This window comes from Pteropus alecto, unplaced genomic scaffold, assembly GCF_000325575.1.
Source record: "Pteropus alecto unplaced genomic scaffold, ASM32557v1 scaffold114, whole genome shotgun sequence".
Classification (NCBI taxonomy): Eukaryota; Metazoa; Chordata; class Mammalia; order Chiroptera; family Pteropodidae; genus Pteropus; species Pteropus alecto.
In genome coordinates, this window is record NW_006435793.1 from 771265 (window position 1) to 824498 (window position 53234).

Sequence of the window (53234 nt, forward strand, 5' to 3'; positions counted from 1 at the left end):
CCGCGCGAGCCTGGCCGCGCCCAGCTCGCCGGTGCCCGGAGTCCACAATGGGGAATGAGGCCAGTTACCCGGAGGAGATGTGCTCCCACTTCGATAACGATGAAATTAAAAGGTTAAGCAAGAGTTTTAAGAAGCTGGACTTGGACTCTTCGGGGACTCTGAGCGTGGACGAGTTCTTGTCCCTGTCCCAGCTGCAGCAGAACCCGTTGGTGCAGCGAGTGATCGAGGTCTTTGACACCGACGGCAACGGAGAAGTGGACTTCAAGGAATTCATCTTGGGGACCTCCCAGTTTAGTGTCAAGGGGGACAAGGAGCAGAAGCTAAGGTTTGCTTTCAACATTTACGACATAGATAAAGATGGCTACATTTCCAACGGGGAGCTCTTCCAGGTGCTGAAGATGATGGTAGGGGGCAACCTGAAAGACTGGCAGTTACAGCAGCTGGTGGACAAAACCATCATCATCCTGGATACAGACGGCGATGGGAAAATATCCTTCGAGGAATTCAGTGCTGTAGTTGGAGGCCTAGAGATCCACAAGAAGCTGGTGGTAGTTGTGTGAGCTTTTTTTAAGAGCACCACCCAACAACGACTTTTACTTTCTTCTCTCATCTCTTTCAAGATCAGCTCAAGATGTCCGGCAACCATCTTTCTGACTATAAAGCCGCGTGTTCTGACACAAAATTTATGATCAACTCAGAGCTATTCTTCTCTCAATGATTCAGACTAATACCCAAAGGAGCCTGGTGCGGAAAGACAAGGAAATGGCTTTTATAAATGTCTTTTTCTTTGTTTTGATTCAGAGACCAAACTGTAAAGAGTGAAGAACTTCTAAAGTTCAAAACTAAGAAAATATACTTTTCTGCCTTACTTCTCATGGGTCTTATATATGGGGGGCAGGGAACGTACAATTCAAATCAGGTGTTAGGTGAACAGTTTTCATTTACTTGTGTTCAGGTATATTTCGACAAAACGTTAACTTCCCATTATAGCAATAGGGATAAATACATTTCTTTTGGCTGAGCATCTTTTAATCACCTCTCTCTAGGCAGCAAAAACCCATCTTTCCCTTTTCCAGGCTGCAGCCCACTTCCCATGATGTACCCTGAAATCCCTCAAGAGGGTTAGGAATCCAGGCAGGCTCCTTCTGTCTCGTTGCTCCAGCTCCTGAACAGAAACTGGTCTCAGAGCTCTTGTAAGAAATGCGAAGACTGGACTAAGTGCCCAACCCAGCTGTCGGCCTCAGTGGCCAGCGGGTTTTCAGGGTTGGCTGCCCACCCTAGTGTTAAGTTCAGTTAAGGGGGCTTCTATCCAAATAGGGCAAGAACTTTCCAGAAAGCTCTCACCTCCAATTCTCAGCCCCACCCCAGCTAGATAGAATGGGGCAGATTCAGAGTCTTTCCTCCCACGGGCAGAGGCCATGAAGATTCTGGTGGCAGTGGACTCTCCCCAGGATGCTGAAGTGGCTTTGCTCCTGGTAGTCAAAAGACGCAGAGATAGGTGAGCACATCACTGTAAGAGGAGGTGAATGCTGTCCATACTAAGCTTAGTTTTGAAAATCAGACCTGGGGTCTGGCAGGGAAGCTGAGAGCTCTCTCATTGCAGGAAGCTGTTTGTCGAATGCAACATTCAGCCCAGAGTTCCTCACATCCTAATAAACCTGCAGCCAAGGAGGTATGCTGGGTGAGAGCCCATACACACTGGGTGAAGGCCGATGTGTGTTCATCTCTCTTCAGCTCTGTGTTCAGTGACATCATGTCGATCGCTTGAAATCAGCCATGGTGGGGGTAGTTCGTCACGGAGAAAAGGCAAAGTTTTAGTTGGTTTGGTTTTGTTTGTTTAGGAGAGCCAGTGTAACAGTAAGTACACCGCTACCTGCACCCTAAATTTTACCAGTTCTCCGAGGTCCCACTTCACACCAGTGCCTGCCATGTTACACCAGCCCTGTTTCTCCCAGTGGACAATTCCCCATAGAATGTGCTGAAGGCTCTAAAACACCAGGACAGTCAAACATATTCTCCCTATACATTCTTAGCCAAGAGACAAAACAGGTAATTTTCCTCAGGACAAGAAAGATTGTTTCAAGATTTATTACCCTTATTTTGAAGAAGCTGATAGCTAGTCTTAAGACACACACACACACACACACACACACACACACACACACACTCACACACACTCCCACCACATGCCCCTCAAAAGTAGGAAAAATAACTCCACAGATTTAATTACTCTCAGGACACCCATCGATCAAGGCGCCCTGCCATACTTGTTATTTAATAGATTACTTAGGAGCCACAAAGAATAGGAGTCCCTGTCCTTTTAATTCCTGTGCAGTTTTTTTAAAAACTGTATTAATAATCAGTAAAGGACCCTAACCCTGTAGTGCTATGATTCATACCCCCTTTGGAGAGCAACATAGCTCTCAGGCTCAGATACACCCAGGTTTGGATTCACTTACAACTGGGTTTTTATCACAGTCAATTTTTACTAGCTGTGTGAGCATGAGCAAGTTACTTAACCTCTCTGTGTCATTCTTCCTAATTAAAATGAGGATCCATCCAAGGGTTATTTTAAGGATTCAAAAAGGTAAAACATGTAAAGTGCCTAGAGCACAGTTGATTCATTCTACTAATTTTCTTCCCCTTCCCCACCATCCCATTCTATTATATAAATATATTAAGTGAAACAGAAGACCTATTGATTCCTTCTGAACCCTTAGTACTCAGCTACACTCTAAACTTAACTGGACATTTGTGTAATTCTAATCCAGAAAGAAAACAATGTCAAGGTCCTCCTACCTCCTCATTGCAAAGGGAAAACAGACTTCTTGACTGGAGAAAGTGTAAAAGAGAGAGACTCTCTCACTGTTGCCCCAACTGGTTGACTTTACAGAGAAAACTTTGCATGAGGAAAGTGAGCATGGGTAATGCTAGCCAGCATGACCTCTAAAAAAGAGACATTATTTGTATACTCTGCAAGGTGCACAGTAAAATATGGAAATTTTAAAATTATGACCCAGGGTTTAAAGCATTTTGGATTACAAGTTCAAATTTAACAAGAAATGGGAAAATATTTCAGCTTCTGGAATGGCTGGAATTAACAAGCTAATTGCTCGATCAGTCTACTTACTACAGCTGTACCCAAGGCTATGTGGCAATAACCTAGAACTAAGAGCCTGTTTCTAGCTTGAGCAACTGGAAAGATCTGATTATGTGGCTTTTGAGGAAGAAAGATCACATTTACTGCCAAGTTAGAATGCTTTGATTTTTCTCTCTGTTGCTGGATGCCAACAAATTTAGTTCTGTACAACTTTTGGGGGTGACAAATAATAGTTAACATTTCTTGAACAACTGTCCCAGATACTGTTACATTTGTAGTATCATTTAATCATCATAACAAGAGTGTGAGGTGGGTGCCATCATCTCAGTTTTGTAGATGATGCTGTGTAGAGGTCTAGAATCTTCATCAAGGTCTCCTGTCTGGCAAGTGGCAAAGCGAGGACTTGAATCAAATTTTTTGACCCCCAAATGCTGAGCTTTTCCACCTCACTGCAAGGCCTCCTATTTTTATGGTTCTTATATTTACCTGCATGAAATTATTTCTGATATTCTTATTAATGTAATTAAATCAAGCCTCAATTTTTACAAAAGAAAAATTTTTGTCAAGTGGCCTCACTTCGTTGGTTCTATGCACTGCAAAAAAAACCATATTAAGCAAGGCAGTCTTAAATCATCTTCCACTTTTATCTCATCTTGAAAAATAAGTGACAGTATTTAGATTAAACCAATAACAGCAACTAATATCCTTTGAGGCTATAGAGATCAGTAACAATATGTTGTAGTGAATCCTTTATTAATGGGTTGTGTCTGCTTTCTACCATATGTTGCAATCCCAAAAACCACTAAACACCTCTTTCTTTTCGAAACGTAGAAAAAATATGGCCTTAGAATAGTTGGTTTATACTCTATCGTGCTTTAGAAGAATTTTCAAAGAAAAACTTTCCAGGGATTTTTTTAAATCACAAATTCCATTCTTCTGCTACTGATTCTCCCTGTTAGGATATAAAGTAGGTAGTTTTTCTGGCTACAGTGTTTTATTTATTTTGCATGCCTTGGAGAGGCTTGGATGTTTTTTAAGACAAGGTAGCATTGTGATAGAGAAATCAGGCTATTAGGCTGAGAATCTGAACTGGACCCCTTTCCTTTTGTATTGGCTACCATAGCTATTCCAGTGGCTGGTAACTGTGTGAATAACAGTAAATCATACATCAGCTTTTAAAGGCACTGGCTGATTTGTAATGAAAAACCATAACACTGAAGGGACACTAGCAGCAATAAAGTATGTAGATCAAAGGGTACAGTCTGATAGTTTATAAGCTAAATCTAATCCATAAATACATTGTTTTGTTGTTAGCTTTACATGGTATTTCTACAATTTTTTTATTTGCCAATATTTTTAAGATCTGAAGACTTTTTAAAAATAAAAATAAAAATTAGCATAAAGGAACACAGGCCACCCCAGTAAGGGGTGGACTTTTATTGCTAAAGTACCTTTGAAGCATAGGGATGAAATTAAGTCAGCGAAGAGAGACTAATGTGTTCCACTCTTTAGTACAAAACTCAAGATAGACTCAAGTGTTCATTATTTTTCAAAAATAAAGCCACTAGTCGTAAAACATTTATCCCAATAAATGATATTTTCTAACGACTAAAACAACAGAAGTTTACAATAACACAAACACAACTGTATAAAATTCCAAACTGCTGTATAAAAATATCTAACAAAACAAAGTTAACAGAAAAAGCAAAAACGGAGACACATGGAACACGTTAGGAAAGGGGTTAATAGTTTTTTTCTAAACTTTTCTGAGATGTGTACTTGGGCAAAGGATATAAATATACGATTCATACATTGATCGGGAAAATGAACATCGAAAACTAGCCTCACTAATTGAATAAACACAAATGAAAACATTTTAAAAAGGAAAAAAAATGATTAATTATAAAACAAGGTTGCTGAGGATGTGAGTCTCCTGTGTCTCTGGGAGCATCAGGCTTTTTACACTTTTCATCAGCTGTTTTACACACCATGAGGAGTCACAACGGTTATATCATCTGACCTGGTAATCCCACCCCTTGCAATATGTGTCTCAAAGAAAGACTCAAAAATGATTTTTTAAAAAAGTGCTATGCACACTTTTTTTTTATTGCAGTGATATTTATCACATATATGTAAATAAATAATGTTAAAGAAAAACACCTGACAGTTTGGGATTAGTTAAGTCAATTATGATAAAAGAGTAGGTGATAATATAAAGCCATTAAAATTAACAAATAAAATGTGTAAACCCATAAATTTTTAGAAAGTAATGTTAAGTGTTTTTAAAAGCATAATTTTTATATGTTTACAATTCTGGAAAATAGATAAGCCTATGGTCATAATTCAGAAGAGAAAATAAAGAAATTAAAGTAATTGTTTATATAGTAAAAGGGTTATGGTTCAAGACTAAAAGATGGTTGCTCAAGCCTAGCAGGGGCCGGGGGTCGAAGAATCTCCTTACCAACAGGGACAGTGCCAAGCTGATGAACCATGAAGCTGATTCCAGGTTAGAGAACATGGAAGGGCCCCAGCCCCCAGCGCCTGGGATGTGATGGGCAGTTCCCTGATGGCAGACCCTGATCGCTGTCCATCTGGATGATTTTGCTCATTCAGACAAATGTGTGAGCACTGTTAACTTCACCTGTGCAGTGTCTCCCTGGATTTTGCAAATCATCTATCTCCTCTTTTGTTTCTTTGGTTCAATGTGATCTTTCAATCGTCTTCATTGATGAGAAAATTCCAGATTCTCTGAGTGACTATCTTGTTTCTCCTATTTTACAGTTGTTGTTAATTCTTACCAACCCCCCCACCCCATCCCCCTAGAAATCCCAAATGATTACATCACAAAATCTTACCTCACTCTTTCTAGCCAGACAGAGTCACTCCCCTTGGTACCTAGAAATCCCACACCTGATGCAAGTCTCCATCTTCTATCCCTCCCCAGTAAAGGGCTCTGTGTATAGATACAATAATGAATCTGCAAATATCATTGAGCTACTGCTCTTCCAAGCAGAATAGTGAGGTGGCAAAAATAAAGTAGAAATAAGGTCTTCAAAATTAGAAACAGCATTTGCTTCTTCTTCTTCCTGCTGCTAAGTATTTAGGAGTTATCGAAATGTTAGAAGCTCCAGAGCCTTTCTTTTCTTTACCTCTCTCTCACTAAAAACATTATTCCTCCCCAACCCCAGCTCTCTAATTAAAAAGGAAATTATTTAGAACACCAGGATTTGGCTTTGCAGACTTAGAGAAGAGGTCACACAAAGTTTAAAACACACTAGATCACCAAAAAATAAAATGATTTCACATGGTTCTTGTAGTTATTTTGCTCTGGGGGAAAATACTTAAATAGGGGCTAGAAATCTTGAGAGTAATTGTAACTAAGTTCTTCTTTTTCGGTATGCACTTCAATTAATAAGCATTTATTGAACACCTACTATGGGCCAAGAGTCTGGAAGCACACAAAGAAAGGCAGAGCCTCACCTGCCAGAGAAATCTTCCTAGAACATCACAAACATCCATTTCAGAGTTCTGCATGAGAAATGAAGTCTATCTCAAAAGCAGTTATATTCACACCTCAGTGCTAGAGGAGCTTAATCCTTTAAAGCAGTCTATCAGGCCAGATTCTTTGGATGTAAGCAACAGATTAATTTAAGCAAGAAAAGTGGGATTATCAAAAGAATAATGGGAAGCTCATTATTCTAATGTAAGAAGGCGAGTAACTGATGCCTCAGGAACCACAGGACTCCAGGGATGTTAGTGGCAGGAAGTAAGGGACTATGTCTTTGTGACACTTACATTGGAAGTGACTCAGCTCCAAGCATTTTCAATGCCAAATGTCTCTGATTCAAATGCAAATTGACTTACCTTGGGTCACATGCTTGACCTGGTGTGACCTAGCAGTGTAGAGTCTGTGATTGATAGACACAGCAAACAAAGCCACGTGAAATGGGGAAGGGCAGTTCCCCAAGGAAAGGGCCCTGAGCTAGTAAAATCAATACAATACACTTCCAGCACACGCCAGCCAGAATTACTTCATCTGATCTTCACATTATTACTTTATTAATTGTAAATATATTTTTCCTCCCGGTTCCCACATTAAGTCCTCAGATTGATGGTGTAAGTTTCCTGAGTTCTTTGAGCTTTAGTTTTCTCATCAGTTGAGAATGATCATCTCTATCTTTCTCCCTCACAGAATTATTCTAAAAATCTCCCGACGTATACAAAAGTATTGGGAGAAAATATATATGTGTGCATGGTATGTGCATGTGTGTGTGTGTGTTTTACAATTATATTGTACAAAATAGATTCTAGCTCTCATATGCTTTTATCTATTCATTCAAAAATTATTTATTGAAAATCTATTAAGTGCTAGGCGCTGTTTGAGGCAGTCAGGGTATGCACTGAACAAAATGGGCAAAATCCCTGGCCTCTCATAGCTTGCATTCTACTGGAGGAAAGAGGCAATAAACAAACGTGTACTCTGTCAGGAGGAAAATAAAGCAAGGTAAGAGGAACAGATTATATCCAAGAAAGGAGAGAGGATGGCAGGACTTGCCTTTTTAACCACAGTGGTTAGAGTAGATGTTACTGACCTGTGACATTTGAGCAGACACCTGAAGAAAATGAAGGAAGGAGCAATGTTGACTCCTGGTGGAAGAGTTTACAGACAGAGCGAACAGAAAATGAAGACCCTCCAGCAGGTGCGCCTGCTCGATAGATTTAAGGAAGAATGAGGACACCCACGTAGCTGACAGATTGAATAAGTGAGAAAAGGATATAAAGTTAGGAAGTGTGAGACTCGTTCACATAGGGCCATTATTCTGTATGAGACAGAAAACCATCGCTGAGCACTGAGCGCAGTAGTGGCATGATATTTTGAGTCATTCTGGCTGCTATGTAGATGACAGACTGATGAGGCCAGGGAACCAGTTAGGAGGCGATTCCAGTAGTCTAGGTGAGAGATGATGGTGGCTTGGACCAGGGTGGTTGGGGGAGGTGATAGGAAGTCATCCTATTCTGGAGATATTTAAAGGTAAGGCTCCACCACATCTACAGACACAGTAAGGTTTTTGGCCTGAGCAATTGAAAGGATGGATTCATTGAGATGAGAAAGACTGTGTGAGGAGCAGGTTTCAGGGGGGAAATTAGGACTTTAATTGACGTGTTAAGTTCGAAATATCTATTAGATATCCACGCAGAGAGGCTGAGTCAGGAATTGGAGAAGATATAAATATGGAAATCATTGGCACATAGTTTGTATTTAAAGTCATGAGTCTGTGTAAGTAAGTGGATGTAGCTAAGTGATTAAAGGCCTACCAATGTTTATGGTCAGAAAGATGGAGAGGAAGTATAACGAAGAGAGAGGTGAAGAAAATATATCAAAGAGGATTGAATAATCAACAGAGTTCAGGCTGACACATGAATAAGGTGAAAACCAACTCTTGGATTTGGCAATTTGGAGCTCATTGATGGCTTTGACAGGTATTGTCTAGGTTATTGGTAGAGACAAAAGCCTGATTTGTTGGAGTGGGTTTGGAAGAGAATTGGTAAAAGACGAATTAAAATAAGTATAGACCACTCCTTAGAGGACGAGAGAAATTGAGTGGTTTCTGTGTGTTGATGTGGCCTGGAGCCTGGGGAGGCGTAGTTCACAAGATGTAGCAAGTAACACCGAAGGCAAATGATGAGCGAAATACCTTAACTGCATTTCTTGCTGGAGATTTGAGAACTAGTCAGTTATCTAACCAGGTGTCAGATGTTTCAAGTGTCTACATCTGAGCAAGATGCAAAGCAGGGTTTGGGTAGCAACAAAATTGGTGGTCTCGGCCTCTACCTGTCACTGGAAGCACTGATGATCTGGACAGAGACCACTCAGAACATTTGATAGTACAGGCATCTCCCTTTATCTAAATCTAGTCTGTTCCTGGAAATGTTGGCGAGTGAATTTCCAGATGATGGAGTTCCTTTCATTATTTTAAATGGGAAAAAAAATAAAGCATTCCCACTTCATCCAAAACCCCAACTAGTTTCCCTAGATAACAATAAAACACTCTTGGACACTTATAGGTGTTGCACAATACATAGATTGTTATATATGGCAATCTACCAAGAATTTCTGAATAATATAAAGCACTTAAAACACCATTTTTTTAGTGCTTAATTAGTGGTATTCATGGGTAGAGTATATATACAGAATATGCTTCTCCCGTACAGTGCAATGGACATAAACTAATGTAAATGAACAATAAAATGTTAAAGAAACCTAAGTGTAAATATTTAGCAAAATAAAAAAGCAAGCAAGGCCATTTTTTAATGGTTACTTATTGATTAAATAGTTAACTGAGATTGGGTAGGCTAAAGTGAGCTCGCAAAGGACTAAGTGAAGTAGTAAACGGCTGAGATTTGTCCCTGCCTATATTCTGGGACAGTTTTCTCTCCTTGGCACTTGAACCCCCAAAAGTGTGTGGCTGTGGGCTATCAGATAAAGCTGCAGGTGAAGCAATGGAATGAAGAAAAGAAAATTTTAACGTTTGTGTGCATTTCTTTGCTTTCATTTATGCTTTCATTTTGAAAACATGAGATGAGGCTGTGATTGCATTTCTGAATGTGATGTTTCTACTTATGTCACTTGCAACTGCAATCATCATTTTTTCTGCATCACTTAAATTTATTTTAAAGATTCGACGTTGAATATTCATTGCTCCTCTTCTTCTTCCTCTGACCAGTGATACGTGTCAAGTTGAGCCAGTTCCACCGCATTAGAAAACAAGTCGTCACGTGACAATGTGGGGCAGATGCACACATCCAATGCATAGCACATTTACTCCATGTGGTCCTAGGGGACGAGCTGCCAAATTACAGCTGCAGCTGTACATCTTATCACTCAGGCTCAGACACAATTTAAACATTTCCATTGGAGCTCACGGGCAGATTAGAGTGGGTTTTCAATTCCAATGATGAGTTCTGAATAAAAATTTTTGCAAGTTGTTATAGGGAATAGACAGTAAGAGTTCAGATAACAAGTGATCTGTAAATGGTTTTGCTTGAAAAGCAATGCGGGCTTTGGCATCAGACACAACCTGGATCCAAAGCCTGGCTCCCTCATTTATTAGCTGTGTGATTTTGGGTAAGGTAATCTCTCTGAGCCTCAACTTCCTCAAATGTGAAATGAAGATAATAATATTTAACTTGCAGGGTTATTGTAAGATCATACTGTGCATGTATGGTATCTGGTACACAAATGCCTAATTAAAAAAAAAAAACAGTAACTACTTCTATTTGTCTATTAGTATGTGGATGTAAGCAATAGAAAATTAAAAGAAGAGGTTCTTTCCTTGACAACTATTCAATGTTTTAATATATTAAATTGTTTCCATTCTTGGGTTCTATCTCTCAGTCTCTCTCCAGTGACTGTAGTGTGGTCCAGACTGAGGGCCTCTGCACAAGTCCAGGGACCATCCATCAATATGTGAGCAGTATCCCAGGAACTGTGCTCCACAGCAGCCCTCAGTCCTGGCTGGATTTCTTTCACAGTGTAGTATAAAGTGAGGTTTGCAGAGCACACAGGGAGGGACATTCTCCCGCTTTCTTTGGGTCCAAAAGAAAAAAAAAGAATCTGCATCTAAGAATGAGTAAGTGTGGGGCCAGGTGGAGCATCACATTCATGGGCATTCCTTTCCTGTTTTGCCACAGACATTACAAATGGGCATCAAACACTTCTCTGGACTCTTCGTGCTGCTGTGCATCGGATTTGGTCTGTCCATCTTGACAACCATTGGTGAGCACATAGTGTACAGGCTGCTGCTACCACGAATCAAGAACAAATCTAGGCTGCAATACTGGCTCCACACCAGTCAGGTGCGTGCCACAGGTGTATTGCTCCAACATTCTCAAACTTCAGAATTCCCAGTAATGGAGGAATCCAGAGCACCGAGTCACACTGACAAATGACAAGTTAGCAAAACTAGGGCTGTGTCGATGTGCTCAAGGTAGAGGCATAGACACTCTCAGTGTTGAAGATGGAGTTCTCTCTATCCCATTAATTCACTTTGCCCTTAAATTAAGCTATCTTATAATGTCCTTTCCTTTCATATAACCCTCCACTGCTGCTCGCAACAGAAGCAATAGAATCGTTTTTAACCTGGTTTCTCTTAATAGTGACAATCTGAGGAGACAGTGTTCAAAATTTGTTTCCTACAGATTCTTTTCTTGCAAAAATTGAAACCCATTAAATGAGCTCAAAGTCCCCAATGGCCCCCATCCAAAAACACGGGGCTGTTTTTGCTCATTCATCTGTAATGCTGACCTCTTCTTTTGTTATCACAGTACTTTTTTTCTAGGTAGGTGGCTATCACTGATTTGGGTACACTTGAACCCTGTTTTTCTTACTTTGATCCTAGGAAGTATTTGGTCTCCTAAGGAGAACTCCGCAGACAACTGACCTTCTCCATTGTACGTTTTGGCCGCTAAGAAGTTCAGACTTAAGTTTTGACCCCATTCGCAATTGTACAAGGCCCTTTGCCACACATTCGTCATGATAGCTCTTCTTTATGTCACATACGTTTTTACAACCCTGAGCATTTCTAAGTTTCCTGTCAAATTACTTGTTTTCTCTTTAGGTAGAATAGTAATTTATAATTAGAATTCTTGTTCTCTTGGAATTTGGGGCTGCATGTTGATCTGTTTTCAGGCATCTCTGGAAGTATATTTATAGTGGACAAGGTTTGCCGTGGCGCGATACACTGTTAAATCTCAGGCGGTACTTTGTCCCCGACTGTGTTTTCTAACGATCTCCATGTGTGAATCTGTTCTTTCCACCAGAGATTACATAGAGCACTAAACACATCATTTGTAGAGGAAAAGCAGCCACGTTTCAAGACTAAACGTGTGGAAAAGAGGTAAGAAGAGGCCAGTACCAAGCTTCTTCAGATGTGTTAATATGAAAGTTTAGAGATATAACTGAGACTCTGCTCAAGAGGGAAATTATGTGTAAATAATTCAGATTGAATTAGAACCAAATTGCTGATAAACACGATCAGTAAAAAATAGATGTGGTTTCAAATAGAAATAGAACAGACAAAAAAAAAAAAAAAAAAACATATCTGCACGTATATGAACACTGGAGTGCGGTCTAGGCAATCTACACCATGGTCGAAAGTGCAGCTATGCTCTCCAGAGTCAAGCTGCTGGGTCCAAATCCTGTCTCTGACACTTATGCCAGGCGTGGCCGGGGCGAGTTATTTATCTAACCTCTCCATGCCTCGATTTCCTCATTTGTGAAATTAAGATAAAAAGAGTACCTATTTCCTAGAGGTGCCGTAAGGATTAAAGGAGATAATACATGTAAAGCCCTGAAAACAAAACTGCTTTAGCAATTACTCTTGTGCGCAAAATACAGGTAAGAACCAATGAATACTGCAGGTAATTAATTTCATGCGATATTGCATTTTTGGCATGTTTTCATTCCCCACTCCATTCCAGCACTCCTAGGAATAGTTGAAATATGCAACAGACGGGTTCTGCTTAATCCATTTCCTAGCACTCTTACTACATCATACCTTCATGGTATGGAGGCTCATTCATGGAGGCTAAAGATGTCAGAAGCATTTGGATCTGGTTCCTGGTTGGCCTCTACTGCATGCGGCCTACGGCGGCCCTCCTGGTTCTTTCACATGCCCAGAAACCTCAGTTTAGGGCATTATCTCCACGCAACTCTGTCATCTACGGCAGATCCTCAGCTCAAAGCTTGGCTTTCTGGGTAATTTTGAACCTGACACTCATACTTCTCATTCGTAATAGAGGAAAAGGAAAAAAGGAGTGAAAAACATGATTCGTTTTTACTGTTTGAAACTCCCCTGGGACTGCTGCTGTCCCCTTCTCTCCAGTCTGCATCTGGCTTGTCAGAATCATTTCCTATCTCTCTTTAAAGCCTCTCTCTCCAGGCACACACCCTCTCTCTCTCAGTCTGTGGTCTCCCTGTACTGCACTGCAGAGCTGTCAGCAACAAGCTATCGATTAATCAGGCCACAGCTGTTCTCTGTCATATTGCATATATTTTCTTCTATAATTATTTTTGACATAAAATTTTAACCATAGGAACACAAGAAGACATAGCAGCAAAGACATCGTCGCATAATGACAAAGCACTTGTTTTCCAGCTGTAATAGAAACAGGAAGCCCAGTAATCCCGCTTCCAACCGTGATGTAATTCCTGTTCACATCTCTCCTGCCCAAATTGAGAACCAAATGGGTCTTTCACTCAACTTACCCACTTCTCTTGGTGAATTTCTTTCTGGAAGCTCTTACTTTGAGGAGGAGCTAAAGCAAAACATGCCCTCATGGCTTAACTCGGGCCCACATTTCCTGTGCCATTTCCCAAACTACAACTCAACCCACCTGTAACCTTTCAAACACAGCAAGTGTTTGTGGTCCCATAGCTGTCATGTCTCTTCTGAATGGTCTAGTGGAACATCGAAACTTGATGTTACATAACTGCTCTGGGGAAGCTCATTTTGCTCATTTTTTAGTGTTAAGTACGGTTCACACACTGGTCACATTACATTCTAAGCCTGAGGAAGGGTTTGATACAAAATGCAACCTAAGCAATGTAGAGGCCAGCAATGTAACACACTCATTCCTTCCAATTAGACACCAAGTCTGACACTCAGCATCTGTCATCTTGCATTCATAGGTGGTCCAGAGCCACCTGTCAACTATCATCGCAATTATGATGCTAGTAATTAGAGTTTGACATGGAATCCAGTTTTTGCTTATTCTTCTATATTATATTCCCAGATACGTGTACAAAGTTCTGGAGAAAACCACATTGGCTCTCTCTACTTACCTGATTGCTGTGGTTTCCTGGACAGTCCAGGAAAACGTGTAGATGCCCCACTCCCAGGCTTTCCCCTCTATGAATCATTCTGTGGTACTAGAGTTAGTTCTGTTGCCTTGAAAACTCTCTCTCCCTCTTTTCTTTCTGGAAGAAGATCTATGCAAACACCTATGTCTGCTACAACTTGGCATCCCCCCTGTGTGCTCCATATTTATTGAATAAATAAAGCAATAGATGAATGAATTACTAACATATAGGTTTGAGAAAAGGCTTGGAGAAATTTTGGGCCGTGGTATGAAAGTAGATGTTGCTCCTTTTTTATTTAAAGCAGAAAAAAGTAGATATTGCAAGAGAATTTATAGATAGTCCTTGGTTTATTCACCATGTTATCTCACATAACTTTTGGTCTATCCTTCATCCCACTGGGTTTCCAATACACCTCCTTTCCTCTTTCACCCTAAATACACAAAAATTGTAAACCACATAATACACACCACAAATAAGATCGTTTTGAAATTATTGAAACTCAATAGGAAATGATTTGAAGGAAAAATTAAAGGGAAGTGTAAGGCTAGAAGGAAAATTCTAACCACATCTCTGATCCAGGTATAAGGCCAGTGGAGCTATAGAATTTTTACCCATCCCAGGGCACAAGAAAGCTGAGCTCTGGTGACCCTTGCTCATTTATATGAGACTTAAACTATAAGACATAAACTATGAGACATACAGGGTGGTTTGGAATGTGTTTGTGTGTTTTAGTGGCCTGGGGCACGTATCAGTTACTTTTTCCTGTGTGAGAAATTCTCTCAGTACTTAATGTTTAAAACAACAGCGAGTTGCTTATGAATCTGTGGGTCAGCTATGCAGTTTAGTGATCTAGCCCAAAGTTGGCTGATCTTGGCTACCTTTGCTCATATGTCTGCAGCCAGCTTGCAGGGAGGGGGAAAGCAGCTAAGGGCTGGCTGGTCTATTATGGCCTCAGCAGGGTCAACTGGGAAGACTAGAGACTCTGTCCCCATGGTCTGTTGTTATCCAGCAGACTAGTCTGGCTTTGTTCAGATCTCAGCAGCAGAGTTCTGAGCCACACAGTGGAAATATCTGAGGCTTTGTAAAAGTTTAGGCTTGGAACTGTCACCTGCCACTTCTGCCACTTTCTGTTGGCCAAAACAAGTCATGGGACCAGACTAAATTCAAAGGAGAGGAAGAGCAGGCTTCCCCACCCCTCTTGAATCTCCCTTGATAAGGACAAGCTGCAAAGTCACATTACAGAGGGGCATGGATGAAAGGAAGAACAAAAGATTATGACCGCTTTTGCAATCTACCGCAGGGAAAAATGAAACAGAATCATCCTATAAAGTTCTTGTGTTTTTGTTCTCATCCATGTAACTGAATCAAGACTTTATTATCCCTCCTTTTCCCCCTCCCCCTGCAGGTTCTCCCTTTCTCTTCCTGGAAAGTAAAAATCCAGGAATAAAGTCTTGACATAGTTATATGGATAGGAACAAAGGCACATGGACTTAATAGAGTGTTTCTATTTTGTTTTGCCCTGTGGTAGATTGCAAAAGTAGTCATAATCCTTCTCATTCTCCTTCTCCTTCAACAAGACTAGAAGAAATCAGTAGCTATGCTGCTTAGGGCTCTAATCTGTTCTTGTAGCAAGAAGCTCTTCTCATTGCATCCAGCTGTCAGAGTGTATTTCAGAAACCAGATCCCCCTCTTCCTGTGCCTGGCCAGCAATAACTCTCTGGCTGTCTGTAGCCATCTCTCTGAGATAGTGGTATCTGGTTCAACGCAAGCCTGAAAGAGGATTGCGAATCTATTTCTATTTGGCTTTCAGTATCCCGGCAAGAACTTGAGGCTTTCTTGGTTTGTTGTTGGTGGTGGTGGTGTTGGTGTTGGTGTTGGTGTTGGTGTTGTTGTTGTTGTTGTTGTTGTTGTTGTTGTTGTTGTTGTTAAGCTTCAGAACTGAGCTGTCAGTCTCAACCCACATAAAGTCATCCCTGTAATGGAAAACTTTTTGCTGAAATCTGCAGCTTGTATGCTTTTATTCTTCTCAAACTCAAGTAGTAAACATCGGGTGGTCCTGCAGAAGTCAGGATGAGCCATCTTATAGTATCTGTCATCGGGCTCATGCTTAGAGTTTAACAGCTAAATAAACGGATTCTCACTTTTACTAAAGCACCATCTTTCTAGCCATAGAATGTTTCAAGGCAGTGCTGATTTCTGAGCCTCACCAGCAGGAAGAGAATAAAAAGGCATCTAACACTCTTCATAAAAGAATGTACCACAGTATAGTCTATCAGCCCTCCAGATGATACACCCATTTCAGTTTCAGGAGAGCATAAGATTTGATAAGACCTTGAACTTCAGTTGACAAGAATTGTATTGGCTCCTTTTTTCCCCATGATACTATCTAGCGGGCAGTCTGTCCATGGCTTTGTTAGTCATCTCTGAATGCGTACCCAGCTCCATATTATTCACACAGGAAATGGTTTAACAGATTGGAAACAACACTTTGAGAGCTACAGAGCGGAGGGTCAATCTAAAGTGCCTCTTTGTTTCCTAGGTCCATTGTGGGACCCCGTCAGCTCGCCGTGTGGAATACTTCCAATCCGAGTCATGACAACCGACGAAAATACGTCTTCAGTGATGAGGGAGGACAAAACCAGCTGGGCATCGGGACCCACCAGGACATCCCTCTCCCTCCAAGGAGAAGAGAGCTCCCTGCCTCGCTGACCACCAACGGGAAAGCAGACTCCCTCAACAGAGCTCGGAACTCAGTGATGCAGGAGCTCTCGGAGCTCGAGAAGCAGATCCAGGTGATCCGGCAGGAGCTGCAGCTGGCTGTGAGCAGGAAAACGGAGCTGGAAGAGTATCAAAGGACAAACCGGACTTGTGAGTCCTAGGTGACCGCGCTGCTCCCCTTTCTCAGTTCCTGGCCTTCCTCCAACACTTTGTGATGCGTTTTTGTAACTACTGACAAAGTTGTGGGGAACCTGAGGTCTAGGTCTTCTTAGAGGTCAAGTTCGCTCTCCCCAGCCTAAAAAGTATCAGCAGCTCTTCCCAAGCTCACTCTCCAGGCCTCCAGGGTAGCAGTCTTTCCAAGAAGAACCTTAGTCAAGAGTGAACTCCATGCAAGGGATCTGTGAATAACCACACAACCCCAGTTCTTGTTAACCTTTTCACCAGGTGCCACAGTAATATTTCTGGTTTTAGCCCTTTCTCTGCACTATCAACAAGAGATAAAAAAAAAAAAAAAAAAATTGCTACTCGTACCTGGTTGTTGGTTTTCTTCTTAGTACAGAACAGGATTATCCAGAGTTGTGGCTTTTGATACAACCTGTCAATCTAGATATCTTCCTGGGTTCTGAATGGGCAACAGGGTCAGAGCTAGAGAAACTTAGAAACAGGAAGGTGGGTGCTTAAAACGTTAACTGACCTCATTAGTGTCACAGCAGGCCAAGGATCAATTGGATAGGGCGAGAGCCGTGTTTCTGAGAAGGTCCTGGTTCTCCAACACCGTCCTGAGCCACCTTTAGTAGGAATATGTTTACATGATACTATGAAAGGGGACTGGGATGTGGTGAGTGGGAACAGAGAACAGACTGAAGAAGCATTAAAAATATATGCAGTGTTTGAGAACAAAAGCTCGGGGGCCAGAAAAGCAATTTAGCTAAAGAATGAATAGTACTATACTTCTAATCTAACTAAGCATCTCCACTCTAGTGTGTGCCTTTTGTAAAAGAGAGAGAAAGAGAGAAAAGCAAGCAAGGTTGTGGCCTTAGGATGAAACTGGAATATCCCTACGTATTGCCTGTACAGGATATGTGAGCTGGCACTGTGAGTTAACTGAAAATATTCTGCAAACCACAGACGAGGCCATTTTCAAATCGGCAGTCACCTGTCTCTTAGCTCTGAGAATTCCCAAAGGGAATGTCAAGCTTGTGAATATCACAAGCTTCACCATTCAGGAACATGCTCCCTCCTGCACACCACCCCCGTTTTTCATATCTGTATTTGTAACAACCAAGTCAGTCTCTCAGCCTCATACCCACTCCCCTCTCAGGAGCTATGAACAGGTTTGGTCTCTCCAGTTCTCCCCCTGGACTCCATTAATGCCCCCATGAGGTTGATATCAGTAACCCGGTTTCCCTCTGCCTAGTGTACAACTTTCCCAGTGTGCAACTGCTCAGAGTTGCAGAAAGGGAAGGGAATACGGCCACTATTGAACTTCAGTTCTCAGTGTCAGTGTAGATCGGAGTCATCCAGGAGCTCGTTAAAATGCCGATCGTCAGGACCCTTCCCCAGAGGGTGGGCTAGAGACCTCTTGTTAACGAACACCCCCAGGTGACTGACACATGGGGTCCAGTCACTGCTCTAGAACTGTGACTGCCCCAAGCATGGGGATGAATGAGCAGAGCCTTTGGGAGAGTTTTTAGACTTGGGCACACACCTGCTGATTCACCTTCGTACAGCCCCTCCCACCCCAGAGCACCATTTAGGACTAGACTTCCTTGTTTATCAGTTATTTGCTTTATCTTCGCAGTACTCTCTGCGGCACCCCAATCCATGTGAATGCCTACAATGAGTTTGCGGCGCTGTGCCATGCCCTGGAGCTCTGTCACAGCCACGGATCACTGGAAAGGCACAGCGGTACTTTGGGATGGAATTCCTGCATTTCCACCAAGAGCCACCCAGTCAAAAACACCCTAAGCTGTAATTAGATAAAACAAGCAATTAGTTAATTGTCTGAGAAAACCCAGGGGTGGACGTAGGCACCGAGATACTAAAGAGGGAGGTGGGAGGGTTCTAAAGTTAGACTTCATCAACCTCACAGGTGACACAGTTCCACAGTGAGGGAACAGGTGAGCCCTGGAAAGGGAAAGGACAGCTCTCCTATGAAATGCCCTATCCTCCCATGTTCTCACCGCAGGCCCACAAGTAGGTTGGCAGCTGCCTGTGGGAGATCATGCCCCTTAGCCATCCAGCAGCTAAGGATGCTGTGCAGCCTCTGCCATCATGTTCTCTGCACCCCTGAACCTCTGCGCAGCCGGGAAGGCCAAAGTACAGGCGTACCTCAACTCACATGACAGCCATGCTCCCGATGTTGTACATGGACGTTTTTATAACTCATTTCCTGACTGTACTTGAGAAGCTGGCTATTTAAAGGAACCCAGAGGTGAATTCTTTTGTAAAGAATCCTTTTGTAATGCAATTAATTATCCCTTAATGTATCTGTTTTGTAAGTTTGGATTTTTGTATATCGGGTTTACCTTAACTTAGGCTTCTCTACTGAGGCATTCCGAGCAGTGGTGGTAACAGGCCAGACTGCCCTGCCTCTTCACAAAGCAGATGACCAGTGCACAGTTCCTCACTTGGTCAAAACCGTAGCCAGGATATGGCAAGCAGCTGCAGGGACTGAAAGCAGACTTACTGTCGTCAGCACTGCTTGAAATGCCTCCACGTTCTGGATAAAGAAAAACAAAGCATAATTGCTTGTGGTGAAATGAAGCAGTCTTCATGTTAAGTAGTGATGGTTATTTTTATTGGTAGTGATTGAACAGTGTTTTGCAATTTGTGAAAAAGTATGTTGTGTTTTGTAAAAAGGTTTCATGAAATGGTGAGTCCTTTGAAAATCCTCCTTCTGTTCTACTCCACCTCTGTTCTCTCAATTCCCTTCACTCAAAAAATGCAAAGATCAGAAGTCCTCAGGTGGATGGTGGTACTTTGGTAAAGAAGAAAAACTTAAGGGATGCTACCATGCCTCCTTTTGTGGGCTCCTATTTCATGAGGTCAGGAAGGCCATTCTCTCCCAAGCTCTGGTGCTGGGAAACCTGGAATATGATGGTCTGATTATGTCACCCACCCCCAATCCTGTTTTCTTAGGGGTAATTCCTGGCACAGGAAGCACACAATAAAGTATGACCAGATAAGTTAGAACAGATAGATCAGTTCATGTAAATAGTAACGGCTCCAATGTATGGATCCCTCAAGGTAGAGCAGCAAAGGGGATTCCTCCAACAATTAAAGACAAGTTGGAAGAATGACTGGGACCCAATCAGTAGAGGTCTTTAATGTGCCTGGAGGTGACTCTCCATTATTCATGGATCTTGTTGCACAAGCCCTATACCGGAAGCAGCTCTGAGCCAACCAGAGACGTGTAAGTGGAGCAAGTGCCGAGTAGGGCAGAGCAGTGTTCTGAGGCAACAGGCTGCTCCGTGTTGGTGCTGGTCCTGGTGAGCGCTTCCTGGGTGTGGACAGAGAAGGAAGGGGAAAGAAACTGCTTTAGAGCCTCTCTTCCATCCAACTCAGATTTTTGATAAGAAAACCAGAAAATCCAACCAGTCTTCAGAAGGAACTGCTTTCTAGTCATCGAAAACACTTCACTATCTTCACTGTTATCCCTTTCTTCACCCACCGACCCCATCCATCTAATCCAGGAGTCCCTCACTCTTTTGTTTAGTTTCTAATCGTTTTATGAGAATAATGTACTTAAAAGTATTTTCTTAAGGTTTGTAAAGAGTGTTTGTTTGCATCGTGTCTTCATTTTAACGTGTTTGCAATCGCTCCGCTCCAGGAAGAACTGAAATGCTGTCTTGTGAGCATGAAGTTAACAGGCTGTTTTGATCCAGCCACTTTTCTTGTACAACCACGCGGATGGACTAGATGTCCTCAGGTCTTTTCCATCTTCAGTTTCTATGACTGTGGAATAAATGTTCAGATAGAAACTTCACTTTCAGATGTACCACTGCCATTGTCTTTGGGGATTCAAATGTTGATGTGGTACAAGCCCCTTCCTAACAGGAAACTCACTGATGCGGTGATTTATGTTTATTTCCTTGCTATAGTCCAAAGTGGCACAAAATATACTGAGAAAACTCAGAACCCTGGCATTATGAAGTAGAACTGAAATGGCTTCATCTGAGAGAAACATTTAGGAAAAGACACAATAGTAAGAGATCTCTGGAAAATCCCTGCCCTGACCACCCTCATTTAGTAATTCAACAAACAGCTTCTATTTAAGTGCCAAGTGCTGGAGACACAATGGTGAAGAAGACGGGCATGGTCTCCAACCTCAGGGACCTTCTCACAATCTGTCCTTTTCATCACCTATAGACAGACATTACTCTAAAAGCTAGCATTTATTGAGCACTTATTTTATAAACCATGATCTCATTTAATCTTCATTAAAACCTCATGACATATATACTCTAGAGGCTAGACCTAGTCTAGAGTAGCTAAACTAGACCTCTAGTTTATAGATGGAAAAACTAAGAGTCAGGGAATTGTGAAAGCTGCCCAAGGTCACACAGCTCCTAATAGCAGTAGCAGAGATTCTTATGTAGGGAGTGCAATTCCAGAACCATACTATAATGTCAGGATTCTGATCAATATAACTTCCTCTTCTTCCTCTAACCTCTTTTAGTCTTCATGCCACGCCTCAGCCTGGCCCCCAGCTCTATAGAGAAGAAAGCTGATGTGGTAAACTGTACCTGCACTGGTCCACTGAACTCAACACTGTAGCCCCCGAGCCTCACAGAAAGTTTTAGGCATCTGTTAGCTTTCTAGTCCAACCAAGAACCGGTATAAACACAGCTGCAAATCACTCAGCAGCCCTGTAGCCTCAGGCATTTTGAAGTTCTCTGACAACTCAGTTTTAGCTTCTGGCAAACTTGCCGTCATAAATCTGCTAGCTGGATGCGCTCTTCATATACATTCTTTTGAAATATGCCCAAGTCAAATCTCATAAAAATATAAACCTACTATAACCTAAGTCAACAGCCGACATACCTAAGCATGTTTTGTATCATTCATTCGTTCATTTTTTTTTTTTTTTTAATGATTTTGAGCCAGGCATTGGACTGGCTGCTGGAGATAGAAAGATGAAAAAGCAGATTCTGATCCCACTGCCTCGTTGAGGAGACACAAACTGGCAAAACAATGTGATAAAGAAATGCACATCAAGTACTTTGGAAACAAAGAAAACACTTTTCGTGTGTGTGTGTGTGTGTGTGTGTGTGTGTGTGTGTGTGTGTGTGTGTTGGAGAAATTGAGTGGAAGGTAACAAGCATCCCAGGTAAAATACCATATGCAAAATTTGAGTTGGGAAAATGTAGCAATAAGGCAACTTAGGAACATCAAATATTTCAATATGACAGAAACATAAAGCACAATGTGGGTGGCAAGCTATAAAGACTGGAAAAAGGAAAGCTAAATTGGATTTGTATCCTAAAGGCTATAGCATCCACTAATGGATTTTAAGTTGAAGAGGGAAATATTTAAAAGATCAGGATTCTCACCACTAGGTGGAACCGGTTGTCGCTCACATGCATTTTGTTTGTAGGGCAGTGAGAAAGTGAAGTTAACTTTCTGATGTTTTGGAGTGACTTAACCATGACATCATTTAATCAGGACAGGTGGACTTAGAGACAGACATAGACAAACACACGTGACCTAGATTCCAAAAAGAATGTCAATCTTATTTTTTCCTAGAAATGGGAAGAAAATGTAGAAGAAAAATTGACCTCTCAATTTCTTTATTCACAATAAGTTAATAGTTTGAATATTTACCAAGTGCCAAGCACTGTGCTAAATGTTTCGCATATACTGATTCACTTCATCTTCAATACAATCCTATAATATAGTTATTACTGCTTTATAGATTAAGAAACTGAAACAGAGAGCTAGTAAGTGGCAGGGCCATACTCACCCAAGTATAACTTCATAAGAAATATGTTTAGCACAGTGCCGGGAATCACAATAAGCACTCAATAAATGCATAAACGGAGTAGGTGAGCAAGGAGAAATCTATGATCCTTTGGGTTCAACTCTACTCTAGAACAAAGTACTACAGGAACTCTCAATGAATAGGGAAACACGACGCAGTCCTAATCTAGGACCTGGTAAAGAGATCCTTCTCACATTAGAACTATCACGGATAGATATACTAGGTTTATATAAGTCTTCAGAAAGACTTCAAAAAGACCTGTATTTTCATTCATTATCTCTCTGATGACAAGCACTTTACTGGTACAGGAATCCACTCAGGGTAGAACAGTAGAGGTCTAATTGCCACATTTAGATTCTGCTACTCAAGTGAGTGACCCTGGAGCATGTTTCCTCATCTCTAATATAAGGACATGGTTTGAGGTCCCTTTGAGGCCTCATATCCTAGCTTTCGAATCATTCTACTGCGTAGATTTCAGGAACATGAAATCCTCAGATCATATCAGTTCATGTTAATGCATATATGCTATGATTCCAATTTTGTCTACAATTTGCCTCAAATAAAAGTTAAACTTACAATAAGAGAAGCCCTAGCTATTGTAGGTTGCCTCTAACAGAGGTATTGGTTTTAGAATTCATAATTACTTTTGTTATCACAAGAGAAAATTATAATGCAGTCATATATTATAAAATAATCCAAATTTGAAGTTACTTTAATACTTGACGAAGTTTCCACTTAGGGGGTGAACAAAATAGGCCTGAATTCACAAACTGGTCCAAAAAAAGCAGACTTTTTAAGATTTGTTAGCAGAAGCATAGAGCTAAATTAACTTAATCATGCAAACCTTTACTGAGTACTGTGTGCCACGCCTTCCGCTGGATATTAAGGATTAGATTAAGACATTGTCCTTTCAATGTCCTAATTATAGAAACTGTGAAATATGGCATACATAAGGCTTTGATTTCTAATATTAGGAAGGGACCAAACTTGGGCAGAAATCCCCAAATTTATAGTGGGACAATTACAGATCTAGGAAATTTTAGTTATTTCCATGCCAGGGTGAACCCAATCCGACATACACGCAACCCACCAACTTTCTACTTACTCTCAGTAGCTGTCTTAAGTCAGGCAGGTGGACTTTTGCAGTAAGAACAAGTTGAAACTCTTCTGCAGATCCACTTAGGTACTTGAATTTATCAATTGATAGTCCGCAAGAAAAACCTTAATGACCAAAATTTAAAGGAATTCCACACCAGCAAAAAACCATGGAAATAGATGAGAGCAGCATGTAGCTTTAAGAACTGAGCCTCACCATCCCAGTAGGTCTAATAAAAGATGGGTGATCATTTTATTGTCCAGAATCTTTCCATGAATATGCCCATGATATCAAATCACAATCATCACGCAAGTGGCATGCACACAGTACCTGCCTTTGAAGAACAAAGATGCCTGTGGGGATCTGGACAGAGAATAAAGAAAAAACAAGGAATCCCAATGGAAATTCATGTAAGGATGCGATAACTAGCAAAAACCACTGAACACCTTTCAGAAAGATCCCTATAGTAGGTAAGAAAGTAAGAGCCAAGCCATGTAGTTAAGATGCATCCTGGGGTGCATCAGCCCTGATTTTGATCCAAATCACTGAGTCAATTTCCAAGATAACAACAAAAGAAAATAAAGAAAATGGAACTAGAGACCGCAACTAGAGCTGAAAAAAAGGGGTGGGGGGGGGAGACTTCTATAATCCTTTATATTGGCATTTATAGGCATTAAAGAAATTCTCTTTTCAAAATTCCGTATGGATCTAGAGAAGTGATTCTTAACTTTTTTTCAGATTTTTGAAGTTTCAAAATTCCTGTAAGCATCTGAAAAAAAGCCGATTAACATACATACAACACAAAATTTGGTACACAATTTGTGGGTATTCCTGAAGCTCATTCATTGGCTTCTTCTCTAGTGAGAAGCCAGACTGTCCAAAGATCACCAGTTTTGGGTCTATATCTGAAAATGTTGTTAAGAGCTCTCCCTGTGTTGCCTGTGACTCAAGCTAGTTGGGACTAGGGCTCTCTGCTCTTCCCAGATAGAGGAACTTCCCCTAAAACCAGCTTCCCATGGGACTCGTCATTTTCCTTTACAACCTTCCACAGGCTCCACTGTCCCCTGCTAGCTGGACAGCTAGCTTTCCTAGTCAAGAGTTATAAACAGTTACTATCCAAACCCAAACCATCTGCTACCCAAGTAGTCTATCTTCCCCTGAACCAACAAAGTTATGTCCAAGATTGTCCTATAAGAACAGAGCAGCAAGGGGATTACTGACTGAAAATGCATTGTGCCCAGAAGCAGGGCCTGACCCTATCATGGCTCTGTGTGTTGGGTAGGTGGGATGAGGCGATCGAGGGACTCATGTCCTCTTTGATGACACTGTAAGATTGCCCAGTTAAACTCGTTCCTTAACTCATACCCATGACTGTGAAATTCATCATAAATCCATCACAAAAGGACATGGAATTTGTCCATACCCATCTCCTAGGACAGGTGGTGATCAAGAAGGGATCCATTTTGCACAACCCCTTACCAGATACGTAAGACCTCTGGTTTGCTTGCTATAATAAAATTTGTAATTCGAGAACTCTCAACCTAAAGTGCCAGGCAGCCTTATACTCCCTGGCAAACAAATCACAATCTCTTACCCTCTAGTGGACTATGGAAGAGAACTGAGAAGAGTCAGATAAACCATCATCTTTTAGGTATAATCTCTCCCCAAAACACACTCAATAAATAACTGGGAGAAAAGTACTTCGATCAATCAGAGAAATAAATAATTTAAAAACAGTCAGCCTCTTAATCTGATTATTTCTGTTCAAGAGAATTCAGTTCTAGAACAGCAGGTGTAAAATCAACCGAAAATGACAAATAACAGAAGTTTCAAAGAAAAACACAAAGCACAAATGCAAACTGAATCCTGCTTTAATTGAAGGTAGTGGAGTATAAAGTCCTACAGAAACATTACAGAGAATCTTCTGGAAAAAGGGATCACAACAACCCCTCCGGAAAGGCTGATGAGAGTAATTCATAGCTTACCGAGGCCTTCCTTTGTCGAGTTCCCCGAGTACCCAGAAGATCTCTTTACCCTCAGTCCTGTTCCCAATCCTCTCCAATCCTGATTTCATTTTAACATAAAGGGGGCTATAGTATCTGAAATTATTCTGGCCTCAAGAAATTTAAAGACTTTAATGAGCAGAACATTCGAAACTGAAATAACTTCAACAAGGAAGCCAGCTGACCTTAACAAATTACTTTGCTAGTGAATAAAAAAATGGATTGACTCATCCTGGACATAATTTCATTAAGGCTTCAAACCATCCAGGAAAGAATAGCACAGTTATACCATTTTATAATCCAAGTTTACAAAAAATTTACTACGAAAATCAAGAAATGTGTGTGCCCATTTCTAAAAGATCAGACCCACCCTCTCCCCTGATAGCCATGTGTCTCTTCTCTTCTTTGTTCCCTTCTCCTTGTCAAAAACACTAACTTCACTTCTTCAGGAGGAATGGATAGTGCAAGATTACACAGTGAGCCTGAAGAAGAAAATGTATAAGTCTAAAAGCAGGAAATAAACAAGGCTGGTAAGGAAGACAAAAAAGAATTATTTGTTTCTAATTCATTTTAAACTCGACTTGCATTTACCAGTCCTTTCCCCTGAAGTCATCTAGCTGTTAGAGAGGAGAACCTGGATGGAAAGTCTGTGAAGGGAAGGTAGTTGACAAACTACCCAGTAGGTGACAATCAAGGAGAGACGAGGTAAAGGTCTGATGGTTAATGAATAGGCGCCTGTCTAGCCAGCCCCTCTTCTTCCCCTGGCTTGGATCAACCAATGTAGATGCGATGGAAATCATTGGCACCAAAAGCAGCATTACACTTGGGACACTTGCGCTGGCGGGTGTCATAGCGTGTCTTCACACACTCAAAGCAGAAAACATGAAAACACTTCGTAAGTACAGCATCCTTTTTACGCATGTTGCAACATGGACACGTCAGGCGTGCCTAAAAAAAAAAGTCAGAGTCTGAGCAACAGTATAGGTTTACGATCCAAAGGGCTCTCATACATAAGCAAACAAACAAGAAAATGCACTAAGCACTAAGACAAGAGTACCACTTTTCCTCCCCAAATTAAGCCATTCTCTGGTTTCCTTCCTGTAAAGAAATTCAGTATTTATTCTCCCATTCTGTTATTTGTCTTCCTTACCAGCCTTCAGGCCTTGACAAAAATAACACAAAGCAAACACAGAGGCAGTTTTTCTAACCTTGTAATCCTTAATTTCCTCCATCAGAATCTCATCGCATTTGGGTACATTGTCTGGTTTCTTTGTGGTCTCCAGCTTCCTTCGAAGTCTAGAGATGTCCTCCTGCGGTAGGACAGTATACCCATTAGACACAATCCCCTAGACCTGCCATTTTTGAGAAAAATAATTGCTCCAACTTGAACATTCCGTTGTGGAAAAATAGAATTTCCTATCCTTTCATGTCTAATTATCTTTTAGGAATGTAAAGAATTGCAAATGGCAAGGTATTTTCTTTTGTTTCAGAACAGGCAACCATAATCATATCAACAAACTAGAGGTGCACTGTCAATTCGGTTCTGTGAAAATATAGTCTAAGGGTTTAGAGGGACTGAATTAAAAAAAAAAAAGATAAAAAAATTGATGAACCACTTTATTTTAAAGTAATCAGTTTTAAACTGGAGATAGATTGGATTAAAGTAATTTATAAGATAAGGACAGAAAAGCACCATGAGAAACAGTTGGTATGCCAAAACCTGAGAATTGTGAAACTAAAAGTACTCTAATGTAGGTATGCTGCTATTTCTTCACTGATTTATTCATTTAATAAGTATTTATTTCATGCCCATGAGGTGGTGGGCAACATGATAGACTTTAGGGAAATAGCAGTGAAGAAAATAGACTTGGCCTCTTCACTCAACGAACTTCAGTCAAGAAGGAAATGACATACATTAGACTAATGACTCGTTCATAAGATGGGTCATTTCAGAACTCAGAAAACAAGTGAAATGTAAAGAAAAAACTGCTCTTACCTGGGCACGTTTGAAATTGAACATGTCCTTTTCTTTGGTGACACTGTTCTCCACGATCTCATCCTGAAAATCATGCAGCTTCTTCTGAGCCAACTCCAACTGTGCTTTGAGGTCATCTGCAAGCTGGGCTGCCTCCATTGCCTATGTGGGATGTATGAATAATGTCCCCTTATCACTCCTCATTTCCAGTGAGGCAAGGTGTTAACCCAAGGCCAAGGAATAAGGTGAGCCTATGATTTCATCAGTGTCACACTTATTTGTTCCTCAGAGACTAATCATCACTTCAGATGACAGAGTAATCAATCATACCTTGCGTTTATTCATCTCTAAGGCTTGCGTCCTAAGACCCAGCTCCTTCTCCCCTGTGCCAATGTTGCTCTGTAATAGATGCTCCTTCTCCTCCAGTTTCCTTACTACCTGTAACTGGGCATCAACCTTTGAAGAAGAAAATCAGATTTCAACATTACAGGAAGGGAAAACAAACTGACTAGGCTCTGTTCATCCACAGGCCCACACAAGAGAATGTTAGAAATCTCAAACTATTACTGATTTTACCCGTGAACCCTTCAAAATACATGCAAGATTACAATAATTTAAAAAATACGGCTGACGATTCAAATAAGTCTAGGAAACCACTGAAAAGTTTCTTCTCCAAATTGCCAAGAACAGAGGAAACTACATTTAAAGATATTTATCTTCTCTGGCTACACTAATCCTCAATACTTTGCAACTTATACTAGAACATGTAAACTATAGCTCAAACAAAATCTCTTTCAGAATAGCTAGATGTTCTAATGTAGTCTTTTTCTTAAAATCCATGCACAAAGTAGAATCAAACAATATTAAGGGGTAAAAAGTAAAATCACACACCCTCAAACTCATCCCAAAATCTAGAGGTAATTAGGTAACCACTCTTACAATTTCTCATGCTACCTTCGAGAAATTTTTGAAATACACAGCACATGCACACAAAGAATTTGTTTTTAACACCAAAGGGGTAATAAAACAAATCAGTTAGTGATATATTTTCGACATTTTTCCATGTCAGCAGATCCACGTTTAACAGCTACATTGTACTCTTTCGTAGGGATGTATAATTTATCAGTACTCTAATGATGTACATTTAGTTTAATTTTTTTCCTATTATAAAAGAACGCCACAATAATCATTCTTTTATGTGTATTTTTATGTAGAAAGTACCCTACTTCAACAGAATTCTGGAAAGCTCTATTCATTCCAATTACCTGAGTCTTCAGAGTCAAAACCTGGTCAGCCAGCTCCTCCTTCTCTTCTTTAAGTAACTTATGGATCTGATTAGACTTGATACGCTCTGACATGAGCTTGAAATTTGCATCATCCTTCTCCCGCAACTGCTGCATCAAACGGATATTTTGCTCCTGCATGTCTTCAAAGGCCTGGCCCGTGACATCCATCTCAGAGAGGAGAGCTTCTTCTTCCTAAAATAAAAAAGAAGAAACTTCATTTTAACAGAATCTTCTAAGTCCAAAAAAAATGAGCACAGGAAACTAAACTTTCCCACTGTTCATTCAGAAATAAATTAACTTAGTGACAAGGAGAGACTAAGTTTTAAGCTTAGTTTTAGCACTAGGTTAGCCCTAGGAATACAGAAGAAGCCCTATTATCTGAAGCCACTGGCAGTGATTATTGGTCTGATGCTATTAGTTGACCTGTACTCAAAATCAGTTAAAACAGACAAAAAGTTATACATACCATAGTCTAGCACACGGATCAAGTAGTAGTTGTTTAAGAGAACTTCTAACATAAAACTCCACATTTTCTCATACTTTTCCAAAATTATAATACTGAATTTAATCTACAAACTTTCCAACAGTATTGCATAACAATCTGATAGATGAAGAAGAGTATCTAAAATAGTTTTTTTTGATACGTCTTTTTCATTCATTGATAAAGAAGACAAAGAATCAGTAGGCATCAAAATAATGTGAAAAACATGCTTAACACATTTGACCAAATAGACATATTAGAGTATTGCACCAATAGCTGCATGTTACACTTTACAAAGTCATGCAGAATATTTACAAAAACTGGCATTATACTGAGTTGTAAAGAAAGTCTTAACAATCTTAAAAGAACTTAAATCATACAGAATATGTTCTCTAACACAGTATATTTATGCTAGAAATCAATAACAAAAAAATAAAAATCTCATGTTTACAATTTAATCAATATGCATCTAAATAACCCATAAGTCTAAGAAGACATGACAAGGAAATTACAAGACATTTTTACCTACATAACAGAGAAAAGGCTACAACTCAGTTTTAACCTACACATGTGTTATTAGAGATGAGCATCTTTGGATATGTTTATGAGCCATTTGTACTCATTTCTGTGAACTACCTACATCTTTTCTTTTATCGGGTTGTTAGGTTTACTTCTTTATCATTTTCCAAGAGTTTTTTACATATTAGAAAGATAAGCCCTTTTGTGATAAGAGTTAGAAATAGTTTTTTCCTATTTGTCATTTATGTCTTGGCTTTGCTAACAGTGGTTTTTGCCATGTAGAAGTTTTGTGGGTTTTTTACATTAAGTCTATGTTACCAATCTTTTCCTTCATGTTTTTAGACTTTTATTAATAGTTAGGCATTGTCCACTCCAAATTTATAAACACATTTACCTGTTTCCTTCTAGTTTTTTATTGGGTTATATCTATAACTCATTTGGAAATCATCCTAGTACACAATGTTCGAGTATAAATCCAACTTTTTCCCAATATTATTTTATTTTTGCCCTACCACATTTAATAGTTTTCCTTTTCCCCACTGATTTAAAACTATATCTTTAGCACATATTAAATACACGTGTGTATTTTGGTCTATTTCTAACTTTCTGTTCAGTCCTAACCTGTTACTTCCAAGCTATTTTAGCTATTCAAACTTTACGTTTTAATATCTGATAGAGAGAGAACTGCCACCCCTCAACCTCACTGCTCTTTTTTAGTTTTCCTGGCCATTCTTGTTTGCTTTTCCATATGTACTATAAAATCAGTTTGTCTAGTATCAAAATAAACAAAAACAAAATTAGTATTTTTACTGGGATCACATTAAGTTTATACATTAACTTAGGAAGAATTAACATTTTAAGTTAATGAGTTGTCCTGTATAAGAACACAGTGTGTCTTTCTACTTCTACTAGAAACTACAGTAGCACAATTTCCTACTTATTAAAAAAAAAAAAGCAAGAGAAATAAAAGTGGCATTCAACAGATTTAAGAAAAGCCAAAACCCCACTGTTTATAAAAGGAAATGTGTAGGGTTTTAATATAGTTCTTTTCAAGGTACTTAATGATCACGTCACCATTAAAACTACTTTATTTCTTTGTCGTTTTGCTATTTCTCGGAAACAGTGAAGGTGTTCCTCACGGTAAACATAAACGGTTTTTCCAACCATTTTCAGTATCTTTATTATTAAATATCAATAAAATTCACTGGGACTTAAACAAAACATGCTCATTAGGAGAAGGGGGAGAGTCTCTGTAGTTCTATGACTCACAAACAACCACAATTAACATAATGGTTATTTACTTACAACATTTAAGGTGCACGTTTTCCTTAGTTTCATATGTCTATAATCATAATGTGTATAAAATTTTATATCTTTTTTCATTTTATATTCATTATACTCCAATTCCAGATCAGCAGAGAAAGGACAGATCTCTCAATAAACAATGTCTGAACAACATGCTACCCAACTGAAAATAAATTTCCTGTCTCACAAATACATAAAACAAAATAACTAAAGGATGAAAGACTTAAATGGAAAAACAAACATACATATATATAGGAGAAAATATTTTTTAAAGGGACTAGAATGAAAGAGCAAATTTCACTGTCAACAACTTTTGTCAAGTAACATTTACTTGAAAAGCTAATTTAAAAAAGTATGCCCACCTGCTTGGCCATGGCCAGCTTCTTCTGCAGATATTCTATCTGCTCTTCTACTGCCCGGATCTTCCTCAAAGCATCTTCGTCAGCCATTTTCTTGTTCTCTTTTTTCTCCTTATCCTCTAGATCCTTGAGTCTTTGCCTTAGATCTTCCAACTATAGGAGGAAAAGAATCACACATCACACAAAAACAAAGACAAAGGTATAATAAAATTTTAAAAATCAATTAATACTATGCACAGCTGGAAGGCCCATAACATCAAAAGAACCTTTACAGAATTATGAAAGGAGATAAATGATACACTCATATACCACATCACAACATTGTTTTATCATCACTCCATTCCATATTATGTACGTCTATAAGTGACATTTTTGAGGAGTGTACATGTACCTTTCTCTAGAATAGTTTTCACCCTTTTTTCCTAGGCCCCTGAATATTAATAACATTCTTCCCAAAAGTAATCAGAAAAAGAACCACTATAGCAATGATTTATATGGGGAAATGGGGGATAAAAAATTTGAAAAGACTACTACTATTTCCAGTAATTCTGATCTACCTAGTGGAGAATCTGTAACTCTCTATTTTAGATGGTCTTTGAAAGGAAAGAAAATGTTGCTGAGTTTTAAAAACTAACTTTAAAGAAATTACCCTTCATAAGCGTAAAGGAAAATCCCACAAATGAAGATTTCAACCCAAATGACAGGTAATGGCAGGCTAAATTACCTCTGCCTTGGACTTCTTCTCAGCTGCCATTAGCTGAACTTTGTCCCTCTGTTCCTTTGGGGCAGAGCGGTACATATCTAGCAGTAGTTTCATCTCCTTTTGGCTCTCCTGTGCCTTCCTATGACGAGGGTGGCAGAGGAAGGGGAATGACGTAATGGGAAAAGAAAGGGCATCAGAGCAAGGGAATTTCAAATTGAGCAAAATATTTTATAACAGTTCTATTTTACATTTTATATCACACAGCTAAAAGATAAAACTTACACAGACTATCAAGAGACTTGTAGAAAGAATAAAAAAGTAAGCTGTATAAAGGAATCATTTCTCCCTTCAGATCAAGTTCTCTAACTTAAAGTTAAAAAAATAAACACGTATGGTTCTCATTAAATAGGCAAATTTCTGAGATTCAGTAGGTCTGGGATGGGGTCCAGGAATGTATTTTAAATAAGTCACCCAGATGATTCTAACACCATACTTAAAAAATATTTGCCTTACAGAGATCAAGAAAAAAGGAGAAAATTGAAAGTTACGAGTATACTGCTAAACCTAGATTTGATAGTTAAGTAATTAACCACCTGCTAAAGACTAAAATTTCATCTGTTACTAAATTATCAAACCTCTTAACTGTACTTTTATATATCAAAGAAGTCCAAACATTTTGAGCATACTGGTCCCTCAAATCCAAACGTCACTAAGGCTCAACGATGACCAATAGGGAGCAAGAAGTAACGAGTTCTAACAGAGAAGATACTGGTTTTGCAGGAAGGGGCAACGTGTGAGGTTATGACGCTGTTTCATTGACTTAAAGGTCTGTCTTAATGTTTTAATGCCTGTAGGAGTAAACCTCCTAAGATATCTCTTGAAATGATTTGATATATATACAAACTAGTTAACTGCCAGGCAAACAGACCGATATTGTTCCAATTACAGTGCTACATACTTTACCTACTATAATTTAAATGACGGAAAATGCCAGCAATCTGCCAGTAGTTAATTTCAATGATTCTCACAGTACTTCGATCACGACACTGCTTCTCTTAATTTGGATTCATGAAAAATAAGGCCATAACCACAGGGTTTATTGAGACCTGACCATTGAAATGGAGTACATGACAGCCAGGCAGGCCATTTTGGCTGTACACTCGATCAAAAATTGAGACTGCATCAACTCTGCATTTGGTTACACTTAAAATACAACTGTCAGATAAGCCATGCCATTAATAAAACGTTTTATGCATGATGTCCTAATCTTAGCTTTTGTCCCCCCTCTAATTCTCCCCCCCACACACACACACACTTCCACCCCTGATCTACAGATGTCGCCGTCTCCCCTTAAGAAGTGGATCTCTGAAGGTGGGCATCTTCTCCCACATGCTCGTGGCCAGCAGCAGCCGGGGCCTGCTCCATGGCTCCACTGGGGCGAGAACCCAGGACCTCCTGCGTGTAAAGCAGACGTGCTAACCCCTACACTATGGAGCCACCCGCTAACTTTAGCTTTTTGAGTCAGAAAATTACTCTAAAACATTGCTCTTACTTGAGTTCAATCTTCAATTGTTTGATAATTTCTGCTTCCTTTTTCCTTCCATCATCATGTTTCCCTTTCTCTTTATCCTTAGCAGAATCTCTCTCTTTTTCTGACTCTTTTAGTTTTTGCTTCTCTCGTTCTCTCTCCTTTTCCTTCTCTCGCTCTCTTTCTCGCTCCCTCTCTTTCTCCCTCCTTTCTCGTTCTCGCTCTTCCTCATCCCGTTTGGACTTCATTTCGTTGGCTTCCTCCTGAGGTGCCTTCGGTGCAGAGGACTGGGCAGGTAAGTCCTCGAGATCTTGTTTCACCTCTGCAGGCTCATCCTTAGCGTCCTCAGTGCTGGACTGAGACTGCAGGAGGGCACTGCCACTGCGCAGACGTGTCTGGGAGGACAAGGGAAGGAAAGAAGCACATCACTTAATGGCAACCACACTGCTTTCCTCGCTGGAAAACAGCTTTACAAACTGAATAGCAGATACTACTTATTCTACTCCTCCTAGTTACCTTGTTCAGGTCAGACTGGGCTTCTCGTAACTTCCGCTTATACCTTAGGACCTCCCCTTTCAGCTGGTGATTGTGATTCTGGAGGCTACTGATGAGGTGGCGCATCTCCCGGTTTATGGGGCCTTAAATACAGCAACAGCAATGTTATGAAGAACTGTGATAAGGGCAAAGGCACAAGGGGAGAAAGTGCAGAACATATCAGAGACTTCTGAGAAACAGTGAGAATTACCTAAAGAAAGAGTCCTCAGAAGAGGAAAACGAAACTGGCCAATTTAAGTTAAAAAAATGAGCATTTAGGCTGTGAACCAAAATGACTTACGGGATTTGACTTAAGTTTCTTCAGGACTTCTGAGCTCCATTTAGGACTAACATATCCTGATGACCACGCTGTCTTTCAAGGAAGCCATTTGTAGCAAACAAACTGCAGGGAGGAGCGAGAATAATTATACCTGCTTGTTCATTGGCGGCAAGGGTCTGTTCAAATTCTATCCTCAGCATTTCATATTCCTTGCGGACCTGGGCCAGTGTATCTTCTAGCTGGATCACTTCGGTCCTCAGCTTCTTATGAAGACTAACCTCATCTCGCTACACACAGAAAAAGGAACAAATCAAAAATTCTTATTGAAATGTCGAAATATCATCATACTCTGTTTCCTATATTTGATCTTTCAAGAATGTAAGAAGAAAAAAGAAAATACCAAGAAAAGAAGGATTACTCCGAAAATTTCCAATTCATTAAAACTTAATGCGCACCAGACACCTACGAAACACTGATTTGAGAATCAGCAGGATACTAAAGAAATAAAAGAAATGGCTTTTAACCCTGTGAATGTTATAATTTAGTTGGAGGACTAAAAAATTTAAAAGAGCATATAAGCATATATAAAGTACGATTATTAAATTCAATTCATTTCAGACATATAACAAAAGACCAACTACTGTAAACATTATCTTAAAAACTACAGACGATACAGACGTGAACACATGAATATAAGTTTCTGTCTTTAAAAAAAATTATTTACATATGCAGTAGACACTACAACGGCTTGTAAGCATGGCTTCTACCCACTATTCTGCCCCATGCAGATAAGGCTCCAGCCATACTAACCTATTTTTATATCTCTTGTTCTCACTGCTGGGAATGGCCTTCTCCTATTTCTATTTATCTGTAAACTTGCATTTATCATTAAGAATCATATTCCACTTTGACAAGTGGAACCAGGAAGGTTCTACAGTCAAATTAAGATGCTCTGTCTCCTTAATCACTGCATTTCTGGAACATGCCCCTACTGCACCATACTGCATTCTAATGGATCCTAAATCTCCCCACTAGCCCGTTTGATCCTGGATGGCGGGATGCCCATCATCTAACAGAGTAAAGACCTACAGCCACCATATAAATGTTTGCTGAATGAACAGGAGACTCACCGAACATGAGAGAATAAAATTTAAGAGGCAGGAAAACATATACAGAAGATAAAGCTAGGCTGTTACCTCAATGAGCTCGACTTGACGCTGGTGGGTCCCCCTGGTGCCATGGAGCAGGGTCCGAGCCTCATCCAAATGTGCTTTCAACTGTAAGCTCTCATTGTACAGTACGGAGAACTGTGACTGCATGCAGCGGTATTCCGGGGTCTCCTTAACCACTTCTTCCACTGCGCTCCGCAACTCCACCTAAGGAGGGCCCAAAGAAAAGCCAGAAGCAGACTTTAGCATCTGTGCCCTACATGTGACAGCAAATTAAATTTTAAACTCACTGATGTCTTGCACACTTGAGATAAGTTTTATGACAATTATGAAGCGGATCTACCCATTACCCTGGTTACGTAAAAATCTACTCCAAATCAAATTAGACCATCCGAGAGGTGGTGCCTGGAACCTGTATTCTTCCATCCAAGAATTGTTTTAATTGATAGGTGTTTTATACGATATGTCAACCTAGATCCAAGGACACTATAAGAGCCCTATGAAATCTGTCAGATCTAGAGACAGAGACAAGCACTATAAAATTTGTCAGGATACTTATTTTAAGAATATAGCTGAGGACCCCACTCACTATCTTATTTTCTTTATTCATATATTTACCTAGAAATAAATCAAATTACAAAAGACAGGTGGCTATGATGGAAAGAGAGGTGGGAGACTTTCAGAATCCACTTTCTTCCCCCCAAGAACCTGAGGAGAGAAAATTCTAATGTCAGGTTTGAAAACTAACAGGATCACTGACCATGTTTCTTTCTCCATTTTGGCAGCTAGAAACTGCAGAGCCAAATTCTGTGGCCCACATTTGGCAATTACTGACAGGTAAGTAGCCTACCCTGCTACTATGTGCACATGTTTCTTGCACATATCTGTGCACAAGCCCCATTTTTATAACCATTCTGGATCCTTATCCTAGTTTACCCTACACCTTATTTTTCTCAACAATTCCTAAGTTACAGCACCTTGATTCAGTCTGTATATCTTGTAGGCTGCTTTAAATATTTTCAGAACAAAGCAGGGTACAAGTATATTATGAGTAAATAAATAGATATACTAACAAAACTCACATTTTTCTTTTCCCTAAATTATGAAGGTTCACAAGTATGTATGTGAGTTGGTCAGCAGAATGTTTCATTTTACGCTCCCTCAGAGACATGTCTCCTACCTTCAGCTTTTCATTCTGCGTAGTGACCTCGTCAAAGTCTTGCCGCAGTTTCTCCAGCTCACAGTGACGGTTCTGAGCCAACTCTTTATTCTCCTCAAGCTCTGCATTCATTTCCTCAAACTGGAGAGAAGCAGAAAATTAGCCAAATGAGAATAAAGAACAAGAAGTTTTATATCATTCCCATTCCTAAGCTTTCATCTTCACTGATCCACACCTCCACCAAAACCCCAATCTGCACCTGTGAACACAATCCTAAGTACCCACCCAGCCCAACACCTGATACTGGGTCAAAGTATGTGTCCTGAGAGAGTCACTGATTTTACCTTTCGGGCATTGATAGTGATTGTGCCGCCATAGAGACTGCTTCCCGCTCCATATACCTTATAACCTTTCGAATTCACCTACAGAGAAGACAAAGATTCTTTAATGAGAGACCTTAATTTAAGATTTCAGTATGATAACCAATGTACCTTCAAAGGAGTCCGTTTATCCCAAGTACTACTACCCAAGCCCATCTTTTCTGAGTAGATTCCTCAAAATGATTCTAGTCTCCAAGCTATGAATAAAATAGCACTTGCCCGTTCTAGAACTTCTGCTAAGTGTCGGTTGAGTCGCTGTTCCCTCTTCCGAATTTTGTCAATATCCCACTGCAGGTCATCAATCATGGACTCTAGGACAGACACTCGTGACTCAGCTGTCTCCACTTTACTCTGCAACTTGGAGAACTACATCCCAAAGACAGGCATTCAGAAAAATATAGCAAAAAAAAAAAAGATCAAGTTAGAAAACAATTGCCTTTTATCAATACCTTCTTCTCAATACAAGAGTATAAAAATAAAATTATAGGTTCATTTAACAATTCTAAATCAGTTGCAATCATGAAAACCACAGAAGTCTATAAGAATGCTCAGGCAAGGAAAAGACCACTTAAGATTGAATAATTTATCTACCTCTGAGAGGTACCATTTTCCTAGATAGAACAAAACCCATCAGAAAATATGTATTTTTTTAAGAGACAAAAGATAACATCCTTGATTTTTACCAGACAAATATCTTAGGAGACAAAAATTTAAATATATACTCAGAAAAAAAAGCCATCTTTACCCCCAACTTTCTCTTCCATTTCCACAAATAAGAATCCAAAGAGAACAAAAAGAAAACTTCCATTCTCTTTTTTAAACTGACCCCAGGACAATCTAAAATCAGATACTACAAAGATAAAAACAAAAACAAAAAAAAAACCTTTGTTGTTCTGTTTATTTTGGAGGTATGCACTAGCTAATGCTATTTAATACTTTAGTCACAAAGTTGTTAATGTTCACATTAATCTGTAGGTGGGATCACTGTCCCCCCTTCTTGAATCCTGGTCAACTTTAGCGATTCAGTGGAAAAGATGCTACATAACGTTGAGGCTATGTCTGAAATCAGGCCACGAAGGCTCTGCCTAATGCTCTCAGGACACTCAATCTCTGAAAGAAGGCAGCTGCCATGTAAGAAGCCTCACTACCCCAAAACTGCCGTTTTGGAGAGGCAACATGTAGGTGTTCCGGTGAATAGCTAAGGTGAGCTCCCAGCTGACAGGCAGCATCAACAGCCAGCCACAAGTGCCATCTTGGATGCCAGGTCAGCTGAGCAAAACAATGTATCTCTCCAGGTTAGTAATGCTAAGTGAGATAGGAGAAAGGCCTGGAAGATGAAAATTTTTCTCATGTGGTAGCATCCAGTTTATGTCTTAAAACATAAGTTATTCAATTTTTTTACTACACTCCAATTTATTTACAAGCACTGCTATACTCTAACTCCTTTGAAGCTTGATGAGAATCCACATGTATTAATAAACTTCCGAGATGATTCTCATGCTACCAGCCCAGCATGGACTTTGGCCCTGGAGTTTAGGAAACAAAGGCATAACAAGAAACACAGGCTTTGAAGTTAAACAGACCTACATCAAAATCACAGTTTAATCACTTTCTGGCTCGGTGCCCTCAGACCAGTCACCAACCTCTTTGAGTTTGTTTCTTTACCAATAAGATGGGAGTCATCTGACCATTAGAGACAATATTCGTAAAATGTCTAAGTGCTAGGCACTAAGTAAACGGTAACTATCACCTTACTGAAAGCCTAAGAGGTGGGTGGCCACACTTAAAGAGGTCAAATTTCAGCAGAATATACTTTGAACTAAACCAAAATGATAAGAGTGTCAGAAGAGTCTTGTAAGGCCTATCATCACTTTTTCTCAATCATTTTATATAAATAAACAAACAAACAAATCCCCAAATCTTGACATGGTTTGGTCATGGCATTATTTGTGTCCAAGTTTGGACTGAAAGCCCACATTCCTCAAGTTCCTAGGCCATCATCAAAGCAGTAGTTCCTACTGTCCTGTTCTCAGATGAATTCTACCAACCATTCCTCAGTTACATTGCACATGGTCTTTTACACCGGGGGTAATTGATGATTTAGGGGTTTGGTGCATTTTTTTTGCAAAACCCCGTATGACGAGATTTCTTCCTAAAGACTAAGATACTAAAATGTCTGTTTAAACAGAGGCATAGTCTAGGAGAAACATCCAACGATATTCTTTCTTTAACCATTCCTAGATTTTCATTTCTCAGAGCTGGATGCTTTCGCCTGTCCTGTATGCTCTTCAATATAAAAAATAAGTTTTCCAGAGTAAGGTCTTTCTGGTCAAGTACCTCCTGAGACATGGTGTGATGCTTCTCCTGAAGGAGGTCTGTCAGTTCCTGTAGCCTCATATTCTCTTGTGCAAGGAAGGAATTCAGCTCCTGCACTGCTTCTTCCACTATCAGATTGTCTGAGGGAGAAGAACTATACTTTAGTTTAGCAATGACTGTGTCAAACTTTAAAACTGTCTATCCCACCAAAGCATTAACATGCTATCTCACTTTATTTTTCTGTAAATAACAAGAATTAGGCTGCTTTTTTTATTATCTTCACATGGCAGATTAATTACCAAGAGGTTAGATGACTTGCTTAAGGAAATGATCCAACCTTGTGCTCTGCAGGGGTAGACACAAAGCCAAAATCATCTAACTCCCATTCCTTTCTATGAAGTCAAAATGCCTTGAAAAATGAAATGGGAGGTTCTGTAACTTTATTCTGGTAAGACAAATCACCCCAAAAACTGCATTTTAGAATTATAGACAAGACAGAGGTAACTCTAATCTATCACACTTAACAGCAATAAAATAGATTTTATAAGGCTATTACAAATTCCTACTATCTACTAATACCAACATGAAGCATCTGTCTAGAGAGAGAGAGAAAGGGGGCAGGGAGCAGAAATTTCCTTGTTCAAATGAGCACCTATAAAATCATAAAAAATAAAGATAAGAGATCAGAGTTACTTATGATATTCTAGAATACTATGCTAGGGGTGCTCCTGAAGCTCAAAAACTAAAATGTACAGTACTATTTACAAATAAAGCAGGTAAATCTATATAACTAATTGCACCAAGTTAATATGTTTAAAATTGAAAGTTACAAATACCATAGCTCAAACCTTAATGTCAGTAAATGAAACCAGACACTCTCAGGATATAAACAGCCCTTTAGAGGCAGAGAATCAGGAAGGAAAACTGTGCCCTCTCATACCAGCCCTCGGCAGCACCCTTAGAAACGCAATACAGAAGAGCTTGGTCATGTGGTGATTTTCGTGGTTTTCTACCAGGAGTGCCCATCGGAATCACTTGTGGAACTTTTAAAATTAGACAGTTCCCTAGAACCCATCCTATACCTGCTAAATAAGAATCTCCATAGGCAGAGCCAAAAAAGAGTATGCTCAAAAAACTTTCAAAGTGATTCATAGCCCAAGAACTAGGGACTGAATTTTAGTCCTCTTAATAAACTAAAATATCGAGACAACAGAATACAATAAGAGCTCGATCAACATTTAGTGAATTAATAAACAAGCCGATAAATGCAATTCTTTTGAATCAAGGACCAAATAAACAAGGGGAAAAAATAAACTGCCAAAAAGTTATAGTTGATGCTACAATTCATACTTTATATATCTTTATCTCTTAGAAAGTTGAGCTTATCAGTGGCAATTGCCTTTTATGTTATGATAGTTTCGCAATTAGTAATTCACGTTTTTATAACTTAAACCCTACCTTAAATGCATGCCATCAAAAGAATAATTTTAAAGTACTGTTTAATATATAACTCATTTTAGTTCCTTTTTAAATATAGCAATATTACTTGATGTTCATTTATAAAATCAAGTTTAACATTTACACAGCCTCTGTATATGGCATATTATCTGGGTATAATATGCACATGGTATATCCCAAATGCATATGGTATGTCCATGTGGCGTATTAGTAGGATTTAACAATACCATCTAAGTGTTTAAGTACAGCCAAGGGACAAAGAAATAACACACAGCTCTGTTAACATTAGGTCAGGGAGGATTTGTAGCCATTTGTTCACCATTCACTAAGCACCCACTAAATACCAGACACAGAGCTAGACACTGAGGAAACAAAGAAGAGTGAGCCAAGGCACTGCACCAAGAGACGAGTTCAGCTAGGAATACATAAGTAGATGCAATATGTGAATATACAAGTCTGGGAGAACACGAACCACATTATTTATAATGGTTATCTTTGGAACTGAGATGAGAGGACTTTTAGAGTCCACTTTTATGTATTTCCGATTTGTATATTTTAAAACAACTATCTTTTATCCAAGTCTTTCAAACACCTCGTCTTTTAATTTTGTCAATAATTTAGCCTCGGTTATCTTCAAAAATGAAATTACAGAGTAATAAAATTCATTTTGCACACCCAATGGTTTGAACTCCATTATATTCAACATATTTCTTTCAAAAATAAAAGGTTAAACATATTGATGATTATCTGAGAAATTAAGGTATTACTATTGAACCATAATTATTATTGAAAACGTGAAATCATGGCATTTAATAAGAAGATGCAACCTAGCTACACTAATACTTTACAATACTATACAAACTTCTGCATTAACACTGAATAGTGACATATTTCAAATAATACTTTTATTTCAAATAGACACTTTTTCAACGTTATAGTTTATCTTTTTAAACACAAAGATCATCTAACTCTAAAATCTGAGCCAATTCTTTTCGAAAATATTAGAGATAACAAAAGCAAAAAACCAAAAATATATCAAAACTGACTCTTTGAAGTAAAAAATCAGTATCTAATAAACAAAGAAAAAAACTTTTTAATATAATTACCAATATTTGAAATACTTATTATCACTTATAAATCAATGGCCAATACCACACAAGAATCCAGAAGCAGAGCTATCTCTTAAATAATAAATTAATTCTGCTACTTATAAAAGTGTCTAATTGAGTATCAGAATAGGGCTGATAAAATCTTTCCTCAGCACTCATAATATGCCATAGTAATGACATTACTGGTAATGTTGGAGGTTAGGATTCAAGAAATTTTATTAAAAATAAATTCAGAAGCTTGCAAAGTACCAAGCAGCATGCACAGGTGAGTTCTTATTCCTCCCCCTTTGCTCCCCATCTCCTGGTTCTTGCCTCACCTCCACTGTTTAGCTTCCGGGATAAGAGCTCCACTTTTTCTTGCAATTTATCATAGACAGTCACAATCTGGGACACAGCTCGGCGGGAAGACTCCACACGCTCCTGCAGCTGAGATTCTATCTCTTCACTGGTACTGCTGGCCAAAGTAGCAAGGAAAGAGAAAGCTGCCTCTTGACCTTCCCCTGAGGACACAGGGGGAAAAGAGAAGCCCTTCAAATTATTCAACTGGAAATATCAAAGCCATTTTCCCCCTCAAATGGAAAACTTCAAAGCAAGGCTCTTCAAAAAAAAAAAAAAGCATGCAGTGGTAAATTCACCACAGTCACCTCTCTCTCGGTCATCTTTCCGTTCCTGATTGCTATCAGAGTCTGGCTCTGGTTCAGGCACGACAAGGGCTTTTCTTTCCGTGAGGAGGTCTCCCAAACCCTGCTCCAGATCGTAACGTTTAAGGATGATACGGATGTTTTCATCGAACTAGAGAAAATCAGGCACAGTTATGGAAAAAAAACAAAACAAAACATGACTTTGGAAATGAAGAGAGTGCTAAGGGGAACTACAATGCTCAAATAAAAATAAGCAAAGAAACAGTTAGCTACCTGACTCCAGTACCGGTTGACAATCAATAATGAGGCATCATCGGTGGCCTGTCTTCGTTCCAGTTTTTCAATGTGCTCACGGAGTTCATCTTCAATGGCCTGCCGCTGATCCACCATTTCTGCCAGCTTGCGGTTTTTGGTTTGCAGTGTTCTAATGTCCAACTCCTCCTGCCCCAGAAAACCAATCTTATTAGTTTCCACAACAAAATTAGACAAAGCAACTATTAAACTCAACAAAGCATTATTGCTGAGTTATTTCCTATAAATAAAGCTACTTATTTTTTAAAAAATTACAATAATTAAATAAGAAGTAGAAACAGAAGAAATAAAGGAAACGGTCTGTGATGATGGGAGGAAAGAATGACACACAAATATACCAGAACCTTGACCTCACTCATCTCACTGTTCTATTCACATGTACGCACACAAAGTTCTGCTACTGTGAGGCTTCCCTGCCCAGCTAGATCACCCTCTACCCCAATCAATGCTGTCATCTACTTCCTAAGTACTGCCCTTCGTTCCTTCATGACTGTGGTACCTGGGTCCTCCTCTACCCCAGTTCCTGCCAATAAAACCAGTGACCTCAATATACACGCGGACATGTACACATGTGGACAAACCACATCCTCCAGCATCTAGGCTATATTTTGAACTCCTTAACTCCAGTGATGATCTCCACTGTGCTTCAGCCACACATTTCAAAATGCACATCTTGGACTTTGAGCCACATCTGAAATCTTAAAATTCCAACCTCCCATTCCCTGAATAAAACCATATCTTTCCAGGTATCTCATGCCCTTATCCCAATATGCAGCCCTCATCTAGATCTCCAAAATTCTGAATTCTCTCTTTTCTCTCTGGCAGCCCCCTTTTGTCTCCACTATCTTCCATACTTTGACTATACCCTATGGTATATTCCTTCAAATTCCTGCCTATCAGGCTCCTCGATTATCTGCCCTTAAACATTTTATTCCACCTCTGCAAACAAACCCCAATCTGAATTAATCCACATATCTGACTATTCAATTCTTATACCTAGTATGATGAGACTTCTAGATAGGGTAATTAAAGCAGGGAGGCTGCTGTCTTTATAAAATAAATTCCTAACCTGAATAGGTCTTAGGATTTGTCAGGAAATGTCTCTTTTTTTAACAAGTGAGTTATCTCCTATTTTTCATCAAAACAATATCCAACTACCAAGCTCTGCCTCCTCTCACATCACACTAAACAGAAGACTATGCTTCCCATTTTAAAGAGAAAATAGAAGGCATCAGATGGAAAACTCCTCAATTTCCCATCTCCTTGACCCCTTCACACTACTTACCAACCTATGCACACATTCTTAAAACCTCAACTTGTGCTCAGAATTCTGTTCTCTTCTGTTTCTGCAAAAAATAATTCCATCAGTAATTCCGCATCCTTCTCATTATCTTTAACTTCTCTAGGACCAGTGTGGGGAAGAGGGGCAGTATCCCAGACAAAGAAACAAGATTGGAAAGGATTACATTTTGACTTAACCTGGGAATTAACGAACATTTTAAAGGAAGAACTATTTATTAGACCAATTCCTTGTTTGACCTTTCAGTTTGGTTAAACCATTCTTAATATACCCAAAGAGTCAATAGTTTCCCAATGTACCAGTTTATTGCTACTATTAATAAACTATATCCTCAACCTCTTCTCTGAGCACTGCTTTCCCCTTCTTGATTTAATTGAAAACTGGATGAGACTATCATTTCCCTGAAGGCTTCTCCAGTAGTGGTTGCTTCTCTCCCACAACCCTTGAAATCCTAGGAGGTCTGGAGACAGGTAGGCATCCTCCTTGATCTCCACTGCCGCTTCCAGGCGATTAACCCACTTTCATCCCTGAAACCTCCTAGCATTGCAGCTCATGTCATTGGTCTGTACCGCCTGTCACCCTGCCTTGCTGCACTCCTCTAAAGGCCCAGGTCCCTTGCCCACATTTCCTGAAGATTCAGCTCCTAAATTATGAATACTCTCTGCAACACTACTCCCATCAAAGATATCAATTTCCACACAGATGACCTTTCCTATATATCAGATCAAGTCACTGACGTTCCCTCCTCCAATGATCTTGTATTTTACTTCCCTCAGTCACCAAACTCCCAGTTATTCTCAGTCTTAGCTATATCTGCATGTTCTCTATAAGCTCAATTTCAAATACCCCATTCTCTATTTTTCCAGCTCACTCTCTAGTTTCCTGGCTCCAACAATTCTTCTACTTCTCCATGATCTACAATCTATTGGTCCTATTCCTTTCCCTGTCCTTCGCTCACTTCCTTCTTTATCGAACTTAAATTCTGTAATCAGTCATTATAATCATGCCCTTTAACAACCCTCTCCTTCCTTGCTTCTTTATCATACTTGTCTAGTAAAAACTCCAATCCTGGTAACATCCAACTCTCCACCTACTCCAGGCCTATATCCACGCAGGTGAATGTGACCAGAAAAAATAAAGCGTCATGCTGATTGGTCTCACTTTAAACTCATGATCACAAATTCAAGGAGATCTTCGGTGCTGTCCAGCAATCCTACTCCATCTGCGCAGTCCTTTAAGACAACTACTTCATACCTTCTCCTGTCTCTTCAAACCTCCAAAACTGCCTCCCCCATCCTCACTCTCAGATGAGTCTTGCTTCTGATTTCACTGCAAAAAAAATATGAAGCAATCAGAAGATCACCTTCACCCATGACCATAACTACTGACCTGTCTACATCCGAACCCATATCCCCTGCCGCCTCCTTTTTGCTATGGATAAACTGTCCCTGCTCTAAATAAGGCCAATTCCCCAACCTGTGCATTGTATTATATTTTCTCTCACCTACTCACGGATATCACACCAGTAACTGTCTCCTCTTTCTACATCATCAATGTTATCCTCTCTACCAAATCATTTCGATCAACAGATAAACATGCTGTAATATCTCCTACTTAAAAAAAAAAAAAAGACCTTTCATCGACCCCACATTTCCCTCTGACTACTGCCTCACTTTCTTTGTTTTACTTTACATCAATACTCCTCCAAAGCATTGTCTCTATCCACTTTTCCCTAATTCCTCTCCTCTCATATTCTCTTAAGCTCACTGCAATCAGGCTTCTATCATCACCACTCCACGGACATAGTTCTGGTCAAATCTCCAGTGAACTTACTCAACCCATCAGCAGCATTCCGTCTCGAAACACTTTCTCCATTTGGCTTCTGGGACCCCACTCTCCCTTGTTCTCCTCCTACCTCACTGGCCCCTTTTTTTCTGTCTCTTTGGTTAGTCTCCCCTCATCTTCTTGGTATCAAAATGTTGCAGTGCTCCAGGGCTCTGTCCCCAGACTTCTTCTTTATCTATGCTCATTTCTTGGAGGAAAGCCTCTAGTCTCATGGATTTAAATATCATCTACAACATGATGATTTCCAAATGTACAGCATTTGCCCAGACCTCTCCCCAGACTGCAGATTATTATATCCACTACCTATCTGCTCAGGGGTCTAATAAACATCTCAACTTACATGTCCAAAATCAAACTCATGATTCAGCCTCCACAGCTCCCAAAATCCCGCTCCTCTCATACTCTTCCCTAGCTCAGTAAGTGGAAAGACCATACTTCCAAAATCCTGGGGTCATCTTGCCTCCCCTCTCTAATATACTTCATCCAACAAATCAGCAAATCTTGTCAACACTACCTCCATAGTGATCTAAGCCGCCATGATCCCTCATCAAGATTACTGCAACGGCCTCCTATAGCAGACACTTCTGTGCCCCATGCCATGTCAGCTTGCCAGATTTCAGCACAGCTATGGTGGATAGCTCAAGTCACACTGTCAGTGCTCCCACTTCAAGCACACTTTGGAGTCTTAGTTTTTTGTTCCCCAATCTCAGCTGGCTCACTATAGCAAACTGAAATAGGAGAAGATATTGCCTTCAAGGGCAACCTTCAACCAAGTGAGCTGCCCACCCTTAGAGAGGTGGAGTGGGGTGGGGAGAAAGAAGGAATGAGGAAACAATTTTGCTAACTGAATTCTTGCTTATAACCCTGGCTCCTCTACAGTGTATTCTCCAAACATAAGTTAAAGCATGTGACTCTTCTGCTTAAAACCTTCCAATGGCTCCTCACTTCTGAATAAAGTCCAAACTGGGATGTGTACATCTCACTGTATCCTAACAATCTGTTCCCTTGTCAGTGCCACCCTAAAACCTGTAGTTTAGGGGGTGTCCCCAGTGTAAAGCACAGTGTCTAGTAAATAACAAATGCTCAACAAATATTTATATTTATTGAATAAATAAATGTCCTTGGGATGCAAGATGTGACATAGCACTAAAACAAAATCACCTTCTGGCAGTAGAATAAAGTAGCTGAACCCCAGACAGACTCAGAAATGACACTTCATCAACAATTTACTCTGAATATTCCTACTATTCTCTCTGATCCTCAACCTTAATTCAAATAAGTAACAGATGTGGTTTTATAAGTTATACATATGTAATGTAAGCATTTTAACACCCTATCTCCATGGCTGAGTTCTAAAACATAGACTCCTGATCTAGATCAAAATCTGTTACATTGAACTTCTGATGTCTAATGGACAAATAACATTACTATAAGCTTTTGGTGTATTATAGTCTAATGAAACTGTCAACTCCATAAGAGCAAGGACAGTATCTATTTTATTCACCATTATAATCAAAATATTTAGCCCAATAATAACTATTAATAGCTCGAATATGTTGAGTACGTACCATGTTAAAGGTAATGTTGTAACCTTTAACAGTGACTCTTTCATTTACCCTTTCAACAACTCAATGATGTAGTTACTATAATTACAAATTACAGAGCAAGAAATAAGAGGCACAGGGAGGATAATGAGGAAATGGTGGAGTTGACAGTCAACTCCAGGCAGTCTGCCCTCAGACTCTCTTCACCACTCCCTCCATGGTCTTGCTACATTACCTCTTTTAGTAGCTGGCACCTAATTTTTCAGTGAATGAAAAATGAATGTAGTTCAAATGTCAATATATTTCTTCTTCAGAAGTGACCACTACATCACTTTACCTACTTTGGGCTGTTTTATTACTCTCTTTTCAAACCAACTCCCCTTACTCCAGAAGGCTTCCATAAATTCTTACTTTCAGGTTGCAACTGACAGAAGAAAAGCACACTCTCATAGCACTGTTTCCACATACCGTTGAAGAGACACCCCCCAGCTTAATTGTCTCCACTGTGGTCCCTGAATCCTCAACAGCTGTCTTCTTCTCTGGAGGCACAGATGTGCCAGGATCTCCAGCTGCTCTTTTATTTCCAATTCCTGACATCTTGGCACAAGATGATAGCCCTTTTCCTGCAGGGAAAAAAAGACAAGAGACTTAGGCAAGATATGCAAGGAGAACAACAATAAAGAGGGACCACCTGTGATGTAAAAATTAGCAATTCTTCTGGCTAGCCTTTTAACCTGGATCCATTAATTCCACACCAAGCAACACGATCCCCAAATTCCTCTTTGAAAGAAAGAAGTAAGTTGTGGAGTAATAGTCAGGGCTGAATTTACATGATTACAAACTTCTAAATAGGATGCTGATAAGAAATAAGAAAACGGGCAAAGGATGAAGAGACCAAGACAATTTCACAAATCTCCCTTTCTTAAGTGCTAAAATCAGAAAAAATGCAGTTTAATCATAAGTAAATTCTACTGTGTTGGAAGAATCACAGAGCTGAAAAGACATCTGGGAGATGTCTGCTAAGTCATAAATATTGGACAAGTCATTTATTATCTCCGAGTATTTCCTAAACTAGAAAGAACAATAATATACGCTTCCTATGCTCCTTATAAGTAATCAATAAGTATGGAAAGAACTTAGGTTTATGCCTGACATGAAGTACGCACTCAGAAATGCCAGCTCTCCTTTATAGATTTGCAGTTCCTTCCCTATTTCCAAACGCTCTCCCCATGATTTTCTGCAACTCTAGTGAAGCTAGACCTGGGTGCGAATTCCAGTTCTACCTTGTAGGGAGCCACGCCGCCTTGAAAGAGTGAGTTCTCACAGAACTTCGGTTTCCTCATATGTACAGTGGGGGTGAACAATTATTTTGTCTGCCCCACCGGTCCCCCAGGGTTTTGGAGCTCCAAGGAGGCGGGAAGGATGCTAAAGCACTTTACTACTTTCGGAAGCAGCCCTGCGATCACCGAGACTATACGCTACTCTGCTTCCGATTAAAGCTCCAGGAGGAGGGGTATCGGTGGCAGCAACCTGAGTCGGCCCTCGTCTAGGGAATGGAGACAGAAGAGGTCACAAGAGCCTCCAAAGGACTCGCGAGAGGCCAAGGACCCCTAGCCCCCGCACAGTCAACTGGAAGAATGAGGCCCCGGAGCCGGAGAGGGTGGTGATTTCCGCACGATACCATCGCTCCCTTGGCCGAAATCTAACCTGGCTTCTTCACACTCAAGCCGCCAAAGAGCAGAACTCCGGGTAGTTATTCGCCAAGGTCCGCACAGTCTTCCCACCTCTCACCCCTGACCCGTAAACCAAGAGCCATCGAACCTTCCGGGAGACCCGGCCAGGAAGAAGAAATGGGAAAGAAAAGAGGAAGCAGCTTCACCCAGCCGGGCGGAAGTTACGCAACGCGAGGGCGCCGAGCGCCCGGAAGTAACGTCGTCTCTCCTGCAACGCTTTGGGGTAGGGGGAGTGGCTGAGACCTTAAGACGTACCCTGGGCTGGCTGACGCTAGAGAGAACGCTCAAGACTTTTTCGGCTTATTGGCATTTTACTGTGACCTAGTGTTTCTACTAAGATGAAGTGTCATATTCTATTGCCTGTTATTGGTTCTACCGAGACTCATTCAAACTGCCGATTGGCTGATGTTCCAGTCAATCTCCAAGCAGTAAAAAACTAGCTAGCCTCAGATACCACGGGAAAATGTTATTTGGAGACCCTCGTGCTGAAATGAAGGGTTCTGAAGAAAATCCAAGAGATTTGATGGGTTTCGAAGATTGTAAACTTTTCTTACAGGGAACTATATATATATATATACAGCCCTGCCTAAGCATTAGAAACACTTGGGGGGAGGGGTTTGGTCGCCCTGATATCTTTTCTTTTTTAAAGCGTTCCCCCAACCCTACCCAGCTTCTCTTTCGTCTGAGTGTCTAAGGTGCAAACAGAATTGAAAATTACTGAATTTGTGCTCCTTTGGAACAAGAAATTGCCCAGGGAAAAGATACAAAACATTAAGTAGTTTCTGATGTCAAAACTAATCTATTTTAAGCTAATTAAGCATTGATTTTTTTTAGTCAACAACAAACTAAAATTTCCCATTCAATTAAACTAAATGTCTATGTTCTAATGGTAGGAAGGTAATCACTATAGCTTACCAATAAAAAACTGTTTACCTTGCAGAACTATGTAAAACAACCTAATGACACCAGATAAGGGCTCAGATGGAAGAATAATTGCTATATCTTTTTTTAAAAGATACAATGGAATTTAGGCATCTTTGAAAAAAAAAAAAAGTGAAACCTAATCCACGCAGGATCTCCAAAAACGTGAAGGCTTTGGTTCCCCTGCCTACTGGGCCTTATCGGTGGATAAATAAGAAAATAAACAGAAAAGTGTTCATGGTTCCCAGTACTAGAACACTTTGCCTAGCCTGGCTCCAAATGGACTTCACATTTTGTTAGGTGAAGCAGAAGACTGAACTGTGTTTGGGGACCCACGAGCTGAAACACATTGTATGAAATAATGACAGTAGTTTTCTGATCTCCCTCTTTTGGCTGCTCTATTCTTGGCAAGCCCTGTATCGATAGAACCACTGAATGGCAAGCAATGGTTTTTCCAGCCCAAAGTTTGTTAACTAGAGTTTCACGGGCTATATTTGGTCAACAGACATACTTTGTTTATTTTAGACAGTATTTTTGCCCTTCGTGGTCAAAAACAAAAACTGACTAGTTGCCAACATTTAAAATAGAATATTTTATGTAAAAATCCAGATTATCAATTTCTCTTGAAAATGTTGAAGATCTAGCAACACTGGGCTTACAGGAAACTATATATATACAATTTTTTGTGTGAGGCCTGAAATTGTTGCATGGCCACATTGCCTAGAGCTGAATAATGCTTTCGCTTTTATTTTTGTTTGCTGTAATCCCCACTATTCATTGTTAACCTCCTCATATTAGTTGAGTTTCATTTGAGTATCATCACCTGTGTATTGTACTGTGATAAATCAATTGCTGATAGTAAATGAACATAGTTGGTTACCTACCTGGCATTCATTCCCTCTCTCTCACCTCTTAACAGAACATAACCAGGATTTTATTAATGTATCCATTTAGCTCCCTTCATTCCGCATGCCTTAGGGGAAAGCTGACTTCACTTCCATCTCCAAGGATTGTCTTAATATAATTAGTAAGTCCCATTCCCCAAGCCGAGGTACTAGCCTTAACAATGGACGGTTTAATCAAAGTTCTTGAATAGTAGAGCTGAAGCAGTATACTTACTTTCTGAATTTTTGTGTGAGGCCTGATATTGTTGAAGCCTCCTTGCTACCCAGATTGATGATGAAGCCAACAGAGAGGTGGGCAGAACTAAGAGAATATTGGGAAAATGGAGCCAGATCAACTCAGAACACTCCTAACTTCGACCCACACTGCAGAGTGCTAGAGAAGATATTGTGAAGAGAATAGATCTTTGTAGAACCTTTCAGTTCTCACCATGTAGATAACTATATTCTCCAGCTACTGGTGAGATCTATATTTTCCAAAAACCCCAGTCAGCCACCTGACACCTTCCCAATAACCCATCCTGATCCAAAGAGGTAGCCTCACCCGGAACCTGGGAAAATGGAATAAATAAAGGGGAAGATGGAAGAGAACTCTCTCATTGACCACATTCCTCGTTTCTGACCAGCCATCACCTTTTCACCATCTTAAGAGAAAAAAGAATAGCCTTCAAAAATTAAGTTTGGCCTCACTCATAAATGACAGAACAGCGTTCTCTAAACCAAGGCTCAAAGTTTTATATCACTTATCTTTGAAAGTTTCCATTATATGTCTCAACAAAATTGTAATTTAAGTAATAATCCTTTAAAAATCAAAGGAGAAAGACTTAGATTTCAAGTGATTTTTTCTGAATTACTTAGTGAAAATTTGTGGAAAGACGGTCTTCTGACTTGCAGCCACAAGGTGGCAGCAGGCAATATGTTTTCATCTAACTTTCTCTACTAAGGTTGGTTCCAGAGTGCTGTATTTATTTGGGGGGCATGTCTTCAACTTCATTCTTAGAAACTTACACAAGTACTTAGGATGGGATTAATGCTCTCGTAAAGTACAAAATTAAGATAGTTTTAGATTTTTATTTACCATTTTGTCTATGCTGCTGCAAATGTCCTGCTGTAAGATCGTTGTTATATCTCCATGCATTCTAACATCCCATGACCTCTGCATAGAGTTATTTGTGTGCTACACACAATTCTAGAAGTCCCTTATTTTTAGTCAAGTTGACATCACTTATTAAACAAAAACATAGGGATTCCATGGCCCCTGCTCTAGACTTAATGAATCAGAATCTCCGGGGGAAAGCTCTCTGGAAATTCAAGTTCTTATTTCTGTAACTGTGCCCCTATCTGGGCATCTTTGATGAACACCACTCTAAGTGATGATATCCAGCTCTGCCTACGAGTGATCTACAGAAACTAACCTCCTCCTCTTGTCCTTAACCTTCCCCACCTTATAGCCATTCACCATTGATGCATTTCTCTCCTTTTCTACATCCCTACCATCTTTCCAGAACACTTGGTCTGCTATGCTATGTCATGCCCACCCCTCTTACTTTGTGATTTCTAGAACCATGGTCGTGGCTTAGTCTAGGGAGCCAAAGCCAGGCCTTTTATCCTCTGAGAGTAAGGACAAGGAGTCCCAGCAGGTTTTATGAAAGCATGAGAGCTGATATAGTCATAGGTTGTCAGAGAAGTCCCATTTCATTTAATACTCCCTTAA

General features: G+C 39.9%; 3 protein-coding genes across 8 annotated transcripts in view; 2 read left to right on the forward strand and 1 right to left on the reverse strand.

The window, feature by feature from the left end:
* Positions 1 to 18628, forward strand: part of GRIN3A (glutamate ionotropic receptor NMDA type subunit 3A) — a 140840-nt gene extending 122212 nt beyond the window's left edge. The window contains exons 7-10 of one of the 3 annotated variants that reach the window (XM_015589115.2): positions 10793 to 10957; positions 11921 to 11997; positions 16501 to 16829; positions 18481 to 18628. In XM_015589115.2, the coding sequence (XP_015444601.1) occupies positions 10793 to 10957; positions 11921 to 11997; positions 16501 to 16829; positions 18481 to 18509 (600 nt within the window). In that variant the 3' untranslated portion in view covers positions 18510 to 18628. Of the gene's footprint in view, positions 1 to 10792; positions 10958 to 11920; positions 11998 to 16500; positions 17210 to 18480 lie in introns of those variants that run through there. The other 2 variants (XM_025046565.1, XM_006911510.3) reach the window with 2 other exon arrangements.
* Positions 34 to 560, forward strand: PPP3R2 (protein phosphatase 3 regulatory subunit B, beta). The gene has a single exon (XM_006911509.1). The coding sequence runs from the start codon at positions 48 to 50 to the stop codon at positions 558 to 560; it is 513 nt and encodes a 170-aa protein (XP_006911571.1). The 5' UTR covers positions 34 to 47.
* Positions 18629 to 25611: 6983 nt separating the features above from the next.
* RNF20 (ring finger protein 20) lies at positions 25612 to 49845 on the reverse strand. 4 transcript variants are annotated; one of them, XM_006911511.3, is made up of 20 exons: positions 49672 to 49845; positions 48433 to 48587; positions 43237 to 43404; positions 42967 to 43114; positions 42640 to 42822; positions 39777 to 39895; positions 37659 to 37805; positions 37404 to 37481; positions 37081 to 37200; positions 35928 to 36107; positions 34883 to 35018; positions 34434 to 34555; positions 33942 to 34312; positions 32411 to 32528; positions 31690 to 31839; positions 29002 to 29214; positions 28067 to 28192; positions 27758 to 27898; positions 26970 to 27071; positions 25612 to 26709 (listed from the first exon to the last, which is right to left on the reverse strand). In XM_006911511.3, exons 2-20 carry the CDS (start codon positions 48559 to 48561, stop codon positions 26533 to 26535), a joined length of 2928 nt encoding a protein of 975 aa, XP_006911573.1. In that variant the 5' UTR covers positions 48562 to 48587; positions 49672 to 49845; the 3' UTR covers positions 25612 to 26532. The 4 variants fall into 4 exon arrangements, with proteins under 4 accessions (XP_006911573.1, XP_024902315.1, XP_006911574.1 ...); XM_025046547.1 differs by having other exon boundaries at positions 49786 to 49808; XM_006911512.3 differs by lacking the exon at positions 49672 to 49845 and adding an exon at positions 44561 to 44621 and having other exon boundaries at positions 48433 to 48565.
* Positions 49846 to 53234: the final 3389 nt, after the last annotated feature.

What these genes read in the sequence shown, in the direction of transcription:
- RNF20 (XM_006911511.3), bottom strand. Translation starts at nt 48,561, where the DNA reads ATGTCAGGAATTGGAAATAAAAGAGCAGCTGGAGATCCTGGCACATCT. An exon ending in TCAACCGGTACTGGAGTCAG is followed by an intron (nt 43,115 to 43,236) that starts GTAGCTAACTGT and finishes GATTTTCTCTAG; the next exon opens with TTCGATGAAAACATCCGTAT. An exon ending in TTTTGACTCTGAAGACTCAG is followed by an intron (nt 28,193 to 29,001) that starts GTAATTGGAATG and finishes TCTTCTTCAAAG; the next exon opens with GTTGATGCCCAGTTACAGGT.
- PPP3R2 (XM_006911509.1), top strand. Translation starts at nt 48, where the DNA reads ATGGGGAATGAGGCCAGTTACCCGGAGGAGATGTGCTCCCACTTCGAT.